Source organism: Danio aesculapii, chromosome 22 (assembly GCF_903798145.1).
Source record: "Danio aesculapii chromosome 22, fDanAes4.1, whole genome shotgun sequence".
NCBI classification, from domain to species: Eukaryota; Metazoa; Chordata; class Actinopteri; order Cypriniformes; family Danionidae; genus Danio; species Danio aesculapii.
The window spans coordinates 13,125,711-13,197,081 of NC_079456.1; the positions used below are offsets into that span (position 1 = coordinate 13,125,711).

Consider the following 71,371-nt stretch of genomic DNA (forward strand, 5'->3'; position numbering starts at 1 on the left):
GTTGAAATGTGCGTTAATTCTTCAAAATGTGAAATACTGATGCAATGTTGTGCACTTAGACTTAAATGTTATGCTTAAACTGCACAATCTCTGGGAAGGTCAAGTTCTCTGAAAACATGACACAACACTGAATTCTTTTCTGAGTACAAAGTTTCAGTGCATGTTCAAAACGGAGGTGTTTTTGTAACTCACAGTAATATTTCCTCCCAAATGGTCTGTAAATGAGACAGAGTTATTAAAATTGCTCCTTCTATGAGTTTAAAAGCACTGAGCAACAGTTCATATTTGCATAAAAGCATCGTTTTTGTGCCGTTCATCTCTCTTGTGGCTGGTTTTGTGTACGTGCTGTTCATAAGGTGTCTCTCAGAACTATTAGTTGCATGGGAAAAAAAAAAACATTTAGGAGTTATGTTATTTATCATGGGCAAGACTCACCCACGCAGCACTACCCTTGCATTTACAGAGAATTCATAACTGCAAATTCAATAAATGATTACACGCTTGCTAATTGGTATATAATGAAATATTCTGTGTGAGGGAGCGAGTGCTGCTTAAGGAGAAATTAATGGTTGATATCTATTTTTGAACAGAATCTAAAAGTAAAGTGAGACTAGATCTGTAAACTTACTTGTTTATTTATTCCTTTGGCAGAGATGATTTATTGTTTTGCTGCATAAATGTAAGTGTTTCTGCTCACAGTGATATTTTTGTGGGTGGATCCCTTGTTGGAGGCCCTTAGGGGGTCCCAGCCCCAAAAATTGGCCCTGGCCCAGTCCCTGGGACAGCTTTCCCGGTTGTCCCCCGCTGTCGATGGCCCAGATTGGATGTTGCAAGAGCCAAATGACCAAATGTTTGGAGATAATCCAAGACTTCTAGTATTGGCTCGTATATTTGGACCGAAACACGGATTGTCCAGCTCTAGCTTTGGAACAAACGCTCGCTTGGAGAAATTATAGAATTTTTAGAGGAAATTATGCTGCTGTTCTGATATTAGTTAGGGACAATATATGGCACATATTGAAACCAGGCATCCATTAGGCCTTATAATCGTCTGAACTGGGTCAGAACCCAGCGGGAATGGCTAAAGTCCCAGTTTGAGTCCGGCTCAGACGTTTTAACTCATAATCACATTGCTTTGGCCACTTGGCCTGTGGGAGGACCACTGCTAAGACCCTCCGAGGTGAAATACAGAGGAGTGGCATGCGGAAGTGTAATCGGATGAATGGATTGTGCTGTTGGATTTCCGGCCTTGTGAGTTAGCTGCTGTGCTAACAGACGAATAATGGTAGTTTTGTCACCTTTCTCTGTGCTCGTTTCTAATGTATATGGAGGTAAAGGGAAAGGTTTGGGAAAAGAAGGTAAAATTAGTTAGCTTGATTAGATTTTTAGCTTGAAACTACAATTTTGCTACCGTTTGTATTGACTAGGAAACATTGACTAGCACAGAGGCACCAACATGATAGCTGCTGAGCAAATCATTTGGAAAAGAAGGTGAAATGTTATCACCTACACATTAGCTTGACAATTTTTATTTAAGAAATTGTAAAATTTTTGCTTCCATTTGTATTCACGACAAAAAAGCAGCACATAGGTTCTAACAATATAGTTGCTGAGTGATGATTAAAGTGATATATTTTTGTTGTGTTTAAGGCTTTCAACTAAAAACAGGAAGCTCTTTGTTTACTTGCTGTATTTGGCCATTTTTACATTTATATGGCAACAACGATTTGGAGGCCTGAAAATGTTATTGCTGTGTCCCAATCAAGCAGCAACCTCCCAGTCTCCCTCAGGAAGCTAATATGGAAGTAACTGAAACTGCAATTCATCAAAATTCCGCTAGTCTTGGCTCCATAGTAGAGCAAATTTCTATTGAGCCCACTGTTAAAATGGCCAACTTTACAGCAGAACAAAAAGATGTTTACAGCCTGCTACAAAGAAAGATTTGGGTTCATATAGCTAATATTACCTTTCATGACAACTATGAGGGTGGTGAATGTTTTTATAACTCATTCCCGTGAGTTTTGTTTATATTAAGTTATATTAAGTCTGCATAATTAAGGGCGTGGCCACTTGAGTGACAGCTAGGTCTCGCTGGTCACCATCACTTCACCTCAGCTGATTCCGGCTGATTAGCTGCTGAACTCGGCATGTACATCATATTTCTGTTTTGTTTTATGTGGCTTTACACAGTCAATTGCCTTTTGGTTACAATTATCAGATGATATGGCATGCTGAGCGCACTTAATTGTGCTCACAAACCATTCACGTGGACTCCATTTCCCAGGTGAGTGAAATTCTATACTTGTATACCATATCTAGAAATGTGTTTAGAAAAGATCATTTATATTTTTCTTTAGAGCTGTAATGCACTTCAGAATCTGACTGATTGATTAGCTGTAGGCTCTAGAACAGTCATCTGAAATGGTGTCATGCAGTGTTATGCCTGGATTTCATAAATAGCCTTACATTTACTAACACAGACTATATTTGAAGTGTTTGGAAGTCATTCGCTTTTTCTTCCTGTAGAAAAACGTCTTAAGAACAATGCTTAATGGCTCAATGTGTTAATTAAAAGACTAAACACTTTATTGAAATAGTGTACAACCAGGGGCGCAACTGCACATTTACTGAGAGGTATGTGGGCTCAAGTTTTGTGCCCCCCCAACACTCCCCCTTCTTTTTTTACATGTCAAAGCTCTCAACACAATTGAAATAGTATGAAGTAGTAAAATTATAATTACACTAAGCATGTTAAGTCACATTAACATGGAATTATATCTCATCCCACCCCAAATTTCTTCTCAATTCCATTTTCCTCACTAAATGATTATAGCACCTTGACATGCCTTGCTTTTGTACTTTTTGTACATTTGTCAAAACAAACCTATAGATATGGGAGTCCTAAACGGATAAAGAACTTAATGCAATCACTTCTCACATGCATCCTGTGAAAGGTGTAAGGTCTGTTTTTGCGTGATCAATTGACTGAAACTGCTATTACACCTCTCACAAAGTGAAATAAAAAGACTGTAAAATGTTTAGTGTAAAAAATAAACAGAGACAAACTGTCTAAAATGTTTTATTTTATCAAAATGTTCTAAGCAAACTTCTTTGTTTCTAAAATTACAAATTTAATTAGTTTTGAGCAAAAAAACTTACCAAGAGGCCTGATGTATCCATATGATACATAATAACTTTATAAAAACATGTATATGGTATAAAATGGATCTTGATACAAGGATTAATAAACATATCAGTTCCAAAAAATGTGAAAATTCTGACTATTTGTTTATGTGTCAGTTTTAACACGGTTAAGAATCATTAAAATCATATATATAAAATTTAACTTACAGTATATATACTAAGTATTAATGTACAAAACTAATCCAAAACTAAAACATTATTCATAAAATGAATAGAAATCTATTAAATCTAGCTAATTTAGCAGGTTGGCGCCTATAGAACGGTGATGCCTCGGTTACTGCAGTAAACAAAGCAGCATGACGACAAATCTGGCAGGATTTTATTGATTTCATAAACTACACAGCATACTGATATTCGCAGGTTTGATTCAGGCAAACTTTAGCATACAAACATACATTGCATAATCAAACATGATATAAGATTTAATAGCTTGCAAAATAGCATTTAAGACTTTTTAATACTTTTTAGGGGCCTTAAAAATGAAAACACCCTGTTTAAAAGAGTCTTTCCAGAAGCTATTGGCATCACTCTAACCATTTATGTTCTTATTTTTAAATAGTTAATGTTATTTTCTGGAATTTTAACAAATACATTTTAATTCAAGTTTTAAAGCACCACAGAATAACTCTCATTTTTCTCTTTTCCAGAAAATGGCCCCACCTTTTTTCCAGGGCCAGCGTGTAAAGACAGGCTGTTTGAGTAAACTGTTTGGCTTGTGGAGGCGGCTACAGGAAATGTCAGTGAAATCATTAAATGAGAAACTTCCATCATAAAGAGGAGTTCAAAGGGATTCCTGCTGTAGTGCCTTTATTAAAACGGTCCTCGGCAGCGTGCGGCGTCAGCATCTGTATCGCAGCATGAGTTTATGGAGAGAATTACAGAGAGTGGTGGGACGCTGTTCCAAAACCCAGCGAGCTGCCTTGCTGTCTGCTGCCGACTAAGACTGCAAATGGGCATCTATGTAAGCTGCAACTCAAGCAAATTAACATTTGTCATATAGGAGGACTTGGAGAGAATGTACACAAAGGAAAGGTTAGTCCTTGGGAAAATTGTTTAATTTATACACTGAAAATAAGGGCGATAAATGTTCATTGCTGATAACGTGACACAAACAGAAACTTGACAGGTTCTCTGCTGTCGCAAGGTGACTAAAAATTATGAATGCACATGCTCTGAGGAGCGTATCTAATAAATGAACAGCACATTATTGTTAATGAAAAAAGTCGTGACTAAACGTAGTCAAAAAATAAAAACGAACACATTTTTGGTTCATTCATCCTTAAATAAGCTGTTTAGAGTACGTACATTTAGAAGCAGACCTCTCAAGTTACTATTTGTCAAACAGTGTTTATTAGCTACATTTCCATCCACCTATTTTTATGCGCATTTTGGAATTTCACAAATAAATTTCTTAAATATTACAAAATTATTACTATCAGTTACTTAATAGAAAACCCAAGATTCACATCAATTTTGAAGATGCGCAGGATTGAGTAGGATGCGATAAGAAAAAATGCACAAACTATAATGGAAACAAATTCTCGCATCAACAAAGTCTTGACTTTGTTTGAACAGATTACGAGAAGATCAAAGATTAAAAGCCGCCATGAATTTGTAGGAATAGGTTTTAACCACAGCGGTTCTAACTGTAGTTCTGCTGAATGACTAAAAAGTTATCAGTATTTAAACTGAACATTCTAGTCAAACCATTCTTCTGAAATCTTATACCAAAAAACGGAAATAAGGGCATTATTAATAGCTGTAAATGTGGGAGAGCGTTGATATTATGTGATTGTATTGTATTGCAATATGGAGTTATATATTTTGATAAATCAAAAGTAATTCACAAATACTTGATAATGAAATGATTAAATGACAATAGTTCTCTATAGTCGCAACTGAATTAATTACAAAAAAACTGTATAAAATGATAAAATATGAAATGATAAAACATATGATATAAATTGTACACAGCTTAAATGTAAAATTAAAGTTACCAGAGGTAGAAGGAGTCACAGGGGGAGGGAGAGAGAGACAAAGAGAGCAGGCCCCGAAGTAAGCTTGATTGCAGTAGAGTCAGAGAAGATAGACTCCAGAGGAGCAGAGGTGGAAAGCAGACCAGAGAAAGGCAGAGCAGAGTTTTACCACCTATTTTGTATCTTTCTTGACCATGTGACTAAAGCCCAAATGCTAAAACATTCAAACTGACCAATCAACATGTGACCACATCGTAAAATCCCCAAAGTCCACACACCAGGCCCTGATCTTATCAATATCTGCCTTTGGAGTCAGTATGGACCTTCTTTGGTGAAAGACATGTTTTTCCATATAAACGAATGCATATGATAATTTTCATTCCTACAATTTCATTGCATTTTGTGCTCGTCTTCTAAGGCGCAAGTAATTTATTAAATAAGAAACAAGAACTACAATGGCTCCTACAGCAGCGAATACCATTTTTATTTTTGATATTTGCCGCCAGTTTATCAGGAAGTGATGATTTTGTTGTCTTTGACATCTGATTGGATGGTGCTTTATTTAAAGTGTTGTATGCGATATTACACTTTTGTGCATAATTCTATTCTAATTCAAAGCTATTGATGAAATTAGCTCTGTTATATGTGTCAGGGTTATACAGTTAAACCGTTTTATCTGGTTCTTGAATCAAATTAGCTGATAACCTTGCAATATTCTGCAAAAACAGCACTCGTTCACCCTTGTGTATTACTCCACCCACATATAGCGACAAGCAAGAGGACACTCTACAGTTTGACATATTTTGCTTCTGTTGGACAACATCATGTACTTCTGAGGCTTTTTATAGTCGAGAATGTAGTTGTTTAGATTGCAACTATGCAGTTTATTTATAAGGATAGTGCCTATTTTAAATATTTATAATTTTAGAGATTCAGTGCATCGGCCCCCATCATCCTGTCAGAGCAAAGAAAGTGACGGTTGACATTCTGCCACAAAATGGCGACAGAGACTGCATAATAAGTCCTGAGAGGGAGAAGAACTTAGCGTTTTCTCAACATAAGTTTCAAACTACAGCTGATCAAATCAATGTAAAACAGGTAAGTGACATTCTATGTCGGTCTCTCTCTTTTATATGTTGTTAGTGCTGTATTTATACCATATTAATCTGGTAAGGTTTGCATTGCTTTGGCTTTTTCAGGGTTAATTACTGCGATATCCCAATTGCAACAGATAAATACTGGGAAATCTCTGTAGACTGATGGCATTTCATGCCGGTCAGCCTTATAATGTTAAAATGTGAGCAAAATCACCTGTTTGTCATCACTTTAGACATTACGCTAGAGAATCATTCAAATATTTGCTCTAAAGTGACATTTGTGAACTAGCAATGGTTGCTCTGACGGTCAGCTGCAGATATGATTGAATGGTGGAAGAAAGTACCTTCTTGTACAAAAGGGTTTTTTAAACTCTCTGTGTATGATTTTCTTTTTTATATACACTATTATGCCATCAAACTGTTGTATAAACGCAATATCACACTCGTAGCAGTGCTATATGGCTGTATATCGTCACTAGTGGGACACTAAAGGGGGTCGCACACCGGAATGCTTCTCAGCGTCATGACATGGCATCCACAACATGGCATGGAGTTCACTTTTGTTCTGATTTTGAATTAATTTATTTTTTTGGTTGTCAAACACAGATGACAAATAGAGACGGCAATGCTATTATTTTGTGAAAATTTATACATGAAACCCATTTGGATTATCAGGCTCTCAAAAGTCTGTCATCATGTAAATGAATACTTAAAATACAAAAAATAATCCATCATTAGTTAATGTAAACAGAGTCTAGTTTTTTTCTTGCTAGCATGTTGCTAAGCTAACTATACTTAGGCTTTAAAAAAACATTTGGTCAATATTGACTTTTTTTTTTTACTTTTAACTGGACTTTTAACACACACTATTATTATATCACTAATTCTAATTTCTCTTATATCATCGTTTTAAAATGCTACTTATTCGTGAGCTCTTTAGGCTTTGTTTTTCAACTTTCTTGAGGTTTGTATGCTGACAAAATTGTGTTCGAAAGCCTGTTACGCTCTAGTAGAAGATCCCAAAACCATGACCCGGTTGACCTTTGTCCAATTGTGAACCATAACTTAATTATACCATCACGCGCACACACACACATTTAGATGCTTGCCTAAAACCAGAGGACGCTTGAGAACTCTCAAAGGATCAAAGGCTGCATGCCAATGTGATCTCCCGGCGCGCGAAACCGCAACTGAGCCCCTTAAACACACGCAGACCACCACCGCCGTCAACAGGGACCGACTGGCACACTGTTGCTCCGAAGGGAACGAGAAAGAAAGAGGCCCAAACAAAAGAGTGCTGCAAACAAAGACTGACGGTGGAAAGAAAAGTGGTGAACAAGAATAGAAGAATAGCGACACCCCCTATTAGAATGCAAGAAGGACGGATGGGAAAAGTGTTGTTAAAAGTACAACAGATGTCAGAAAAAGAGGTACTAAATGTGTATTCAAATTGCTTTGTAAATTAAACTGGAAACTTTATTATAAAAACATTCAGTAAATACATTTTGACCCTGAAACAAAGTGCCAACTTACAATGAATTGAACAAGAAAGACTGAAAATGTACTTTCTTGCAAAATAAGCTCCTATGATATTTGATTTATTGTTAACTTTGAAAAAAATATATGTTTATTGTGTATGACGAAAACATGACTTGTAAAATACAAATTATATTTTATTGATGATGATGATGATATATAAATTGAGCATAATTGAGTTTTGATCCATTTCTCAGTGAATATAGACAATGTATTTTTGTGCATTTAAACAAAACAGATTTATTAAACAGATATATTTTATTAAAATAATATTTTAGTCACCAAACATATTTAGAATTAAAAGATAATACAAATTAAATTCAAGCAAAATATTGCAAAATAAATTACAAGCTACAAAATTTCAACTAAAATGTAACTTTTTTTGCTTCTCATGATTTTTCCTCTTTTTTAAAAATTTGTATTTAATATTTTTCTATAACATAAATTTGTGTGTACTAGTTTTTGGACCGTTATCGTAAGTTATTTTGTTAGATGAGCTCCAGATTTGACTTCAGTAGTGGCTAATCTAATGTACCGTATATGCACAAATATAATAATGTATAGCTTCCTATTAAAAATATGAATTTTAAAGAGATTTGTCAGGGGTGTACTTATATATGCTGAGCACTGTATATATATATATATATAGAGAGAGAGAGAGAGAGAGAGAGAGAGAGAGAGATTTATTTTGATTATTAATAGTTTTCTTATAGTTTTTGACCAAATATCAAAAAATTCTTAAAACGAAGAATTTTCAAGACAGCTAAAATATTGTTTTGTTTGGAAATAATTGATAAAAATTAAGTGGGTTTTTGCTTTAAAAAAACTAAATAATCTGTCAATGAAGTAAAAAAAAAAAATCTTGTTTTTTTTTTCAGCCTAATCTCACGAGAAAACGTAAGTAATTTACGTTTTGTCAGTTTACTGGCTAATGGGCTTTATGCACAGCTAGAGTTTTATAGCTAATGATAAACTTCCGGTTAAAGCTTAATGTGAGTATTTTCAATTTCACAAGGTTGCTTTTACAGCATCGATGTTGTATTGTTATTACAGTACATTCAGTTAAATAGACTGAAGCATTCATTTAGTTGTTCAAGCGTAAAACAAGATGAAAGACCGCTGTAACCACTAGTGCCATCAGTAGCAACAGGCTAGCGCAGAAATTCCATTGAAAATACTGCGGTAAAATAAACTGTCATATTTTAAAGACATGGCGGGGGGAAATGGACTTTAATGCAGTGCTTCTTGACCGATCTGAGATCCACTTCATATCGTAAATCTAACAGGCAGTAAAGATCGCTGATTTTAAACGTGATAATTTAGTTAGTTGTTGAGTTTTTGTTTGTTATTATGGCTTTACCTCTGCAAGATTAGTCTCCGTTAAATTTAAATTTCAAATGATTTGACTCAACTATATTTCCAAGGTCAATCGTCTTTGTTGTTGTTTTCTTTTGAACGGTAGATGATAATTTTAGAGGTGTCCTATTTAATTGTATTTTATTTTGTTTATTGTTACGGGTCTGACTTGCTTTGTGGAGTCATGCAACATTTAGAGAACATAACGGCCCTTAAAAAGTTACGAATTGCTGTTGTATTGGTTTTTTTTCGTTGCTTACTGGCAGAACTGGCAGATTAAATTGCCTGTTGTACAGAAAAATTCACTTAATTTTGACATTTCTGAAAACAAACTTGTCTAGAAAATGCTTGATCTTCAAAGTTTTTTGATATTTAGACTTTTTTTTTGCAGTGTACATCTAAAATATTTAACAAACACATAAAACCTGTAATATTTTACTGTATATAACTGAAGTATATTTATTAAAATATACTTTATTCATTTATTTTGCTTTATTTAGCTCTTTTAATGCCTTATATGATTAACAACTTAGCTGATGTTTCTTTTGAACATGATTTAAGGATGATTTGTTATCTCTTGTCTGTTTTACAACATGTATGCTCCTTATTTGTATGAAAAGGAGCAGCCTGAATGCTCTACTAATCATCTTCTTTATTCACAGGTGAAAGAAAATCACGTTTCGAATGACATGAAAGTAAGTAAATGTTGCTCATTATTAAGTTCACAACTACACATTTATCTCTCTTAATGTAGAAAGCACTGCATTTTTCCCTGTCAGATTTATTGAATGATGTTATTTGTGCGTCAGGGTGGAAGCAGTTCACGTCCTCTTCCGCCTCTGTTATCTGAGTGTGTGGCATTGCAAATCTGCATAACAGCTGTCATTTCTTTCTCTCTCTCACGGTTTGCAGTTTTACGACATTTACCACAGACGTTTTTTCTCTGCATACTTTTCATCCTTATTCTGGCGTACCTCAGGGTTTGGGCTCCTAAGAATTGTGATGGAAGTGCATTTCCTTTTTCCGACGCAACTGACTTTCTACTTACTATAACCTGAATGCACCGGTAATGAGTTTTGGCTCTTATTGTTGCAACACTGACAAACGACACATCCAAGACCTAAGGGAAAGATTTCCACAAAAGACTTTCCCCTCTGTTGCTACCGTCCACACCCAGGGAATTATGGGACTGCTGTCACACAATCATAATTCACCAGCGCCGTATGAAGTCTCCAATCAGTTTGTCACATGCTTTGTGGATCAAGAGCGGAAAATGCCACATATGTAGATGATCACAGGGAGCTTGAACTAACCAGCCACTGACAGAGACACAGATTGAACACTGCTGTGAATTCTGTGACAAATCCTGATGGTTTTATTTGGCTCTTTCTACCACTTTAAGCTGAAATGTACAGTTTTTTTTAAATAATATAATACTTTTTTATCTTAGTTGCTTCCAAGCTGGAACCTTTGTGTCGAAACGACATAAACACGTCACAAATTAAATTTGATATGATGACAAAACCTTGACGTCCATTTGACATCCACACATAGATGCCCTTTTTACCTCCAAAATAATTCAATTCAATTCATCTTTATTTCTATAGCGCTTTTACAATGTCGATTGTGTCAAAGCAGCTTAACATAGAAGTTCTAGTAAATTGAAACTGTGTCAGTCCAGTTTTCAGAGTTCAGTTCAGTGTGGTTTAATTTTCACTGCTGAAAGTCCAAACACTGAAGAGCAAATCCATCAATGTGCAGCGCCACAAGTCCAAAACCAAGCAAGCCAGTGGTGACAGTGATAAAGAACAAACTTCACCAATTGACGAAAGTGAAGGGAATAAAAACGAAAATAACAACACAAAAAGTATTACAATATAAGATAAGTTTTATTCAGTTGAAATTACGAGATGAATTTACAAGTTTACACTGGATTTTGTATCCTACAATTCATGTTATATCATGATATCAAGTTTAAATCCATTATCGCTGTCAAAAATGCATCAAATATTGATTATATGACAGTCCTGTAATACATTTTTGACACCAATCTTGGACGTCAATTTGCTTTGACATCAAGGTAGTCAATTGACTTCCAATCCATTTGCATTTTTGATGTTTTTTGGTATCATTTTGACCAAGTTTCCCGCTGGGTAGTGAGTCGCTACACTTTAGATTAATTTAGTATCAAATTTGGTCATTTGCGGTCAAATTGTTCAGTTCGATTTGTGAATGAATTGTTCAGTCAAATTGTGAATATGATGTTCTAATGAAATATTCATTCCAGTTTTGAAACAAATTGCTTCACAAGTTAGTGAACAAATGTTTTTGTCTAGTTTGTCAATGACTTGTTCATTCCAGTCTGTAAATGGATCTGTCTGTCTGGTTTATAATCAAAAAATTTAGTTACTTGAATGTTCATTCATTTATTTTCCTTTGGCTCTATAAAGTCCCTTTATTCATCAGGGGTCGCCACAGCAGAATGAACCGCCAACTTATCTAGCATATGTTTTACACAGCGGATGCCCTTCCAGCTGCAACCCAGTAATGGGAAACACCCAACTCATTCACACACACACAGACACACACACAGACACACACTCATACACTACGGAAAATTTAGTTTATTCAATTCGCCTGTACCGCATGTGTTTGGACTGTGGGGAAAACCGGAGCACCTGGAGGAAACCCACAGGAACACGGGGAGAACATGCAAACTCCACACAGAAATGCTAACTGACCCAGCTGGGACTCGAACCAGCAACCTTCTTGCTGTGAGGCAACTGTGCTAACCACTGAGCTCCTGTGTCACTCTTTAATTGAATATATTGCTTTTTTATTTTGAATTTCAGCTTGTAAACTTTTTGCAAATGCAAATCATGTTCAGATAAACCAACGCAATCTCACGGCAATTCGTTATTTTTTGATGAAGTGTCTAATTCGTATGAATACGCACAACCTAATTTGTAAAATGTAGTATGATTTTTCTCATCACCCAATGACGGTTGGGTTTAGGGGAGGGGTTGAGTGCCACACCTCCTTTTTACATTGAACTCTGTCAAATTAGCTACTAAACTGACAACATGTAAAATACTTACGTTTTCTCATGAGATCCGGCTGGATAAACTGCACCCAAATGTCGTTTTTCTTGTAAAAACCCATAGTTACTGTTAAATACATCAGCTGGCCTGAGGGTATTTTTGGAGTTACTCATATGCCAAGCTGACATGTTGTTTTTAATTCCATCAGACAGGTTTTTACAGCAGTTTTTGCTTATTTACAGTGTGTTACGTGTCTTGACAGATCTTGGCTGAATGTTAATGACCTTTAAATGAGTAGCTCATCCTTCGAGGACAGATTTAAAACTGAGTAGCGACCGGTTTTGGTCTTTTGTTCTTTCTCGGTGATTGACAGGTGGAATAATGAGTCAGTTGAAGCCTCTGGGTTCACTGGGAACACAGTCACTGGAGAACTCTGTACAAGAAAACACTAAACGCAAAACACTCTTAACCCCTCCTCGCGAATGAAGCATAACTATTTAATGGATTGTCAGAGAAGTGCCTAATTCGTAGAAATTCTTAAAATTTAATTTGCACAAAAACGTATGATTTTTAAAGGGAGGCTTGCACATAAACCCCACCCCTGACCATACCCCTCATTGGTGAATGAGCAAACCGTACTTAAAATGAATATGAATTAGCCACTTAATCCAAAAATTGCTGTGACATTGCGTTGGAATTTAGTTTAACTCTGTTTTTATTGAAATATGTTAGTCAGAGAGCCACAGCATCAGATACACAGAATCAGTAGACATCAACTGATCCAATGTGGTGGTAAAATACAATTTTGCTCACTTTTTCTTTCTCTCTGAATAAAATATAGTTACATATTCATGCATTAAGGAAAAAAACAAAACAAAAAAACAACAACAACAACAGTGCCGAGAATATATAAATACAAATACTCAAAGGGTACAGCAGTAGAAAATAAAATAATAATAAAATATATATATAAAAAACAAAAAAAACAAAAAAAAAAAAAAAAAACACACTCTCCACTCATAACCAAACCAGGGGTAGGGAAGATAAGTCAGCTATATACTTGCATACAAATACACATACATATATACAGGTTTATTTATTTATTATTTTTATTTTTAAAGTGTAAGAGGAATGGTTGCCAGATAGTGTCAAATTTTTCAGTATCACCGCAAACTGTATATCTAATCTTTTCTATTTGCATAGACTGCATCAGATCATGCATCCAATGTATGTAACTGGGTGGGGAAGGATTTTTCCAGTTTAGTGTTATAAGCCTTTTAGCAATTATTAAACAAAAAGCAAGTGCATTTGATTGTGTAGATGACAAAGAAACATTTGTAGGGTTAAGTCCAAATAATGCTACTAGGGGGCTTGGCTCAATATCTAAAAGAAAGCATTCAGAAATTGATTTAAAAATTGATGCCCAAAAAGTGCTTAGCGCTGGACAAAGCCAGAAAGTATGAAGAAGAGTGGCTGGAGCTTGTCGACACCGATCACAAATTGGATCAAAACCAGGGTGTCATGGATTGGTCAGGCTCTCACGACCCCCACTCACGAAGATCACCATCACCTGACTTCTAATGAGCACACAGCTGCATCACATTCACGAGCACCAGATAAAAGCACAGCACTCCAGTCGCTCATTGTCCGGGCTCGTCTCGACGAAAGCGGACAACTGAGCGACCACTCAGCGTAGTCATCCTCAGCTAAAACAAACGATTTACTTACCTGTTCTCTTTGTATTCCTCCTAGTCTTCCTGGTCCTCCCGAATCGTCCTGTCTTCCAGTCCTTCCAAGTCTGTGTCATCCTCTGTCAGCTGTATCTGGTGTGTGCTGTCCATCCTCGTGTATTCCTGTTACCCAGCCACGGAGGAAAAGACCCCAACATCATTCCTGATCCTCCTGGCTATCCTTCATGTGCTCCTTGTTGTCATTTAATAAACACCCTAACGTTTCCTTACCTTTGTCTCCTGTCCGCTTCATAACAGAAGCCCGGACCCTTAACGACGACAACATGAGCACCCCCGATCACCTTCAAGAGCTGGTGGACCAGTTGAAGCGGATTCTACAGCCACCAGCTCCACTTTCCAACGCACCACCAGCACCGAGCACTTCCGCCTCCACAGTTTCTTCTTCGGCCCTTCCTTCCAGTCCCATGGCCCGACCAGCGCCCTACTCAGGCGGAGCGGGGGAGTGCAATGGTTTTCTGTTACAATGTTCCCTCATATTCGAAATGCAACCTTCTCTATATCCCACAGATAAGTCGAAGATCGCCTACATCGTATCTCTACTCTCTGGACCTGCACTTAAATGGGCTGAGACGATCTGGAACCAAGCCGGGCCGGTCATGAATTCCATCACTACCTTCACGGAGTATTTCAAAGAGGTGTTTGGACGTTCTGATGGGGAAGTAGCCGCTGGAGAGCAGCTGTATCATCTAAAGCAAGGTACTCTATCTACACAGGAATATGCTCTCCGGTTTCGCACTCTAGCAGCTGCAAGTGGATGGAATGAGAGATCGTTGTTGACCACGTACCGGCTCGGCTTGGAACCCACGCTCCGAATCCAACTGGCCACATTAGATGATACAATGGGTCTGGAGAGATTCATCCAACATTCTCTCCGATGTTCCGATCGTCTCCGTTCCTATCAACAGGACACCATCACCCCCTCGTCTGCACTCCTCCAATCGCCTGAGTCAACAGCCTCTCCAGAACCAGAACCCATGATAATAGAGTCTGGAAGACTGACATCAGCGGAACGACAGAGGAGGCTGACCCGGGGTCTGTGTCTATACTGCGGTGTCAGTGGACACACCCGTATGGAGTGTCCCCTTCGTCCCATTCGGACTTCAGTGAGTGTATTCAGTACGAATATTGAACAATGTAAACCACTTACTACCACCGTACAAATAACTACTGCCTCTATTTCTCTCCTTGTCACAGCCCTCATCGACTCCGGGTCAGCAGGGAACTTCATCTCCCAATCCCTCTGTCGTCAACTCCACCTCCGTACTGAGGCGTCCTCGCATATATACCAGATACAACCGATAACCCAGTGCACTCGATCTTCGACCCGTATCCATCGACAATGCGAAGACATCCTTCTTCAAGTGGGGTTGTTACATCAAGAGAGGATTCAATTTCTGGTTCTGGAGGGTGCAAATATGGACATCATTCTAGGGCGCCCGTGGCTGGTGAAGCACGATCCCATCATCTCTTGGGGCACAGGAGAGATAAAGAAATGGGGATCTGGATGTACACCTGCCTGTTTTCCAAATCTCCCTCTTCAAGGTCGGAACCCCATTTCTTTGTTTGCAACATCGGTCGAGAGCCCTCCTGAGAAGCAGTCTATCCACATTCCTAAGGAGTACAGCTCCTTTCATGATGTCTTCTGCCCCAAGAGAGCTTCCCAGCTACCGCCGCATCGGCCATGGGACTGCGCGATCGACCTAGTTCCAGATGCCCAGTTGCCAAGAGGTAGGATCTACCCGCTCTCGCTTCCAGAGAATCAGGCAATGGAAGATTACATAAGGGAGGCTCTGAGTCAGGGGTACATACGTCACTCAAAATCACCAGCCGCCTCAAGCTTCTTCTTTGTGGCCAAGAAGGACGGAGGGCTGCGTCCATGCATCGACTACAGGGTCCTAAATAACGGTACAGTAAAATACCGATATCCCCTTCCTCTGGTACCAGCCGCTTTGGAACAGCTCCGAGAAGCTAAAGTCTTCACTAAATTGGACCTCCGCAGCGCGTATAATCTGATAAGAATACGTGAGGGGGACCAATGGAAGACAGCATTCGTGACCCCTACTGGCCACTATGAATATGAGGTCATGCCTTACGGTCTGGTCAACGCCCCCTCCGTATTCCAAAACTTCATTCATGAAGTCCTCCGGGAGTTTCTTCACCACTGTGTAATAGTGTACATAGATGACATCCTCATTTACTCCCGGAGTGAGGCCGAACATCGCCAACACGTTGCGGAGGTCCTACACACATTGAGAGAACATCACCTCTACCTCAAAGCGGAGAAATGCTCATTCCACCAGAAGTCGATTCATTTCTTGGGATACATCATTGACCAAACCGGTATACGTATGGATGGGAAGAAAATTGAGGCTGTTCTATCCTGGTCAGAACCCACTTCCATTAAGGAGCTCCAGAGGTTTCTTGGGTTTGCTAACTTTTATAGACGGTTTATCAAGGACTACAGCAGGATTACATCACCTCTCACTAATCTCCTCAAGGGTAAACCCAAAGGACTGGAGTGGACCAAAGAAGCAGCCGCAGCCTTCCGCCTTCTTAAGAAGGAGTTCACAAGGGCCCCACTCCTGACTCATCCTGACCCAAATCTTCCTTTCGTGGTGGAAGTGGACGCATCCACCACCGGCGTCGGGGCAGTATTATCTCAACATCATGATACACCGCCCCGACTGCATCCCTGTGCCTATTTCTCTCGGAAGTTGAGCCCGGCGGAGCAGAATTACAGCATAGGAGACAGGGAGCTTCTAGCAATCAAGCTAGCCTTGGAGGAGTGGCGTCACTGGTTGGAGGGAGCCAAACATCCGTTCCAGGTGATCACAGATCACAAAAACCTCCAATACATCAAAGAGACCAAGAGACTATGTCCACGTCAAGCCAGATGGTCACTTTTCTTCTCACGTTTTGATTTCTCCATTTCCTATCGTCCAGGACCCAAGAATCTAAGAGCAGACGCTCTCTCTCGTTTACACGAGCATCACGATCATGAAGAACTCCCAACGAAGATTCTTCCCGAACACATCTCCATTTGTCCGATCACCTGGAACGCTCCTCCAGTCGTTGCCACTCCGGAAGCCCCTGCTCCGCCGGGATGCCCTCCTCATCGGCAGTTCATACCACCTGAACACCGGGTAGATCTGATCCACTCCTTACATACCTCGCTAGGCACTGGACATCCAGGGATCAACAATACTCTCTCGCTAGTATCCCAACGATTCTGGTGGCCAAACATGGCAAGGGATGTGAGGCAATATGTTCAGGGCTGTAAGGACTGTGCCCAATCCAAGAGCCCACGTCATCTACCCGCTGGAAAGCTCCATCCCTTGCCGATTCCGAACCGTCCCTGGTCACACCTAGGAGTGGACTTTATCACTGACCTCCCTTCGTCAGAAGGTAATACCTGTATTCTAGTCATAGTAGATAGATTCTCAAAGTTTGTCAAACTAATCCCTCTGAAAGGTCTTCCCACAGCCTTTGAAACTGCCGACAATATCTTTAATCAAGTCTTCAGGTCATTTGGTATTCCAGAAGATATTGTGTCGGACAGAGGTCCACAGTTCATCTCACGTCTATGGAAAGCCTTCTTCAAGCTCCTAGGTGTGGCCGTCAGCCTCTCTTCTGGATATCATCCCCAAACCAACGGGCAGACAGAGAGGAAGATTCAGGAGGTGGGACGGTTCCTGAGGACCTTCTGCAGTGGTCACCAGAACTCCTGGAGCCAGTATTTGGGCTGGGCAGAATATGCCCAAAATTCACTGCGGCAACCCTCCACCGGACTCACGCCATTCCAGTGCGTCCTGGGCTTCCAACCACCGCTCTTTCCCTGGGATGGCGAACCATCTGATGTCCCCGCAGTGGATCACTGGTTCCGGGAGAGCGAGAGAGTCTGGGACGAGGCTCATCAACATCTGCAGAGGGCAGTCCGTCGAAGCAAGGTAACCGCCGATAGGAGAAGGTCTGAAGAACCCAGATACACACCCGGACAAAAGGTGTGGCTATCCACCCGGGACATACGCATGCGACTGCCCTCTCGCAAGTTAAGTCCCCGATTTGTTGGTCCCTTCACCATCGTGGAACAGGTTAACCCCGTCACCTACAAACTACAATTACCCTCTCACTACCGTATTCACCCTACATTCCACGTATCACTCCTGAAACCCTATCACGATCCTGTTCTTCCCTCCACAGAGCCTGACCACGAAGAGGAACCCCCTCCTCCACTGCTCCTAGAAGAAGGAGCCGTCTACGCAGTGAAGGAGATCTTGCGTTCCCGACGTCGTGGTGGCCAGTTGGAGTACCTGGTGGACTGGGAAGGGTACGGCCCCGAAGAAAGGACATGGGTTCCCAGAGCTGATATTCTCGATCCTAGTCTCATGGTGGAGTTTCATGAGAGCCACCCTGAGTTCCCAGCGCCTAGAGGCAGAGGGAGACCACCACGGCGTCGGAGGTGTCGGCCCTCAGGAGCGGGCCCTGGGGAGGGGGGTACTGTCATGGATTGGTCAGGCTCTCACGACCCCCCACTCACGAAGATCACCATCACCTGACTTCTAATGAGCACACAGCTGCATCACATTCACGAGCACCAGATAAAAGCACAGCACTCCAGTCGCTCATTGTCCGGGCTCGTCTCGACGAAAGCGGACAACTGAGCGACCACTCAGCGTAGTCATCCTCAGCTAAAACAAACGATTTACTTACCTGTTCTCTTTGTATTCCTCCTAGTCTTCCTGGTCCTCCCGAATCGTCCTGTCTTCCAGTCCTTCCAAGTCTGTGTCATCCTCTGTCAGCTGTATCTGGTGTGTGCTGTCCATCCTCGTGTATTCCTGTTACCCAGCCACGGAGGAAAAGACCCCAACATCATTCCTGATCCTCCTGGCTATCCTTCATGTGCTCCTTGTTGTCATTTAATAAACACCCTAACGTTTCCTTACCTTTGTCTCCTGTCCGCTTCATAACACAGGGTTAATTTTAGATATTTTTGCCTTAGTCCAATATACTCTATGCAATAATTTGAATTGTATAAGGGAATGACGAGCACAAATAGAAGAGGTTTGTACACGAGACAGAGCCTTGGACCATTCCTCGTCTGTGAAAACATGATTAAGATCTGATTCCCAGCTCTGCTTTATTTTTAAAAAGGATGAGGAATCTAACTGTCTAATAAATGAAAAAATTGTTTTATAAATTTTAGAGACTGCACCTTTACAAATTTTTGTATCTAAAACCTGATCGATTTCTTGTTTGGGAGGTGCAAGGGGAAAATGGGAAAAAGTATTTCGTATAAATTCACGTGTCTGAAGATATCGAAAAAAATGAGTTTTGGGAAGGTTAAATTTTTCTGATAAATAAGAAAATGTAACAAATGTATCATCACAAAAAAGGTCATTAATGCTTACAATGCCTTTTCTAAACCATGATACAAAAGATTGGTCTGAGATAGAGGGCAGGAAAGAAGGGTTTTTATATATGGGAGCCAAACTAGACATTGTTTGAAAGCCAAAATGTTTTCTAAATTGTGACCAAATTCGAAGACTATTAAGTACTATAGGGTTAGAGGAATAGTTTGAAGTCTTTAATGGTAATGAAGAGCATAGTAACGCATGCAAAGACACTTGGGTGCAAGAATCGCATTTCATTTCAACCCATGCTGGGACCCAGTGGCAGAGTCCGTAGTGTGACTGGCTCCAATATAAAATACTGTGGATGTTAGTCGCCCAATAGTAGACTAAGAAATAAGGAAGTGCAAAACCACCTAACTTTTTGGGTTGTTGAAGAAATGATTTCTGTATTCTTATTGGGCCACCGTTCCAAATAAAATCCGAAATTACTTGATCCAAGGACTTAAAAAATGACTTTCGTATGAAAATTGGAATACTTTGAAAGAGGAAAAGAAATTTAGGGAGAATATTCATTTTTATTGTGTTTATTCTGCCTACAAGAGAAAGTGGGAGAATTTTCCATTTAGCTAGATCTTGTTTTGTTTTCTCTAATATTACAACAAAATTATGTTTAAAAAGATCAGTATATTTTCGTGTTATTGTTATTCCCAAATATCGAAAATTTTCTGAAGCTAATTTAAATGGCAATATTGACACTGGAAAGAATCTTGGAGCAGGATTTAAAAGAAAAAACTCACTCTTATGAAGATTTAACTTATAACCAGAGACGTCGCTGAACTGTCTCAAAAGTTCCAGAACATATGGGAGACGAGTTTCTGGGTCTGAAATATACAATACCACATCATCAGCATAAAGAGAAATTTTCTGTTCTTTTCCGGCCCTGAAAATACCAGCAATCTCAGGATTATTGCGAAAGCAAATTGCGAGAGGCTCTATAGCTAAAGCAAATAAAATAGGGGAAAGTGGGCAACCTTGTCTGGTGCCACGGTGAAGAGGAAAATAATCAGAACTATTGCTGTTTGTTTTCACAGACGCCAAGGGAGAAGAGTATAGGAGTCTTACCCAAGAAACAAATTTGTCACCAAACCCAAATTTTTTTAATGTGTAGAATAGATAGTCCCACTCGACGCGGTCGAAAGCTTTCTCCGCATCGAGTAAGACTAAGGCCTCAGGTACAGAGGAGTCAGATGAGGTGTAAATTATGTTCATCAACCTCCTCAGGTTAAAAAAGGCCTGCCTGTTCTTAATAAAGCCGGTTTGGTCAGGGTGTATGATATCTTGGATAACAGTTTCTAATCTAAGAGCAAGAATCTTAGCCAAGATTTTTACATCTACATTAAGAAGAGAGATAGGACGGTAGGACCCACACTCCAATGGGTTTTTATCAGGTTTTAAAAGAAGAGAGATTGATGCCTGGCGCAAAGAAGAAGGGAGATTACCATTATTTAAAGAGTCTTCAAAAACAGAGAGAAGCAAAGGTGAAATCTGAGCGGAAAATTTTTTAAAAAACTCTGTGGGAAATCCGTCAGGCCCCGGAGATTTTCCGCTTTGCATTTGTGCAATAGATTTTGAAATTTCATCTAAGCTGATAGGTTCATCCATTTTTGCTTTTAATTCACTACTTATTTGAGGAATATTAAGATTGTCAAAAAATCCACTAATAATGTTAGGGTCTTTAAGGGAGTCTGACTGGTACAATGAAGAGTAAAAAGATTTAAATGTATTATTAATTTCTTGAGGGTCTGAAACAATAATGCCTTCTTGGGTTTGAATTTGGGTGATAAAGTTTTTTGCTGTTTTAAGCCTGAGTTGCAGTGCAAGTGTTTTACCTGGTTTATCACCAAACTCATAAAAAAGGTGTCGTGATTTGAGCAAAAGCTGCTCAGCTTGGGCAGTAGAAAGTTGGTTATATTCAGATTGTAAAAAGATTCTTTCATTGAATAGTGATGTGCTTGGGTGCTGTGCATAAATTTGGTCCAATTTACCAATTTGATCAGAAAGTTTAAAAAGTTTCTTATTACACTCCTTTTTTATATAAGCTGAGTGAGATATTATTTCTCCACGTAAATATGCTTTAAGTGTTTCCCAAAGTAAAGATGAAGAAATCCCATCCGTTGAATTGATTTCAAGAAATGTAGAGATCTTTTCTGAAAGAAACTCAACAAAATGGCTCTTAGATAAAAGTAAAGTATTCATTCTCCAAGTACAAAATGAATAGCTTCCAGGAAGGACCAGTTCAAGAATTACTGGAGCATGATCTGAAACAGTTATAGTGTCATATGAGGAGGAGTTCACTCGAGAAATAAGTTTACTGTCAATGAAAAAATAATCAATACGTGTATAAGTATGGTGCACAGGAGAAAAAAAGGAAAAAACTTTAGAAGTAGGATTTAGGAAGCGCCAAATATCAGTTATTCCACACAATTCTAAAAAAGAATTAATTGTTTTAGAAGACTGAGATTGAAGGGTTGATTTGGGGGATGATCTATCAAGAACTGTGTTTAGAATGCAATTAAAGTCACCTCCCATAATCAGTTGATAAAGATTAAGGTCCGGGAGTTTAGAGAAGAGTGTAGTAAAGAAATCTGGGTTATCCCAATTAGGTGCGTAAACGCTTACTAAAGTAACTTGACTATTATAGAGGATGCCTGGCACCATCACGTATCTGCCGTTGGGATCTGAAATAATATTGGAAGGTTTGAACTGTGTATTCTTATTAATTAAAATGGCAGTGCCTCTTGCTTTATTATTAAAGCCTGAATGGAAAACCTGTCCCACCCATGACCTCTGCAGGCTTTTTTGGCACGAGATTTTAAGGTGGGTTTCCTGTAAAAAACATATATTGGGTTTTAATTTGTTTAGTTTAGAAAAAACCCTCACACTCTTCACTTTATTATTTAAGCCTTTAACGTTCCAACTAATTATATTAACCCTGCCCCGTCTATCTTGGTAGGCATCATTTGACATTAATGTTAAACAATAACTTGATATTTCTCAAATAGTCAAGAGTGTTTGAGTGGAGAGCATAAACAAAATGAGCAGACATAACGAAATCTAAAGGAACCAAAAACAAACAAAAAAACATAAAAAAAACCCGTGTCCCCCCCACGTGACCAGAACTGTCACGGGATGTAGCATCTATAACAAACCTAACTGAAAAGAACATTACAGTCAGGTGAATAAGAAACCAGTAAACAGTTTCAACTTTCAACTTTGGCTGTCATTTCGGCAGCGCTCCGTGAACTGATATATGTATATAGAAATGATTCAATAAACAGTAGACAACGCGTACATGTATCGGACTTAAAATCGCATACGACTATAAAAAGTAAAGTATTTTTAAAGCACAGAAACTGGGTAAATATGCTATGGTATTGCATATTTTATTTATTTTGAGGCTACACTCGTTTTGCAAAGATGTCAGTTCAGTTCTTAATTTTACTTCAGTTCTTGATTCGGACCATTTAACTGTTACGTCGATCAAACCTGATTCGCTGCATTCTTGATGTTAGCAGTGAAGAATTCCATCGCAGCCTGTGGGGTTTGGAAGAAATGCCGCTGCCCCTTGTAATCGACGCGCAGTTTAGCAGGATGCAGCATGCCATAGGTTACGCCAGCGCTGCGAAATGAAGCTTTCACATCTTTGAACTCGGCTCGCTGCCTCGCCACTTCAGCAGACATGTCCGGGAAAATGCGAATCGTCGCACCGTTGAATTCCAAAGAGCCTCGTTCACGACTTAGTTTCAGAATGAGTTCTTTGGTTTGATAGTGGTGGAGACGGACGAGCATATGCCTAGGATATGCGTTCGGGTGTGTTTTTTGGCCGGTGCGATGAGCGCGGTCAATTTGTAGTGGTCTCTCAAAGGCACTGTCTCCGAAAAGTTCAATAAAAAGTGATATCATGAACGTAACCGGACTTTGACCCTCTAATCCCTCAGGTATTCCAATGATCCTCAGATTTTGCCTCCGGGAGCGGTTCTCTAAATCATCCACTTTGAGTTTAAGGGAGCCGTTTTCTTTTTTCAGTGCGTTGCACAGTGCCTCAATCGCTGTCAAGCGGCCGTCCAAGTCATTAAGTGCGGATTCAATGTCCACAATCTTCTGAGCTTGTAGTGAGAGGGTTGATTGCAGAGTGGACACGGCAGAACGGAGCTCGGATAAGAATTCAGTTCGTAATGTTGACACTTCCGTGCGAATGGTAGTCGTAATTATCTCCTTCAGAGAAGCAGGTGTTAGCTCATCCTCCCTCGGCGAGGCGTTAGCGGCCTGCTCGCCTCCTCTTTCAGCCAACATTTCAGCGATGTTTCGTCCTGATTTTCCCGGTTTTGGCATATTTGCGTATAGATATGATGCAGCGTTGCTTACTTTATAGATTTAAGACAAAGATAACTGAGATTAATAGAAAAAATACACGAATGTTCACGGAGTGACTTCCACCTGCGTCTAGTCTCCACGAGGCATACCGGAAGTCCCCCTGTTGGAATTTAAATGTGAGTATTCAATATGGTTGCGTTTCAGTGGACACTGTATGTATTAATGTTTTTAAAAATTGCATTAAATAATTTCGATAACTCTGCGTATGTATATATATATATATATATATATATATATATATATATATATATATATATATATATATATATATATATATATTCTTAATATTTTATTATATCATTTTTAATATTCAATTTAAAGTGTTTGAAATCGTAAAAATTATTGTATTGTAATTATTATAGTTAATAATATTTTATATTTTCATACATGCATATTAAATATCACACAAAATTATAAAAAAAAATTATGTATATTAAATTATTTTGTATTTTATATACACTCACACACACACACACACACACACACACAATTTGTACATTTTAATAATCAGCAAGATCACTGCATTTTTGAGTAAATTATGTAAGTGTAGACATTTAATGTTTCACAACAAACAAATTTTTTTATGTTTCAGACTAGAAGGCCTACCGACAAAGCTCTGAAGTGATACATACATATGATCTGTTTCCCATTCCCAGTGCAAGTCGACACCTTTTAAAGTTGACTGGCCTCTACAAGTGTAAGTGTGTGTGTGTGTGTTCAGAGGGTCCTGCTCAGGGTAAATGTCAAATGGCAACATCTTTCCCACAACTCTCTATTTCATTCTCACCCTGTGTGTTGAACGTCTGAAATTCTCCTCATCTCAGTTCCTGATCTCATTTGCGCTCTCTCTCGCACAGTCATCGCCACTCAAGGAAAATGAATCTTCGCTTTAAAGCGAGCTGGAGGAAAATGTCAGCGTGCTTTCTGCCTGAACGACTATTGACAGAAAGATCTGTGAAGCAGAAAGCAATTTAAAAAGAAAAGGGCCATTTTACTGTCAGTCACATCACCTTCACTATCAGACATTATCACTGAACGCAAGTCAATGAACACGCTGTGTAAACAATCGAACAACAGTATGAGAGGAGCGGTTTTGAAGTTGCTTACTGTAATAAAAACCAACTGGAGGGTGTTTAAAATTGGCAGATTGTCAAAATCAAATCATCTTATTGTGTGCTCAGGCAAGCGTCATTATTGCTAACGCTAATACTTAGCTTTATTGGTTTCTTCTGGGTTCGGCTAGTTAGCAACTACCTAGCAAACAGCAAGAATTTCTTAACAACCACCCTAAATCCCATAACAACTCCCCGAAAAACTACTTAGAAGATGTTAGCACTGTGGCGGTAATGTTTTATGGGCTAGCATCACTAGCGTCCTCTCAGAAAAGAGTTTAGGTATTCACTACAAAAAAATACACTAAAATGTTGATCTTTGGCCTCTTATTTGATACTATCATAAACAGTAATTTGAAAGCAAATGGATTAACCTGACAACAGTAGTTGTTGAAATGCTAATTTTGCTAACTTCTCGCTATTATTATGTGTTTTGTGAAAACGTACATTGTGTTTAAGCAAGCTTCGTTATCGCTTTCGCTAGCATTTAGCACAAACAGCAATTTGGTATTAAATTGATTGACATGATGAAGATATCTACCACACTGAAGTAAAAATGCTAATTATGTTAATTGTTCCCTAGTGTTCTTTGAATGCCGTGTTTCGTGCATTGTTGACACTGGCTTCTCTTAATGCTGGCAGTTTCATCTGGGTTTGGCTAGTAATTAGCAGCCACCTACAGTAGCAAACATCTTAGTAACATAGGCAAAACCATTAGCATTGTGGTGAAGAGGCTTTTGATTCTGATACAAAAAGTAATTAGCAAATAATTTAGCATTAAATGCTAACAGGGTAGCACGTTCGCCTCACAGCAAGAAGATCGCTGGTTTGAGCCTTGACTGGGTCAGTTGGCATTTCCGTGTGGAGTTTGCATGTTCTCCCCGTGTTCACATGGGTTTCCCTTCAGGTGCTCCGGTTTCCCCCACAAGTCCAAAGACATGTGGTACAGGCGAATTGGGTATGCTAAAATTGGCCAGACTGTATGAGTGTGTATGCGTGTTTCCCAGTGATGGGTTGCTACTGGAAGGGCATGCGCTGCGTGAAAAACATATGCTGGATAAGCTGGTGGCCATTCCACTGCATGTGGCGACCCCAAATTAATGACTAAGCCGAAAAGAAAATGAATGAAATGCTAACAGTTTGAATACAGGCATGTGTCTGAGCTTAGCTAGTTAGCAAACATTAAACTGCCCAGTAATCCCTGACAACAACCTCTTTAGCTACCACTCAAAATATGTTAGCAGTGTGTCGGTAGGCCTATGTTTTGCATGGATTAGCATTGCTAACATTATATTGCTAATATTATTCTGAAAACACAAACATATTCTGTTTTGTCACGACCCCAATTTGATAGGAAATAGATTAGCATAACAAAGATCAGGTTGTATTTAACACAAATAAAAAAGTGCAGTTACTTGTAGTTTTTTTTTATTGTGTTTAGCATGTTTCAGCTAGGCGTGTTGATATCAGCCCTCTCAGACCGATCATGCTGCTTTGTCATTACCAGTTGAATAGGGGCTTTAATTAGACTCCCAAAATTTCCATTGAATTAGCATCATAGCTGACGCATATAACAAATTTTTAGCTGGGTTGTGAAGAGACGGTCAGACCTCAGACAGCGCCGTGAGATGTTACAGCTGGTGATGAATGAGGGTTTAGACGGTAACCATTGGATACAGGAGCAAGATAGATCTCAAATTATTAGCAGCTACATAGGGTCAATATTTGCTCTCATTTCACAGAACAAACTTGAAGGAGTGTGTGTCGGTATATGGTGACCTTCCCTCAACACACACACTTGAGCAGCTGCAGTCATCATCTCTCTGACAGCCTCAGGGGTTTCTGTCATGTTGTGGGTGCGGAAATTCACTGAACTGATGTGTCATAGTGTCTGTATATCTGCACAGAGAATAAATCAGATATATATCGATTAAATCTAGCTGAATATCAGATGTTCTGTCTGCTCTATCTATCTATCTATCTATCTATCTATCTATCTATCTATCTATCTATCTATCTATCTATCTATCTATCTATCTATCTATCTATCCATCTATCCATCTATCCATCTATCTATCTATCTATCATTTTGTGTCATTTAATTTTATCTATTTGTCTGTCTATCTGTCTGTCTCAATCATTATATTTATCTCTATCATTCTATCGTTCTGTCTTTCTTTCCTTCTATCTTTCATTTTATATATCATTCTATCTATCTGTCTGTCTGCCTGCCTGCCTGTCTGTCTGTCTGTCTGTCTGTCTGTCTGTCTGTCTGTCTGTCTGTCTGTCTGTCTGTCTGTCTGTCTATCTATCTATCTATCTATCTGTCTGTCTGTCTGTCTATCATTTTGTCTATCTATCTATCTATCTATCTATCTATCTATCTATCTATCTATCTATCTATCTATCTATCTATCTATCTATCTATCTATCTATCTATCTATCTATCTATCATTTTGTCTATCTATCTATCTATCTATCTATCTATCTATCTATCTATCTATCTATCTATCTATCTATCTATCTATCTATCTATCTATCTATCTATCTATCTATCTATCTATCATTTTGTCTATCTATCTATCTATCTATCTATCTATCTATCTATCTATCTATCTATCTATCTATCTATCTATCTATCTATCTATCTATCTATCTATCTATCTATCTATCTATCTATCTATCTATCTATCTATCTATCTATCTACCTACCTATCTACCTATCTATCTATCTATCATTTTGTCTATCTATCATTTTATCTATCTATCTATCTATCTATCTATCTATCTATCTATCTATCTATCTATCTATCTATCTATCTATCTATCTGTCTGTCTGTCTGTCTGTCTGTCTGTCTGTCTGTCTGTCTGTCTGTCTGTCTGTCTGTCTATCTATCTATCTATCTATCATTTTGTCTATCTATCATTTTGTCTATCTATCTATCTATCTATCTATCTATCTATCTATCTATCTATCTATCTATCTATCTATCTATCTATCTATCTATCGATCGATCGATCGATCGATCTATCTCTATCTATCTATCTATCTATCTATCTATCTATCTATCTATCTATCTATCTATCTATCTATCTATCTATCTATCTATCTATCTATCATTTTGTCTATCTATCATTTTGTCTATCTATCTATCTATCTATCTATCTATCTATCTATCTATCTATCTATCTATCTATCTATCTATCCATCCATCCATCCATCCATCCATCCATCCATCCATCCATCCATCCATCCATCCATCCATCCATCCATCCATCCATATATCATTTTGTCTATCTATCTATCTATCTATCTATCTATCTATCTATCTATCTATCTATCTATCTATCTATCTATCTATCTATCTATCTATCTATCTATCTATCTATCTATCTATCTATCTATCTATCTATCTATCTATCTATCATTTTGTCTGTCTATCTATCTATCTATCTATCTATCTATCTATCTATCTATCTATCTATCTATCTATCTATCTATCTATCTATCTATCTATCTATCTATCTATCTATCTATCTATCTATCTGTCTGTCTGTCTGTCTGTCTGTCTATATCATTTTGTCTATATCTATCTATCTATCTATCTATCTATCTATCTATCTATCTATCTATCTATCTATCTATCTATCTATCTATCTGTCTGTCTGTCTGTCTGTCTGTCTGTCTGTCTGTCTGTCTGTCTGTCTGTCTGTCTGTCTGTCTGTCTGTCTTTCATTCTATCAATCGTTCTATGTATCTATTGTTTTAACACTCTATCGATTTATCCTTGTTTGTGTCTACATGGTTCATTCATATCCAAATACTGACATTATTGTTTTTCCCAAATAATTCCCCACAACTATCATGGAGCATGACCAAACAAGCACAGTAGTACCATAGTACTATTTGGTACTTTTGTTCAGTGAGTAATCTCTCTCTGCCCATCTTTCACTTTCTCTTCCTCTGTAGCATCATCTGTAAGAGCTGATGTCTTGCCAATGGAATGAATGTGTTACAAATGTGCAGATATATGCTGCTCTGAGTCTTCCAGAAGGCCTGTTTCTGCTCCACTGCCTCCACACCTGGGGAACCCGCTCTACAGCCAACGTTATATGATTATTACAACAGTTAAGTGTGTGTGTGTGTGTGTCATTTAATTATACACCTGCGCCTGTGGTCAGTTTATATTAATACTCTGTTGATTAATTCACATTTCTCTCATACAGTCAGATGATATTTGAGCATATTAAATCAGTAATTTGGGATGCTCAAATACTTCTAAACCATTTTTTGCCATAGTTATTTTTAAAAGATAATGTAGATGGAACGCTCTTAAAAGTGTGTTTTTACTCTTTTGGGTTCTAGGGCCAATTTGTAGGGCCAAGTTGTCACACCTTTTACTCTTATCAGCTTTTAAATTGGATTTATATTAAATACGTTTGGTGGCACGGTGGAGCAGTGGGTAGCACGATCGCCTCACAGCAAGAAGGTCGCTGGTTCAAGTCCCGATTGGGTCAGTTAGCAAATTACGGAAATTTTAATTTAAGAAAATTTCTGTAATTTAACATTCATTATTTTATGATAAATGTCTGTAATTTAACATAAGTTATTTCACGGTAAATGTCTGTAATTTAACATTTGTTCTTTTTACGGCAAATGTCTGTAATTTAACATACATTATTTCACTGTAAATGTCTGTAATTTAACATATGTTATTTTACGATAAAAGTCTGTAATTTAACGTCTGTTATTTTACGGTAAATGTCTGTTCGTTTACAGTAAATGTCTGTAATTTAACGTCCGTTATTTTACAGTAAATGTCTGTTCTTTTACAGTAAATGTCTGTAATTTAACATATGTTATTATACGTTAACACTTTTACGGTAAATGACTGTTCTTTTACAGTAAATGTCTGTAGTTTAACATATGTTATATTATGGTAAATGTCTGTTATTTATCATAAGTTATTTTACGGTAAATGTCTGTAATTTAACATGTTAATTTACAGTAAATGTCTGTAATTTAACATATATTATTTTACAGTAAATGTCTGTAATTTAATATATATTATTTTACAGTAAATGTCTGTAATTTAATATATATTATTTTACAGTAAATATCTGTAATTTAACATATATTATTTTACAGTAAATGTCTGTAATTTAACATGCAATATTTTGCGGTAAATGTCTGTAATGTAACATATGTTAATTTATGGTAAATGTCTGTAATTTATCATCCATTATTTTACAGTAAATGTCTGTAATTTAACATATATTATTTTACGTTAAATGTCTGTAATTTAACGTCTGTTATTTTTCATTTTCTTTTTCTGCCGGAAAAAAAAACGTAAAATAACAGATTTTTTTAAGTGTAGTTCAATGAATTACAGCCCTTATAATTAAAAAAGAAAGTCATTATTACAAGTAAAATCATGAATAAATACATCAGGCCTATTTTTACAAGTGGCCATTTTAGGATATGGCCGTTTTTATCCATAGATTTTGAAAAACATAGAAACTTGATACATTTTGTCACCGAAAACCATATCTTCTGGTGTGACACTATGCTCATTTTAATCAGCGATTCCAGGCAAAACTTTAATTAGTTGAAGGACCCCATTCAAGATTATGTGACTGAAGCTCATGACGTGTACCTGTTAAGATTTTGTCTTAGAATTTTCCACATATTTAACTTTATTGGAGCCGCTATAAAATTGTTACGTTTTGTTGTCCTTTAGTGCGACCACCCTGTTTATTGAAAATGTCTTGGAGATAAACAAAAAATAATAAATTCATATAAAGTAAATAGCACTATATGAAGATAAGCTCCCATGCTATTTGTATATTAGTACAATGAGTTGTTTTTCTTAATTTTTGCTATATGTCACACCATAAGACGGTTAACATATGTAAAGTTTACAGTTCATTCATTCATTTTCTTTTGGCTTAGTTCCTTTATTCATCAGGGGTCGCCACAGTGGAATGAACCGCCAACTTATCCAGCACATGTTTTACCTAGCAGAGGCCCTTTCAGCTGCAACCCAGTCCTGGGAAACACCCATATACTCCTACTATATACTCATACACTACGGCCAATTTAGTTTATTCAATTCACCTATACTGCATGTCTTTGGACTGTGGGGGAAACCCACGCGAACGCGGGAAGAACATGCAAACTCCACACAGAAATGCCAACCCGGCCATCGAACCAATGACCTTCTTGCTGTGAGGCGACAGTGCTAACCACTGATCAGTGAAAGAACTGAAGTTTGTGTCTACTAATATTTTCTCTTAGTACTTCAAACTACTGCAATGTGCGTATTTTTGAGTATTTTTAAAAGTGTTTTAACAAATACAAAGCATTTTACTGCCTATTTGTCAGCTACTAGATCTTCATACAGTACAGTCATTGTAATACTCCTTAAGGCCTGTAGGGTGCGCTCTTTCCCTCCCCCTGCTAAAGCGAATGGGAGGATCTGTGAGTGTCTTCAAGGACAGCCATTGGTTTACCAGACGCATATAAAACACGGCACATCCCCAAAAAGTGAGAGGGCAGGAATTCAAGCAGTTGATGAATATCCCTGCAGGAGTGAGTAGGGGGGAGTGAGAGATCAGGACACGGACCGAGGGAAAAATCCACACCTTTCCCAGAGTGATTACAGAAAGCGGTGCGTTTGTGCGCGTCCTTTCCGTTGAGCACCTCCGCGGACTTACGCGTAAAGACAATCAATGAAGGAGAGAAGATCTATCCAGAAACTGTCCCTTCAGCCCGGAATGGATCCGAGTCAGAGCCTCAAATGTAAGATCGTGGTCGTGGGGGACAGTCAGTGTGGGAAAACCGCTCTGCTCCACGTTTTTGCCAAGGACTGTTTCCCTGAGGTGAGATGCGTAAAATCCAGCGGGTGCGCGATGCTGCGTCTGTATATGTAGTTTTTTTGCATTAATGTATGTATCTATCTGCATGTTTGGTAATATTTGCTCTGCTTCTTCGTCTTAGAATTATGTCCCCACTGTGTTTGAGAATTACACAGCAAGTTTTGAGATTGACAAGCAGAGAATAGAGCTCAGCCTGTGGGACACCTCAGGTGAGTCTCAAATTTTGTTCTCGTCCTGCGTGCGTTTGAATTTAGTTTTAAGTGTAAATATTGAATGTTTATAGTCAAGTCTGTTCACGAGCGTTTCTCAAGACCCCTTGGTTTATAGAGAGTCAACGCAAGGACCCCTTGTAAACATGTTTTAAATATAACGATGAGTTTGCATGTTGTTTGATTATAGCTATATTCGTCTTGAGTGAAACTGTTTATATTATTATGATAACAATAGTTTAGATTAAACAATAATTGGTGGAATATTATATATATATATATATATATATATATATATATATATATATATATATATATATATATATATATATATATATATATATATATATATTACCCTTTATAATATCCAAAAAATGTGTGGTGTAATTGATATGTAAGCTAAATATACTCTAATGCCATAATATAATGTTATATTGGTATTCAGTGTGGTTGTTAAAGGGATGGTTCACTCAAAAATTATGTGTAATTGATATGCAAGCTAAATATACTCTAGCACCATAATATAATGTCATATTGTTGTACAGTGTGGTTGCTAAAGGGATAGTTCACCCAAATAGGAACATTTGTTCACTGTTTAGTTCTCCCTCATGTAGTTGCAAACCTATGTTTTGATGAATATATCTTGAAAAAGGCTGAAAACCATTTACTTCCATAGTAGGAAAAACTAATACAATGGAAGTTACAGGTTTCCAGTTTTCTTCAAAATATTTTCTTTTGTGTTCAACTGAAGTCTGCAGTCAAACAGGTTTGGAACAAGTGAATGATGAGTAAATGATGACAGACCCTTTTTTTATGTCTATAATGTATTGTTTCAGATTTCACTTGATATTAGTCCATAGTGTTGTTATGACTATTAATTCATTAACAAGCTGAAGGTTCAAAACATGTCCAGACTTGTTGTCTTTCATCTTGAAGCCTGTAAACATTTCATCATTTTGATGCGGCAGTGCATTGTGCGGGGTAATGATGTGATTGCTAGCGCTTACGTTTACGCCTGGAGGAAAATCTGGGTTTGTTTAATAGCTTTTTTCTTTCTTTTTCGGAACGGTTGAACGATTCTCGGTTGTTGAGTCAGTTCCACAGCCTGCCAAGCATTTAATGACACACACACACACACACACATACACACCCTGCTAATACACTCTCGCACACTCCACCCATCTGTGGAACATGATCCACGGACACCTCACTTTTAAGGAATGTTAGGATGGCATCACGAGGAACGTTGCGCTAAATTATGTTTTGGATAAACAAATGAAAGCAGAACTGTTGCCACAGCTGGGGTTATGCTGCCATTCACTCGTTTAACAAAACCAAACCACTGTGACCACACAGGCAAATTAGAGTAGGGTCTTGGCTCAGCCTGTCTGAATGTAGGCTATTGGTAAGTTTCCAGAGCTCGTGCTCGGATCACCCAGGAGAGATCAGACCTGCTGTCTGGAGGTAATCACAGGCCCCGTAAAGCATCCAGCCAGACAGCCTGCTTTAGACGGTGGCCTCTTTGGAGCTTAGTTATGATCTGGGGTAAACTGCATTCAGATCTGAACCTGGCGCTTTAGTTTGTTTGGTGCTGCGTGTGGTCCAGTTATATGTTAAACATCTCCAGTATAAGTTAAACCACCAAGCTACCAAACTATAAACCACTTTTTGAATAACTTTACTTCCCATTAAGCACGTTAAAAACACATCAAAATGGATATCAATTTGATGTCAGATCCACACATTAATGCCCTTTTGACCACCAAAATAACGATGCGAAAAGTAGATTTTTTTTTAATTCAACTGAAAGATTTAGTGCCAAATTACAGATTTAAGCTGGATTTCCTGATGTAAGCTACCTTGAAGTCAAATTAACATCAAATTGAGATCTAAAATTGGTGGCAAAAATAGATTGCAGGACTGTCCTGCTGTGATATTAGGGATTGGACCATATCAATTAAACTGGTCTATTTAGTCATATGTCAAGTTTCTATAGTTAGTCATATTCTTAGTCAAGGTCCATTTCTCGGTACCAAAACCATATTTCAATCTAGAGTCATTTCATAAATCAAGAGCCATGTGTTTACTTTACCTGCTGAAAGGCTAGCCTATGCTGTAGATAGCTCACCCAAAAATAAAAATTCATAAATTCACCATCCAGTTGTTTCCAATCTATTCGTTTCTCTCTACTGTTGAACACAAAAGAAGATATATCGAAGAATGTTGGATAACCGTAGCTATTATTAACTTGCTTAAGCAGCAAAATCTGATACTTGTAAACAGTTGTTGGTCTATTAGCTAGACCAGAACCAATTTGTATGGAAGAATCAGTCTTCGGTCAGTATAGTGGGTCCCTCGCCAAAACGCAGTTCAATTTTCACGGCTTCGAATTTTCGCAGATTTGTTTTGTGCAATTCGACATGCTTTTTAAAAAAGTGCATTGTGTTCTGCGTCCTGATTGGCTGTAGACCGTTGTCTATCAATCTCCTCCATGCCGTTTCTCCTGTACAGTACAGAATGCGTTCAGCTTGCCAAATTTACACAAATCTTCAATCGCTAGTAGTACTGTAATGTATGTTTGCAAGTTTTCTCCCCACAATGCCGACAAAACGCTCTGCACCGTCAAAGGTACCTGCAGCAGCATCCTAAAGGCAGAGGAAGATGCTAATCATTGCACAAAAGGTTGAGCTTTTGGACATGATAAAGAAAGGTAGAAGTTACGGAATAAATAAATAAAGATCAAATGGTTTTGATCTTTGGTTTCATTCTATAATACTGGACTTATTTTTCTACGAAGGTTTGAACTTTGAGAGTGTTTAAACGAGAGAGAAAAGTGTGAAAATGTTAATGCCTGTCTGAGAGAAGTGTATAAAGTGTGTAGTGAAGGGTTTTACAGCCTTAAAACATCTATAATAATTTTTAAAAAATAAAGCGGACTACTTTGCGGATTTCACCTATTGTGGGTTATTTTTAGAACGTAACTCCCACAAATAACGATGGACCGCTGTAATTAATTCCTCAATCGATAGCCGTTTTAATGTTTAAACTAGAGATAGGCCTGATGATAATATGTGATGTAGGTACAGGAGTGTGTTGTTCGGCTGACAGATGTCTGCGGTGGGCGTCTGCGGGCAGGGCCACCCGTCTGGCACTGGCATTTGGATATGTAGTTAGTTGCTTGTGTCAGGCCGTGGGCTACCAGCCTGCTGTTCATTACGGTGTAAGTTATTGTGTCAGAGCCAGGCTCCAAGGTCTCCCCAGTGTGTGTGCGGTCTTTCCTCACGAATGCCTAAGTCCAGGATTTAACAAGTTCCAAACACACCTGAGCACATTCCAGATAATGAGAGAAATGGGGGGCGACCTTGTATGTTTGCCCTCGATTATTTTTAAAATTCATTGCCTTGAGTGTTTCTGAGCTGTCGATGAATCTGGCGGTTGCTCCCAGAGTTGCCCGAATGGATAGTTGTCTTGGCATCTCTTCTTTGTGCTGCTTTGTTTGCAACAGCTGCCGTTTCCGTCAACCAGAAGGCTGACTGCTCCTGTTATTGTCCACCAATCAGCTGTTGAGTCACGACCCCATTCAGCATTCAGCTGGCAATATCCGTCACTGATCTGCCATGGAACCTATTGATACAGTAGAGTACCATTGCAAACTCTAAACAGTTCGCTTCTGAACAACTACGACCAAGACTTTTTGTGTTGCATATAAAAGAAGGAGGGTTTAATTGTGTTTCTTTTTGTTTGTTTTACTTATGATTGTAAGTCTTGTATAACAGCTTTTTCGTCGCTGTCACCCATTGCTACATTTGTTAAAACGATTCCCACTAAAAGCACTGAAAAACCGAGCACTCTTTGGTCATTATTCCAATGTCACAAAGGAATTTCCAGTCCACCGCATGAATGTTTCATTAGGGGTTTTTCTTGTGTATATTGATTCTAAGGCTTAGTAGGTCCTGCTAAATCTGAAACCCAAGTGTGCATGTATTGTGTGTTATGCGATACACAAGAGGCCAAGTGTCAGGATAACACCCTACCGGAGATGCTTTCTGATCTTCTCGATGGCCATAAGCATGTGTGTGTGTATATCCCCTAATAGCGGTTCCTCTGTGGAATCAGACCCCTTCCCCCAGCTCCACTCTTCCAGACACTTATTGACCAGAAACCCCCTGCAGATGTGAAGCCAGGATCTTGACATGGCCGTCTCAAAGGTTCCTTATCCACCAGTCAGACCATGATCAATCAATATACACGCACGCTGCTCTGGGATCGTTTGGTTCCTTTGTGAGTTGTACTTTCACAATAAGCATATCGTTTCAGATAACTATAGCCGCAAACTCAGTCCTTTGTTCCTCAAGCGTCCTATCTCTTTGCTTCCCTTAGGGCTGGTGACGGATGTGCTATCATGGCATAGTTCGATTGAATGGCGTCTTTGATTGGGTGACCTTGTAAGATGTCACTTGTTTGCAGCTGAAATGTTTTATCAGACTTTTTCATCGGAATCGCTAGAGCTGTGGCTTGAAAGTCAAAATGTAATGTGAATCTCTAGCACAGAGCCAAAAGGCTTACTCAACACATTTAAACTCTGCAAGGTGGTTATTTTACACTGAAATAGGTTATTAATCATGAATAGCATCTTTTGGAATTCATTGAGACTTGAATGGATCTTTAGTGTCCATTTATGGTCAATACTGGCTACTATTAGTAAGTCCCATAGACCTAGGGTTGAACTTTTAACTTTGCTCAATAAGATGCCACCTAGAAGCTACCAAGATCACTTTAGCAGCCACTTAGCAGTCCAATAGGACTCAAGTACCATGTCCTAACATTGAAGTATCAAGGTATAGCAGTCTAGATTCATTTATCATTCTTTCATTTTCTTTTCGGCTTAGTCCCTTTATTAATCTGGGGTCGCCACAGCGGAATGAACCGCCAACTTCTCCAGCAAATGTTTTACGCAGCGGATGCCCTTCAGCTGCAATCCATCACTGGGAAACATCCATACACACTCATTCACACACATACACTACGGACAATTAAGCTTACCCAATTCACCCAGAGGAAACCCACACGAACACGGGGAGAACATGCAAACTCCACGCAGAAGTGCCAACTGACCCAGCCGGGGCTCGAAACAGCGACCTTCTTGCTGTGAGGTGATTGTGTTACCCACTGCGCCACCGTGCTGCCCTAGTTTCATTTAGAATATAAAGGGTGCACGGTGGCTCAGTGGTTAGCACTGTTGCCTAACAGAAAGAAGGTCGCTGGTTCAAGTCCCGGTTTGGTCAGTTGCCATATCTTTGTCGAGTTTGCATGGTCTCCCCGTGTTCGTGTGGGTTTCCTCCAGGTGCTCCAAAGACACACACTGTAGGTGAATTGAATTAACTAAATTGGCCAGTGTATGAGAGTGTGTGAATGTGAGAATGTATGGGTGTTTCCCAGTACTGGGTTGCAGCTGGAAGGGCAAATTCTGGATAAGTTGGTGGTTCCTTCCACTGTGGCAAACTTTTATGAATAAAAGGACTAAGCCGAAGGAAAAGGAATAAATAAATCAAATTTATTCATTCATGCCATTTTGTTCTACTTGCTTACCTTAAAAAGGTATCAGTAAACTGTTGCAAGTTCTGACCTAAGGTATTATCTATCCTCCTTAATCCTATCCTTAACTGTTATCAGCAAGCGAAGACCTCATTATCAACGAACCCCCGAAAACAAAACGTTCCCGGGATCATTTGAATGGGCTCCTGCTGGGACTGGCTCTCTTAAACCCACTCCTCAAAAGCTGGTCAACTATTGTCGGTCGGATCATATTTCTAACCTCAGCGATTTGAGCCCGCATGCCACACATTCCTGCGAGGAAAGGTTTGCTCTCATACTCCACAAAGCAGCTATTGTGCGGCGGGGCCACCAAGGGGAAAAAAAGCAACACGTGAACCGTTATGTTCTCTGAAACGATCTTACCTTGTTAGTCAAGGAGGAAATTAAACTGAGGGGGTTCTCGTGTACTGATGTGGAGTTCAAAAGGACGTTTTTTCTTTTGGTAAAACTTTGTAGTATGTCTGTTGGCATTTTATTTAACTGTGAATTAGCTTCAAGGGATTTTGTAGCGTAGGATATGGATTGTATTTACTTCACAGAGTTGGAGGACTGTGCCTGTTTATTGCTTTGTTTTTATCAGGAAGACAGTGAAGGATTTAAGCCAAAAAACAAAAGCAGAGAATTCTTTACTGTGTGTGTGTGTGCTTTTTTACGTGGTCACCACATGTTTAGAGAAGCATTTGAACACTTAGGGAATCCATTCAGCTGTCAAGATCCTTCACACACACACACACACACACACACACACACACACATACACACACACATACACACACACACACACACACACACACACACACACACACACACACATACTGGACTAAGGAATGTGGTGCGTGTTGTTATAGCTATGGTGTCCCACAAACGTGTGTGTATGTGTGAGTGAGTCACTGCTGCTATTGCTTACACAAATACTGTACAATCTCACACACAGCAGGATTTGGGTTTTGTTGTGTATGTGTGCATTGGACAGCAAAATAAAGTAATGTGTTTAGTGTTTACTGAGCAAACTGTGTGTGTGTGTGTGTGTGTGTGTGTGTGTGTGTGTGTGTGTGTGTGTGTGTGTGCGTGTGTGCGTGTGTGTGTGTGTGTGTAGGCATGTGTACTCTCACAAAAAGGATGTTTGTTTGGTTTGTTTTTGTTTTGGATGTGTTCGGTGTGAAGTTAGTTTGGTTATACCGTCTAAATAATATGGTATTAGAGTATGCTGAACCAAAATATACTTTTACAAAATGTAAATCATTGTAATGTGTGCTTTGAATGAGAGAACAGAATCATTTTCACATAATTGTGAAGTAAATATTCTAGCCTACAAGACTGGTTACTCAAAAGTCTTGTTCAGGCCCATTCAGTCTGTTTTTTTGGACCTTATTTCAGTTACATTTTTTTTCTCCAAAACCTACTAACCACGCATAATATTTATTTTCTAAAAAAACGAAAGCATGTACATCAATATTTCTCACATAGTAGTGTAGCACAGCTTGTGCTGAATACAAAAAAATACTATGTAATAAGTAGCTGAAATAAGCACAAATGTCAGGACATGTCAAAACGCCAAAATCACCTCAGACCCCCGAGGGTTAAAGATTTGCTCATGTTAAAGCAGCACAAAATGTTATCATGGTAATTCTTTAAGGATTACCTTATTGACATTAGTGAATTTAGACATCCACATATCTACAGTATAGCACATTTTAAATCTGTACACCAAACATTGTAAAAAAAACAAAAACGCAGGGTTCCACACAATTTTTTGCCTCGTCAACAATAGGGTTGTCACGATACCATTTATTAATTTTACGATACTATACCAGCTGAAGAATCACGATACCAAGTAGTATTGCTATACTGTAATTCATAACTCAAATTATAAAGAACATTGTCAGAAACACTATATTTTAAGTTATAATAGGTGTTACAACTCCTTTTTGTCTAGGGGAGTGAAATTGCACATTTAACTGAGGAATTGGTTTTTAGCTGAACTCAAAAGTAATTTGTGTTACAAAGTAAGGACAGACAACAAGAATTAGGGAACAAAATGATGGTGATTTATTTACAAAAATTGAGGGGGGATCAGTGAGTGAGATATTTACAATATATGCAATTTTGAAGACAATAAACAACTAAATATTAGAAAGACTGGCTACGGGTGGTGCTAAAGATAAGAACCAAACAAAACTAAATAGTCCTACTATAATTCATAAGAATATAGAATATAATTCATAATCCCCTAAAGGCTAAAAAGTATAATTTGCACCCCACTTCACCTTAAATTGATTCATTCTTTGTTTGTTTTGTAGATAACTGACCAACAAAAACACATTAAAATAAAGATACAAATTATATTAAATGAAATTTGCTACAAAAGAGTGTTTTTCCAACAAAATTAGGCTATATGAAGTGGTCAAAAATTGTTTCAATGTTTGCTGTTGTTATTTTTGGGTTTTTCATCAATTTTTTTTTCAGTCTTATCAGGTAACAATTCAAAGTAATTCAAAATTTCACTTTGTGAGTTGTTCTATTAAAGAGATTGTCGCAGTTGTTGTAGCTACTAAATCATATTAACAGAAACAGAAATGAACCGATTCAGATGTGCGTTCAAACTGAAGCATTAGAAAATGTGCAATTGGCTACCATAAAATGCGCAAATTCTACACAGTTTTGCAACCTTAAAGGACTCCGCACACTATTCAAATAAAATGGTTTATTGCTGCACAAATGAATTTGTTTTACAGGCATTTTAGTGACTTTTCCACATGCAAGATTATCTATTGTAGATAAACCATTAATGACGATACTACAGTGGCACCGCCAGTAATTTGGAGCCATAGTATCGCGATACTACCATAGTTACCGGTAAACTGTGCAACATTACTCAACACAAATCAATTAAGCTACTGTAACGTTATTGTGTTTACAAATTTAAGTAGGTTGAACATAAAACAATTAAGTTGTCCCCTCCAAAAAAAATCACAAGAACTGTGTTGTTTTAACCCATTTTATGTAAGTTGTTTGAACAAGCAGCAAAAATCATTTTTGAGTGAATGGATTACAGCATTAAATACAAAATCCACCCAAAAATACAATTCTGTCATCGTTTACACACCCTCCACATGATTTTTTCTTCTTTTGAAGACATAAATTGATATTTTAAAGAATGTTGGAAACTAATAACTTTTTTTTTTTTTTTTTGCCTACTATATATGTTAATGGTACAAGCTTCCAACATTCTTCGAAATATCTTCTTTTGTGTTCAACAGTAAAAAAAATAAAATATATATATATATATATATATATATATATATATATATATATATATATATATATATATATATATATATATATATATATATATATATATATATATATATATAAATATTGAATCACAAGTTTTTGGTTGAACTGTCCATTTAAGTTTCATTCAAACACTCTGAACTCAATATAAACTTGATTAATTTAATATGGATATGAATGTAGCTGCTAAATGACAAAGCTAATTAATGATTGAATGATTACCCGTAATTAAAAAAAAAAGCAATTAAATGTCTCATGCAAAAGTTTGCTGTCCAAGTAGTTCTTGTTTTTTCGGCCTGTAGCTGCGGCTGAAACATGAGCTGTAAAGTCCTGCGGGCTGCATGTGTTTTCAACCTCACATTTTTCTGCTTAACTTCTGGCACTGCGAATGATCATTCTGACAAACGAAACAGCCCTCCCTTCCTTCTGTCTCATTCTCGCTCTCTCGTAAACACCACCTCTGTCCTGGAATCTGGCCACACTATAAATGTGTTTGTCCTGTGTGGATTGTACATATCGTGTCTGGCGGAGTTACCAGTGGGCGGTAATGCTTCGTTCTGTCAGAGTAAATCTTGGACTGTACTGTTCTCACAAAGACAAACATCTTCAGTTTTTTAGCCAGAAGGGAAATGCTGCATCTGGCAAGGGTGCAGTTATTAGCATTGCTCGCTAAAGCAGTATTTCTTTTCCACTCATTCCCTCAGTTAAAGGGAAAGTTCAAGCAAAACTGAAAATCCTGTCAATGTTTACTTGTCCTTTACTTGTCCCAAACCTGTCTGACTTTCTTTCTTCTGTTAAACAAAAAAGAAGATACTTTGAAAAATGTTAAAAACATGTAACCATTTACATCCATAGTATTTGTTTTTCCTACTGTGGTTAAAATCTTTCTTCAAAATAGTGTTAACAGAATAAAGAAACTCATAAAGGGTTGAAACCACATGAGGGAGAGTAATTTTTCAGCAATTCCTTTTAGAATTGGAAGAATTATCTTGTGTTTATCATTGTTCAGCACTAACCCTCATTGCACCAGTGACATTGGAAGTGATCCGAGACATTTCTTCTGAAATAAAAATCCACTTAAAACACTTTTTCATTCCGTCTTGAAAAGCAAAGTGTGCCTTTTATGTGTAAAAGTTTCATGTTTGGTATGTCTGAAAAGTGGCTCCGGTGGTTTAAAAATTCATGAGTGCTTTCAAATTACCATCTGTACTGTGACGCAGCGTAAAACTTAAATGAGGTTAAGTAATATATTGACGGTCCTCCAGACAGACCCACTATCCTCCTCTAGTATTTTGTGATTTTCCTGACCAGTCCACATTTTGTGTTACAGGATCCCCGTATTATGACAACGTCAGACCACTCTCGTATCCAGACTCAGACGCCGTCATTATATGTTTCGACATCAGCCGACCAGAGACCCTAGACAGTGTTCTAAAGAAGGTAAGCATATTCCACTCGCTAGTAATTTATTTGACACATTTAAACAAGTGTAGCACCCTTTTCCTATTTTAAGGGAAGGGCTCTGGATTCTTATCAATTAGATCACTCTAAATTGTATTTTAACCATAGACTGTAAAAGATATGGACGTAGTATCCGTGACGTCACCCATAGGTTTCTGTAGAACGCAAAAGAAGCTACAAGTAGGCGTGGCCAACCGGCACCATTTTGTTCATCCATCATCACACCGACCCGGGGACACCAAATAAGGGCAAAGAGGCGAAGCGTGAGCAGAGCTACAGATGCCTGCAAGCATTCTGAGCAGTCACTCAAGTGGCCCCGCCCTTAATTATGCAGAATTAATATAACCTAATATAAATGAAAAGGATGAGTAATAAAAAATTCATCACCCCCACAGTTGTCATGAAGGGTAATATTAGCTAAATGACCAAAATCGTTTTTGTAGCAGGCTGTAAACACCTTTTTTTCTGCTGTACAGTTGGCCGTTTTTAAAAGTGGGGTCAATAGAAATCCGCTCAGGCGGAATTTCGATGAATTGCAGTTTCAGTTACTTCCGTATTTGCTTCACGAAGGAGAGCGGGAGGCTGCTTCCGAAGCTTTAATAGACTAAGTAATATCAAAGAAAAACAACATTGGTAATATGGGAATATTTTGGTTTCAAAGTCACAGACACAGAACAAAAGCAAGTAATTTTAAGAGCTGTCGCAGAATTGTTGTCATGACTTTCAGATTACTGAGCTGAAGCTTGACTACAAAATTAAATCAAATCGCAATATCTGTCAAAAAACAAAAAAATCACAATTAGATATTTTCCCCAAACTGCACAGCACTATCAGCTGCTGAGATTTCAGGAATAGAGTTGGGTCTTAAAGAACATTTCCATCAGCCAATCAGATTTTAGTATTAAAGCTGAGATATGAATGACATTCCTGTCAACCACTCAAGCTGCAATTTGTTCTCAGAGAAATGATGAAAATATGTTATATTGTGAAAGTTCCTGACATCTTGGTGAACAATACGGGTGTGGTCAGCTGAATTGGATATCAATCTGTAGGCTTGACCTCACTGCTTCCCGACAGCCTAATTGACTTTTAAATGCCTTCACGGTGATTCAGAAAAATTCCTCTACAACTCCTTTGTGATCTGCCCACTCTTTGTTGCATCCCAATAAAAGTCATCCTTTGTTTTCAAGAGGGTTGGATATCTTCTAGTAGACTCTTTGTCTGGGGTCAGGTGTCTAGAATTGCCCGTGGCCCTTTCACTGGGCCCCCGTTTTATAGTATTATGTGGGCATTAACTAGACCATGTGAGTGTAAGTCCTGCATGAAATCTGGGGTCGCAGAATCGGAAATACGATCAGGCTACACGTGAATACCTACTTGGAATAAAGTAGCGCTTTCTCCTGGGACTTTGAAGCCTCTGGGAGCCAGAGGTGAGCACAAAAGGATCATGGGAACGAGGAATGTAGGGTGTCCGTGTTCCTGTGTGAACAATCGTATGACTGTGTTGTACCCGCCTGTCTCCCGCCAGATTAAATCCGGTGATTTAATGCCACACCAATACAGCAAGCGCTTTGTTGGGCAGGTCAGGAATGCAGATCACCTGTAGGATTGTTGGGAAGACACACACCTACACATGGTGCTATTAGAGGTTTATGAAGACTCTCCATATGCGTAATGTATTTTATACACTAAAAAACACTTGATATTATGCCATGCCCTTCCCCTAAACCCAACCTTCACAGAAAACCTGTGACAAATTTTTAATGTGAAAAGACCAAGTATGATTTTTTAAAAATTTTGAATTACAAGGACACAAGGTGCCTCACAAACCTCCTCAGTGTTGTCACCTTGGTCATACCCAAATTTCTGTCCTTGTAAACCACCAAAACTAGTACACACACTGAAACACAGTCATTACAGTGCAAGCTTTATTCTCGCAGGAAGTATGAGCCTCACCTGTAGCAAGGAAGATTAATACTCTTGGGTTCGTGAAAGGGATGGGATGGAACGTGAGATACTGAAAGAATGGGAACAGGAAACACTTGTTCTTGCCTTTTGTCCTCTTTCAGGCAGGGATGGATCAAGGCCAGCTGGTTTCATCTTTCCGTGTCTGCTTTTGTCTCTTTTTCTCACAGTGGAAAGGGGAGATCCAGGAATTCTGTCCCAACACAAAGATGCTGCTCGTCGGATGCAAGTCAGACCTGAGAACAGATCTCACGACATTAGTGGAGCTTTCCAACCACAGGCAGACGCCGGTTTTTGTCCTATGATCAGGTGCGGGATTTTCATATAAACTACAATCACAATAGAGCTATTCAAGTTTCCAGGTGAAATTGTCAGAAATTTCCAATGTCGTGCAACCCTAATCTGCAATTTGGTTAGGACAAAATCGAGACCCTCTGCTTCAAATCTTTAATTTGCCTTATCTAATGCCCATCTTATTGCTTTAGCCGTAATTTAAGTTTATCAGTGACATTGCAATGATTTAGGATACTAATCTGATCCATGCGTTGGTCTGAGTGATCAAAATATAAAGCTAAGCTGCAATGGTTAATTACTCTCCAGTTCTGTTTCACACCAAGGCTCATTACGTCTTTCTCTTTGTAGGGTTCTGCTATGGCTAAGCAGATATCCGCACCTTACATCGAGTGCTCCGCAGTGCAGTCGGAGAGAGAACAGGTGCGGGACATTTTCCAGTGGCGACGCTGGCATGCGTAAATAAGAACAACAAAAACATCAAGCGCAACAAATCGGCACGCTCCACCAAGCGCATCTCGCATATGCCCAGCCGACCAGAACTCGCTGCTGTGGCAACAGACCTACGCAAAGACAAAGCAAAGAGTTGCACGGTAATGTAATGCAAGGTGTTCGGGGAGTTCAAATAATAATAATTGAGTCTGGGAAACGGTGAGGGTGGAAAAGAATTGGAATTGCCTCTGAAGTGCTGGAGCCGGGAGTGTTTACTCGATGTCCCTGAAGGTGTCTCCGGTTTTGAGGGTTCTACTTCTTCTTACCAGAACTTGAAAAACTTGTGGACGAAAAGCCAAACTACGGCCCCAACCACCTCTCCTAAACTTATCCACTCAGCAGGAGGATGTCACCACCCTCTCGGCCAATGGGAGGCCTTCCTTCCTGCTCCTGGACGTGAAACTGCTTCCTCTCTGGAGGGTTCCTTCTGGAAGCTTCTTTCTGTAGGAAAGGAAGGAGGAAGGGGATCGCATAACCATTGAGTCCAGAGTTCCGCTGAGCTATTTTTAAAAGATGCACGATTTCGGTTGGTGTTAACAATGGGAACTGGTGAAGATGGACTTCCACAATGGTGACTATTGGAAACATCTCGATTCCTCCTTTTTTTTGTGTCTGTACAGCTAAGTCAGGAGGATATGAACGAGAGTATCACTGCGGTCACGGATCACTTCCTCCTTCGATCTTCTGTTTTGCTCCTTCTGTAGACCAAGAAGCACGAGTTTGTGTGTGTGCGTGTGGTTTTTCGTTTTCTTATGCTAAGCTCAGCTAAAACTGTCACCATGGATACACCGCTGGTATAACTCGCACTGTTTTCTGTATTACTCCTCATAATCACATTACGGTCATTAGGATTCAGAAACAGAATAACCAAAGAGCTGGAAGGTTTTCAAGCGGATGACTCAAATGTTTGTCGTTCTGGAGTGCATTGTTGGATGCGTATTTGTGGATCAATGAAAGCTTCTGTCACGGTTCTGTAAGAACAAGGTTCGCTGGGCAACGTTGGAGAATTGAGTTGATCCGTTAGTGTTCATTTGCATTCAGTTTATCCCCGAAGGGGGCTTTCGCAATGACAGCGGTGTGTGCAGCTACCAAAGCATCTGGAAAGTCATCAATTTGCAATGAGAACCAGTGATTTGAGGCCTTTAAGAGCAACAAAGACTGTTAGCAATGCAGCAGCACTGCTAAGAGATCAACTTTATACAAATCTGAAACCAAACTTGTGACAGAATCTGCGATGAAACTAATCACAATAAAATTAAGGTTATGTATATGTAACATTATCGACAAATGATTGGCTGTGGTAAATTCTGGTTAGCATGCTAAATGCTAAATTAGCATGTTAAGTTTTTTTTTGTTATAAAAATAAGCTAATTTTACAACTCCCCTAGAGTTAAGGTAAAACTGTTGAGTTTTACCCATTTTTATCCATTCAGCTAATCTGTGTGACTAGCGGGAGCCACTTTTAGCTAAGCTTAGCATAGATCATTGAATCAGATATCCCTATCTGTCTTAGTATACAATGTAAACACAGAGAGAGGAGTCAAGCTTTAAATAGAACAATTATCAAAACTGTTTGGCCATTTTTGAATGAGATGCTAATGGTCTAATCCGATTCAATGATCTATGCTAAGCTAAGCTAAGATAAAAGTGCTCCCGCCAGACCTGGAGATCTTAGATGAATGGTCTGAAAATGATATAAAACTCTAAAAGAGTTGTAAAATAAGACTGTTTTCAATAAATTGGAGTGTTCCTTTAATGCTTAACATAGCATAAATGTAAGGTGAATGTAAAAATGTAAGATGAAATCTAAAACTAGTCAGGTTAAATTTGTTTTTTTTGGACAGCTTATTGATCATTGTGCCACATACTTCAGATTAACGCATATAAGAAATCAATAATATATAAGGATTTAATGTTTGACAACATTACACCATTTAATCTCTGTCATTGTGAAGAAAGCCGTGCAAGAATATGATCAAAATAGCACAACTAGCATTTCGTCATAAACTCGTCAGTAAAACGCTGCATGAACATTTGTGCCTTTTTCTGACATCTGTGAAATTTGTTAAGCACAATTGTTGAAATGATAAACAATCAAACATGAAATTCAAATAGCGTTTCGGTTGTCTAGCCCAGGAAAGAAAATAATGGATTTTTGAAGGACATGCACGGAAAAATTTCTCTCCTCTTTCAAACTATGCAGTCTGCTTTTTGAGGACACATAAGAGGATTGAGGAAAACAAGACACATTTTTTCTTTTTCAAAACAGTATTGTGACTCGATATATTGCCTTGCAGAGCCGTGGTAGAACATGCGTTTCACCTTTTTCAAAACAAACGTCTGAAGCTAGCTGCAAACTCTCATTTGCTGCATGTTTGTAGTTGCACTTTTTGTTAAAAAAATTGCGGCGAAACAAACAAAAAAAAAAAAACATTTTTCTGTTCATCTTCTAATGGGTCAGAGTAAATTTCTTTGACTGTCACAAATTTTTTTCACATAGGCAGTATTAAAGATTTTGTGTGTAAATGTTGAGAAATGTGTAGGTGCTGATTAAAAAGAACAAACAAATTGTTTTCTAATGTAGGATGTCTGTATTTCTTTTTTTAAATGTCTTTTCTGTGTTGAGGTCCATGTATGTCCATTTTTGTTGATGTTGCCATAATATTTATTGAATTATATATTTTTCCCCTAAAAATAAATCCAAAAATACAATGAAAAAAGATCTTTTTGATATGAAATGTTTCATTTTGTTTGCTTGACAGAAATATATTTGGAATATATAATATATATATATATATATATATATATATATATATATATATATATATATATATATATATATATATATATATATATATATATATATATATATATATATATATATATATTATATATATATATATATATATATATATATATATATACACACATACACACACACACACACACACACACACACCACACCACACACACACACACACACACACACACACACACACACACACAGTTGAAGTCAAAATTATTAGCCCCCTGTTTATTTTTTCCCCCAATTTCTGTTTAATGAAGGGAAGATTTTTTTTTTTTTTGGTCACATTTCTAAACATAATAGTTTTAATAACTCATTTCTAATAACTGATTTATTTTATCTTTGCCATGATGACAGTAAATAATATTTGACTAGATATTTTTCAAGACACTTCTATACAGCTTAAAGTGACATTTAAAGGCTTTACTGGGTTAATAAGGTTGACTAGGCAGGTTAGGGTAATTAGGCAAGTTATTGTATAACGATGGTTTGTTCTGTAGACAGTCGAAAACAAAATTAGCTTAAAAGGGGCTAATAATTTTGACCTTTAAAATGGTTCATAAAAATTAAAAACTGCTTTTATTCTAGCTGAAATAAAACAAATCAGACTTTCTCCAAAAGAAAAAATGTCATCAGACATACTGTGAAAATTTCCTTGCTATTTCCTTGGGAAATTTTAAAAAGAAAAAAAAAATCAAATGGGGGCTAATAATTCTGACTTCATCTATCTATCTATCTATCTGTCTGTCTGTCTGTCTGTCTGTCTGTCTGTATATGTATGTATATGTATGTATACAACAGTTCTGTCTGGATCTTGAATCAGATCGGGTGATAATCGTGTGATATTCTGCCAGAGTAACAGCACTCATCTAGCCTCTTACCCTTCACCCTTGTGTATTACTCAGCCCACATACAGCAACAAGCAGAGGACACTCTCCAGTTTGACAAATATTGCTGCTGTTGGGCAACATAATGTACTTTTGAGGCTTTTTTGTCGAGGATTTGTAGTGGTTTTAGATTGCAAGTATGCAGTTTATTTATAAGGATAGTGCCTATAATTGATATAATTTCTGAGAGCATTGAGCAAAGACTGTAAATGATGTTCATCCACAAGATGGTGACAGAGACGCATAATAAGCTCTAAGAGAAAAACAGCTTAATTTGTAACTACAGCTGATCAAGTCATTATTAAACAGGTAAATGACTTTCTAAGTCGATCTCTTTTTTTTGTATTTTGTTTACAGAATAAACCAAATATTAGCATTTTACTCAAACCCAAACCCCTTTTATTATTTCTATGAAGATTTTTTAAACAGGATTATGCGGAATGACTTTGATAGATTGAAAACTAAAACACTTAACAATTGAATTAAAATACAAAACTTTTTATTTAAGGTTTACAGTGCAAAGCCAATTAGAACCACTTGTTTGGTAAACAAATCTACTGTAAGTGTCTCGTATACATTATAAATAGAATTGTACATCAATCATCTAAACATCTGCATATTATTCAATAACATTGCTGAAATTAATATAAAATAATATATTTACACACATTTACATTAGTACAGAAATGGACTCAATAATGGGCTAAACATCTGTGGAAAATCTGATTGCTTTTTTACATGCGTAATGAATCCAGCAAATTCTTTCATTTTCTTTTATTTTCATAGATAGATAGATAGATAGATAGATAGATAGATAGATAGATAGATAGATAGATAGATAGATAGATAGATAGCTCTAGCATATATGAAAATATCTGGCAGATGTTTCTTCATGCAGCTGAGCTTCATCGTCTCCTTCCTAATGACTCATTCCTTATTATTACATTCAGAGTATGTGTGACTTTGCCCAGGGCGTCCTATCTCTTCCTGTGTGTTCCTCAATTTCATTCATGTGGTCTCGGGTCACTTCTCCCTGAGGAAGGAAGTGACCTTGAAATGACCTTCGCCGGCCCTTTCCGGAGTCTTCATTCATAAACCCCACAGGCCCTGAAGCTCGGCGCGGTCGTGCCTCCATTTCAAGCTGAAATACTGTATAGATGAAATCACATTTTGCAATATGGACTTCACTGAAGCCTATTTTTATCTTACTCATGGGACTTTAAACATTGGCAATGATTATTCTGTTGATGAAACACCACGTTGATGGAATAAGGATTTTTCTACACTCTACTATATGAAAAAATTATAAATATTTTTTTAAACCCAATTTTGGGTCAAATGTGGACAAACCCAGTTTTTGGGTTGAGAAAAAACTGGAGAAAAAGTGAACCCAACAGTGGAGGTTTGTTCATGTTTGAAAATATTGGGTTAAACAACCAAGAATTCTTAAAGCGCATGTATTTTTGCACTTAATTGACTTTAAAATGATAATTATTTATTTGTGGATAAAACCATATTTATGCAATAAGAACTTATGCCGAACTTTTAAACCAAATTTTGAATCAAATATGGATACAACCATTTTTGGGGTTAAAAATGTTATAAAAAGACTCTGAAATTGAAATAAATTGAATAAACTAGTTCTACATTGCAATTAAACACTTGATTCTGATTGGGTGATGAACATTTCTAAACTAAAAGGTGCAGCTATTTTAATTTAAATACTCCCCTAAAGTAGTTCAGTCAGGTTTGACCGCATTACAGTTCCCATATCACAACAATGAATGACTTCAGTGTTTTCACAGCCTAAAGCTGCGATCACACTGGGCTTTTCCTCCCATAGACTTCCATCCATGCGCCACGCGAATGCATCAGACCGGAAACGCCGGGTCATGCGTTAAGTTCGCAGCTCCGCTGCGGTGCAAAGTTCAAGCTTGGGTGAACTCTGACCTGCGAAATCGCATCACTTTGACTGCGTGAGGACCAGTCGAGGATCAAACATTGACCTCTCTGGACAGAAATTTAAAGCATGGAGCAATCGCTTGCTTTTTCTAATGTCTAATCATCTTGTTTAATCTCGCCTCTTTTCGCAGCGCCGCACCGACAGATTTTCGCACACACAAAGCCCAGTGTGACCGTAGTTTAAAGCCATAGTCACTGCACTTTTTGCCCTATTGACCTTCCATTTCATACACGCAAATGCGACAGACTGGAAATGCGGACAAGTTTCAAGTGGTACTCACTGCAGAGCCACTTGGGCAGAGCTCAGTTTCAGCAAGGGGGAGCTTGACCTCCAGCTCCTCCTTCCTTGCACTTCTTCTACAAGTGATTGTCACTGGGGGTTGGGGGTTAGGAGTGGGGTGGGTGTACGGCATTAAAACAGCTATAGGAGGAAGTGTTGGAGCTCAAGCTCCCCCTCGCTGGAGCTCAAGTGGCTCTGCAGCGAGCAGTGTCTCACAAGAAGATTCGCAGTTTCACTGCGTTGCAAAGTTCAAGCTTGGTGAACTGTGAAACACTGTGTCCTAACAACATGCGATTGTGGCACCACAACACACGATAAAAGCTTAATCTTTTCCATGTAAAAAGGAGTTTTGCACAATTCATCTGCAACTCGTGAAAATTTCTATTTCAGAAATGCTACCTATTTCCCCGACGTTGCGGCCCAAAACAACAGCATAAACTACAATGGCAATGATCACCCCAGGTACTGATTATGGGCTTTATTTAATGTTCAATGGTACCAATGTGAGTTTGAACTCCCTTTTACGTGACATTTATGCCATACTATTGAACTTTAAGAAAATAAAATTAAATTAATTTAAAAAGTCACTCAGTAGCATATTAATAATGTTAAACACGTTTATATGTATTAATTAGATTACAAGGTCTTGACCATTTCATTGGGTGCGTACAGTGCCTGGTATTTAAATGTTTCTGTTGCCGTCACATTTGGTGCAGCTGGAATCTCCCTGTAAAACGGTCAAAATCAAAACGAAAAGCTTTGGATTAGATGCGTAAGAAACTAATACTACACTTGGAGCAGTTTGAGGTAGGGCTGCACAATATATCGTTTCAATATTGATATCGCAATGTCTGCACATCCGCAATAGTCACATCGCAGTATGTGCAAAGTTGAAGTTGGAATGTAGATATTATATTGTGATTATAAAGCCTCAGTTCAGTTACTGCCGAGTTTAACCACAATGGAGTAAAAGTGTAACATTTTGCACAGGTTTTTTAAACACTAAGAGAGTTTCAATCATTCAGACACAAGCCAATTTTACCATTTGTAACTTCAACAGAAATTAAAACTTTATTGAACTATATTTAAACGATCTTTGCTGTGTTACTTAATGTTAGATTTTTTTCTATTTTCTGTACCTGATTTGACCATTACCCTGAAAACCATAAAGCACTGTTAGTTTCACTTTTATATTTGCTTTAGAGCATTTATCTGTGCTTGTAATTTGTTTATTACATTTCATACAAGATTTGTTTGATTTTATCTGATGAAATTGTATTTATATTGCAATTTAAAATCGCAGAAATACAAAATAATGTCAGATTTTTCCAATATCATGCAGCTCTAGTTTTGGACAAAACAATCTGACAAATGTCTTGAAATACAACATCAGAACAGTGTCTTTCGGTGTGGGAACCTTAGCATAAGCAGAATAATTCACTCCTGTCCATTAAATTATTGAACAATAATGTACACTTGAGGTGTAACGGCCATTTGTAACACCTCAGCATCACCAGGTTGAGTGTGAATTACTGTAATTTTCTAATAAATTAACGGCCCATCGTCAATATTCCTTAAATTTACACCCACATAAAAAATGCTGGGTTATTTTATCCATGTTTTGGGCTAAAAATTAAATCAAATTTTGTGGTTAAATGCTTGATTGAATATTTTAACCCAACTGGGTTTGTTCATAACGTATGTACTTCAGAAAAGTCACATGAATTAAATAAAAACATTCAATTCCTGTCACTTTTCTAAAATAAATATGGCATTAAATGTAAACTAGCTGCCGTGCCGGCATATGCAGCAGATGCCACATTCACAAGCGTCAGTCAAGGCTGAAATCTTCATTCTTTTCTTTGTGGTAACGCAGACTATCAGCTGCGGAGAGCGTTGGGGTTTCTGACAGACAGCAATGGCAGAGATGAATCCAGGCGATTATGAACACACACTGTGGCCCTGATTAATTGTGCGAGTTGTGAAAGTGCGCTTTGTTGTTGTGCTGAGAGTGAAAGTGATTCATTACAGCAGCATCTGACTGGAGCTCACATTAATACTGTTTCCTTTACGCACGATGGCTCATATATCACATGGAAACATGGAATATATTCACACTAAGCTTGATGAATGATAACACAAGCCTGTCAGATGGGTGTTAGTGTGATTTTGTGTGTGTAAACAAAATAGTAAGCAGTTGTTGTGAAATTACTTAGAGAAAAGTATTTGGTGGTAATATAGCAAAGTTATGTAAAAATATGGCAATTCTTTGCAACTATGTAACACATTGCATGGTATTTTCTTGCATTATAAATATATATAAATACATATATAGGTATATGTATATATATATATATATATATATATATATATATATATATAGATATATATATTATATATTATATATATATATATATATATATATATATATATATATATATATATATATATATATACATACATACATACATACATATATATATATATATATATATATATATATATATATACATACATATATATATATATATATATATATATATATATATATATACTATATATATATATATACATACTATATATATATATACATACCTATAATATATATATAGATATACATAGTATATAATTATATATATATAGATATATATAATATATAAGATATATATATTATATCTTATATATAGATATATACCACATACATACATACATCAGGAGAGATAAATTATATTAATCAATAAATATATATATAGAATATACAGACATATATATACTAGATATACAATCATATATACGAATAGATAATATAATAAGTACATATATTTATTTTTATACAATATAGATATATATATATATAGTACATATAGATACATTAATGTATACATATAGATATATACATAGTATATATTATATATATATATAGATCTATATAATATATATAGAATATATATATAAAAAATATATACATACAGATAATATCTATATATATAGATATTATATATATATATATGAGATATATATATATATATAGAACATATATATAAAGCTTTATATTTCGAAAGATTTAAATATAATCTAACTATTTTCATAACATTACATTTATAGAAAATATAATATAAAAGTAGACCACATTTTTGGTTTAAATATTTCTATTTTGGTTACATTAAATACCGAATAAACTATACTGTATACTATATACTAAACACCATGAATTCCATAGTAATACAGACATGCTTCTCTGATGATATACAGCCATATCGCACTGCTACGAGTGTGATATTGCATTTATACAACAGATCGATGGCATACATATATAAAAAAGAAATCAAATACGGAGTCTCAAAAATCTGTTTGTATGAGGAATTACTTTCTTCCGCCATTCATTCAGTTGACATCAGAAGAGCAGAAACCATTACTACTTCACCAACGTCACTTTACAGCTAGTATTTGAGTGATTCTCTAGCGTAATGCCTAAAGTGAAGACAAAACAGGTGATTTTACTCACAGTTTAAGATTATAATGCTGAACGGCATGAAATGCCATCAGTCTACAGAGATTTCCCAGTATAAATGGGAGATCACAATAATTAACCCCGAAAAGACCAAGATCCTCGAGCCCGGGGCTTCCTCCCGTTTTGCAGAGCGAGAGGGGAGCCTGAGCTCGGTGGATCTCAGAACTCCCCGTCTGCAGTAGCTAAGGGAACATGTGAGGAAAAAAGGGGGCTAGACAAATGCTTGATTGTTATGCATGATGTATATATTTGGATGGTGGGAGGAAACCGGAGAACCCGGGAAAACCCACGCGGACACGGGGAGAATATACGAACTCCTCACAGAAACACCTACCGACCTGGCAGGACCAGGGCTGGCAGTGTTCTTGCTGTGGGGCTAACAGTGCTAACCACTGGGCCTCCGTGCCGCCCGCTCTATAGTGAAGGAGGAGAATGGGGAGGAAGGGGGGTTTCTTCCAAACGAAGATAAAGTGGACTGAAAACTGTGGTTATTTATAGTAGCTTATGGCTCATATGATTGGATGATACTGATTAGCTTAATACGAGACCGGCTGTGATAAATCATAAGCACGTGATCCTCTTGAAATTAGTTTATGAATAAACCTCACTTAAAATAAGCACTATCCTTATAAATAAACTGCATAGATGCAATCAAAACAACTACATTCTCACCTAAAAACCCTCAGAAGTACATTATGCTGTCCAACAGTAGCAATATATGTCAAACTGTAGTGAATTTATTGATCTGGTGTCACTCTATGTGGGTGGAGTAATACACAAGGGTGAAGAGACTGTACAAGTGCTAATTGTTTAGAAGATTGCACAGCTATCAGCCAATCAGATTTGAGAACCAAACAGAACTGTTGTGTGTATTTATATATATATACATATATCTATATATATATATATATATATATATATATATATATATATATATATATATATATATATATATATATATATATATATATATATATATATATATATATATATATATACACACATATATATATATATATATATACACACATATATATATATATATATATATATATATATATATATATATATATATATATATATATATATATATATATAGATACATATATATATATATATATATATATATATATATATATATATATATATATATATATATATATATATATATATATATAGATACATAATTTAAGTTAAGTTAAATTTCTTAATGGTGGAAAAAAAATACACCTTAGAATTCACATCCAATGGAGCCAAAGTATTTCTTTAGCAAAGTTAATCTAACTGAAAGTTATTGATTTACAAACATTTCCTAAATATAAGATTTGACTTCTACATTGGGCTTTAGCCGTACTTCCCAAATAACCTCTACAAGCTACAATGAGTATGTGTGTAAGTCTCTGGTGGATGTTTTCTGGTTGAACGGACTCTCAAATGTGTGAACACACGTCTGGAGCCAGGGGAAATGTCAGAAACCTGATAACAAGACCTGTCGATGTGTTGTGTCTGGTCTGGAGGTTTTGTTTTCGAACTCCTCTGAATATTAGACGACATATTAAAACGAATGCCTGCCGGGTTTTAATAGTGTGTGTGCTCAGGTACCCGTAAATGTCACCCTTGCTGTTCTCACACTTTGCATTAATCGACCAAGGTTACTGTACGTGACAAATGAAATGTCAAGTGATATGTACTGGCCAACATATTGTAGTGCTCAACGTCTACAGACAAATTGCAATTTATTCTTGTGTGTGAGAGTAGAGTTTCGATTTTTTGTGTGTTTTTTGGTTAAGCGTGCTCCTGGCTGGCTCGCCAAATTATTTGATTTTTCAATCTAGATAACTTGAAATCCTTTCGCACTTTGGGATTCTGGCCACAAAATCAATATGTTCTGGCCTGAACTGCTTTGTATTGCTTTTGTGAGATGAGCAGAGGTTAAAGGTCACATTTATGTGTGTGTGTGTGTGTGTCTCAGATAGGATGCAGTGTCATATTGGGTCCATACTGAAATACTGTCATTTGTACAGCTATTTCGAGGTAACTCTTGGCTGTATGCGTTCACACGCTTCGCTTTAACACCTGTCAGATGGGGAGGAAATTAAATCATGTCTCACTGCTGGAAACACAAACACCCAAACACACGTACAGCGCTGATAAGACAGGCACTAATTGAAATTCCATTCTTAATGGCCCCTAAGTGCAGATCAGCAATGGACCGCACGGGTGATTGACTTTTATTGTGCTTTTGGTGTCTGTCTTGACCCGCCTAACCATAATGCCTTGGGGGAAAGGGGCAAGGACGAATTCCATACAATAGCTTGATTTGTCTTCACCATGAAGCCGATGTGATATGGGCTTTTTTTTAATTAGAAAACCGTTTCATTCTGACGTTTGTTGTGGATTTGTTTAGTCGGTGAGAAAGCAGTTTATAAGAACATTTATGGTGGATTTGCATTTTAAAACTAAGTGTTAAAGCTTTGACGTCACGTTCTAAGCACCACTGATGCAATCAATTATGTGCTTGAATAGACTTCTTTTGGGCGGCATATTAAACTACATTTGGGGTGTGAAAAGAAAGATTTGCAACAATTGATTCTCGGAATTGAGTCTATTGAATTCTAGAGCCAGGAAATGGTGTCGATTCAAAATACATCCTAAGTTACAAAACTAGATGTATTAAACACTAAATGTTTCCCTGATCTATCAATTTTTCAAAACACTGTGCAGTAATTTAGCATGCTAGTGTTTTTGTTTTTTGTTCCCCGCAAAAACAGCATGCATTACATAAATAAATAACTATATATATAAAGGGACTAAGCCGACAAGAAAATGAATGAATATATATATATATCCCAAATGATGTTTAACAAAGCAAGGAAATTTTCACAGTATGTCTGATAATAATTTTTCTTCTGGATAAAGTCTTATCTGTTTATTTCAGCTAGAATAAAAGCAGTTTTTAATTTTTTTTAAAACCATTTTGAGGTCAATATCATTAGCCCCTTTAAGCTATATATTTTTTCGATTGTCTACAGAACAAACATTATTATACAATAACTTTGCCTAATTACCCTAACCTGCCTAGTTAACCTAATTAACCTAGTGAAGCCTTTAAATGTCACTTTAAGCTGTATAGAAGTGTCTTGAAAAATATCTAGTCAAATATTATTTACTGTCATCATGGCAAAGATTAAATAAATCAATTATTAGAGATGAGTTATTAAAACTATTATGTTTAGAAATAATAGTTTTAATAACTATCTCTCCGTTAAACAGAAATTGGGGGGGAAAACATTATCAGGGGGGCTAATAAGTACTTCAAGTATATATATATATATATATATATATATATATATATATATATATATATATATATATATATATATACAAGTATTTTTCGCTCAAGTTAAATACCTTGCCCAGTTTGCATTGACTTTTTATATAATCTACTTACACAAATATTTTCATAGATTGTTCACAATATTTTAACAGTGGATTTTGAAATAAAACCGTGGTTATATAAATGCTAATAAAAATGCGTACTTTTTCTGATCGAAACCTATAGTATGTCAAGATTATAGGCATAGATATAACAGACATCTAAGGAACATTCTGGGAAGGTTACATTTTGGTGACATGAACCATATGGGAATGTTCTGTGCTTGCTGTGTTCACTTCAGATGCAGTTTTATGAACAAAAAAAATCAACTGTAGTTCTCAGAGGTTGTGAACTTTCCAAGGATCCAACCATGGAAAGCTCCTTTAAAGCCCATGCTCAAATGCTATTGGTTGTGAAGCCAAGTACATCATAGTCAGGCAGTCCATTACTGTGTCTATGATTCATTATTCATTTATTTTCCTACGACTTAGTCTCTGATTTATCAGAGGTTGCCACAGTGGAATAAACCGCCAACTATTCCAGCATATGTTTTACACAGTGGATGCCCTATCAGTTTATTCAATTCACCTATACCGAATGTCTTAGGGCTGTGAGGGAAACCGGAGCACCTGGGGGAAACCCACACCAACATAGGGAGAAAACACTTAGCCACTGTTCTCAATGAAACAGCAAAAGTCATTGCATCTTTGATTCAGAGTTGGGGTTGATTCACGCTAACCAAAACACTAATTTACAGGCATTTTATTGCAGTAAAGACACCGCCTATCTAAGGAAAAAAGGACTGGGTTTTTAAACTGTGATTCTTCCCAGAGAGGGTGTTTCTCAAGTGTTAGAAATGTCACTTCCCATCCGTGTCCCTGCAACCTAGACCTAAGACACACACACACACACACACACACACACACACACTTACACACACACACACACACACACACACACACACACACACACAACACACCACACACACACACACACACGAGCAGGATCAATAGGTGCTGTCCACAAAGCTTTGTTCTGTAAATCCTGAAGCTGGGAGAATCAGTCATGCACAGCTGCAGAATACAGACAGAGAGGAAACAGACAATAGACGCTGTAGGCTGTGTTTGTGTGTGTGTGTGTGTGTGCGTGCGTGCGTGCGTGCGTGTGTGTGTGTGTGTGCGTATGAAAGCAGATTTGTGTGATCAAAACCTCTAAATACAAAGCAGAACACCACAGATTATCTACCTGTACTAATAATGCTCACAAAACTTTTAAAGGCAGATGGAGAGCGGTGGACTTTCAATAGTATCTGGATGCAGCCTTTATGATGCAAGCTGGGATTGCACTGCACCAGGTCTGCATCTAGACCCCTCTCTGGAGTTTACATTTTTCATCAGTAAGTGTTTATCATATGCTCTGCACATTTAAATCAGCAACGGGAGTTATAAAATCAAAGACAATCATTAAGGCTTAAAGCTCATAGTATCGATCTGGCACTTGCACACTTCAAAATGGATTTGATCTTTTATTACTTAAAAATGAAAACTTTTTGATAACTTTTTTAAACATTGAAGGTTAAACTGGAATTATGTTTTATATAAACAACGCAATGGAGCTTTGTCTAATACTTGATTCAGATTGGTCAAGATGAACATTCTGCTTTTAGAAATTGTCATTTAATGAAGCTATAATGATGTTTAGGAGCCTGGTTTACATAACAGATTTGCTCAAAAGTTTTGCGATATATAGAGTGGAGGAACTATGACGTCAATTTGTATGCAAAAACCAGGAAACCAGTTAGCATTTTAGCAGTTCCGGTTCCCTCGTCCCAAAGTCAATGGGTTATGTCAATGGGATTTCAGTTAAATCACTTAAATAAGGTTCATGCCTAACACAAACTCCAGATACTTTCACGTTTTATTCTACGACATTAAACACATCAGTTACATCACACTCTTGATTTTTTAAAATCGGTTATGCTTCTTTAAAAAGACGGTTGCTATCAAGTTGCTAAATGGGACTACAGGCAGTGTCGGAGACATTATGCGTCATCGAGCTGAACTGGTCTGGAGCGCAGCTCGCTTGTGTTGGGCATTTGGATTTTTAGGTATTTTCATGAATAGTATTTCATAGTTTGTAGTGTTTTTCTAATTGGGAATTAAAGACTAAAATGAATTTTAAAGACTCCCTGCTGAAAAATCTATCTTAAACCAGCCTAGGCTGGTTGGCTGGTTTTAGCTGGGTGACCAGCCTGGTTTTAGAGGGGTTTTGGGCCATTTCCAGGCTGGTTTCCAGCCATTTCCAGCCTGGTTTAAGCTGGACATAGCTGGTTTTGGCTGGGCTCCCAGCCTGGCCAGGCTGGTCAAGATGGGTTTTAGCTGGTCATCTCCCAGCCTCACCAGCTAAGACCAGGCTGGAAATGGTGGAAACCAGCCTGGAAATGGCCAGCAGAGCTGCCAAAACAGATTAATTTGTTGATCATTTATTTTAATTAAGCGATATTATGCTGATACAGCTTACCAGCGCAGCCTGTCTCTTTCATGCTCTCAGTAACACAAACGTGTGAATAAATGTGTAAGAAATACATACATAATAACTGTCATTTTAAACGTGATCAAAGGATTTTTCGATGCTTTTTTCTTCCTCTGAACACATTTAACTCATTAAGTCATAACTGCAATATTTACACTCCTCCTTAAAATGTATAGCAGATGTGACTGTATGGGCTGCTTTTCGCTGTAATTCGTGACAAAAAAAGAATATTGAATGTGTTCTGTGTCCATGATGGAACTTTCAATCGTCTGTTACTAAGGTAAGTGGGCTGTGTGCACGCGAGCGATACACTTATTTAAATATGTCTGATGATAATATGTAGGCACATTATACATACATTTTCAAACTTTTACAACAACCGTAAAGCAAAACAGAATGTATTTCCCATGTAAAAAACTATCCAAAAGGCACGTAGGTCTGTGTTTTTGCGTATATATTTGTTCATAATATATAGCTTAGATTATAATATAATAAACCAAGAGAGTAAATCTTGTCATGGACCATGTTTCTAAAAATAAGCTTGAATAGTTTGTTGTTAGCAGGGTGGTGCTGACGCCACAGACGAGCGCCCCGAAAGCACTGTAGTCTGTTTATAGCCTAATGTTAGCTTTTCAATTCTTGCGTTTGCATGTAAGATCCAAAAGTGGTAAAAGTTGTATTTTCGTGTGAGGATTATCCAGCTGGACAAAACGTGTAAGCGTAATAAACTGGGTTTGAACACAGAGCTTATTATTTGCAATCTTCGAAAAGCCTATGTGAAAATCCTATGGGGATTTATCCAGGGAACCAGTTTTATGCTAGCAGCCGATTAGCCTACAAGGTGATGTCATAGTTCCCCCACTCTATTGTAAGTATCTATTAAAGCTATGTTGAAAATTACAGTATTTTTGTTCACCAATAATGTGACTAAAAAAATCCCTCGCCCCCCTTTCATGATGAGTCATTCCAAAAATCATAAAAGTTTCCGCATGCCACTTGGTCATGTACAGGCTGCGATTTATACATTGACGATCGGGGGGGTCAAGTGTTTCGGTTATGTTTGGTAATATGCCTCAGTGAAGTTTATTTCAATTGAATCTAATTTATTAATCAAACTTGTTATTATGTTTTCAGTGTTTTGAGGGATATTGAGTGGTTCTCAGTGATATTTGTAATATTAAATAAATATTAAATTTAAAATGTAATATTAAAATTCCTGCACCTATTAATGGATGACCATAAAAGACTGCACATATTTTTATTTTACTGTTTAACTTCCATGTGCGAGCCAATGTATAATAACTATGCATCTAGTTTTACAGACACCTACAAAAGCCTTTTAAAAGAAATATGTTTTGTGAATACTTACACTGTCTGTTGGCGCTCTAGATTTTCCGGTTTCAGACCGATGAATTAAAATTCCTGGCGCAAACATGCATTCACAATGGGATGAACCCTCATAGGTGTGGTAAAAAGTTGATTCAAGTTTATATTGAAGTTATCTATTATTCTAATTATTACTATTATTTAAGATATAGAGCAAACTATTTCTTAACTATTAAAGGGCAGACCCCATCATTCATCTTGTTTTAAGTGTTAATTGGGGGGGGGGGGGTAATTCGCCCTGGTCATGTACAATAAATATTTTACTGAACGATAATGAAATAAGGTTAATTCAAATCTATTAAATCTAATCTTATCAAATTCAACTCATAAAATGGATAGTTCTGGTCCTTGATTGTGACTGGTCAAGCTGCGTTCAAAGCTGTTGTAAAATACTCAAACATACACCTATGACTGTTGCTTGGCAAACATTTCGCTATCAGTACTGATTTAAAGAAACAATTTTATATGCTTTATTTTATTTGTGAAGCTTTTTTATAAAATCAATAAGCCATGTAAAGCTGTGGTTTACAGTCAATTTAGAACAGCTCACGATGTGTCTAACAATGTCCCTTAGCTGTTCTAAATTCAGTGTAAACCATGGCTTATTGCTTTAACATACAGGCCTACAGTAGCAAATTAATTAATTTAATAAATAAATTAATGGTTCAAATAATAAATATCAGGATGACGCAGTGGCACAGTAGGTAGTGCTGTCACCTCACAGCAGAAGGTTGCTGGTTCGAGCCTCGGCTGGGTCAGTTGGCGTTTCTGTGTGGAGTTTACATGTTCTCCCTGCATTCGCGTGGGTTTCCTCCGGGTGCTCCGGTTTCCCCCACAGTCCAAGACAGTGGTACAGGTGAATTGGGTAGGCTAAATTGTCCGTAGAGTATGGGTGTGAATGAGTTTGTATGGATGTTTCCCAGTGATGGGTTGCAGCTGGAAGGGCATCCGCTGCGTAAAACATATGCTGGATAAGTTGGCGTTTCATTCCGCTGTGGCGACCCCTGGATTAATAAGCCGACTAAGCCGAAAAGAAATGAATAATAAATATCAAATAAATAAGTTGTGGATAAATTTTAAGTAAATGCATGAAAACATATGCTGAAAAGTTTTTCCAGAAAGTAGCTATTATTTGCGCCATTTTGCCGACATCTTGTTGTCACATCCCGCATGGATTATGGGATCTCGATAACTTCAAGTTACACCCCCTTCATGTTACGCCGTTCTCTTGCAGTCTGCAGATGGATAAACAGGAGTTCAGCAAATGTATTTTTAGGTGAACTAGCCCTTTAAAACAGCAAGCATATAATCATATTAAACAATTAATGTTAAAATTTGGACACATTGTTTGCTTTATTTGCCCTAAAATGAACCAAAAACAGTCATTTATTGAGGAACTAAACATGTTCTGTAACCTATATTTTGACTCACTAAAAGAATCATCTCGAATCAAATTACGCTTCGCGATTCGGACTTTACTTTCAAATCCCTAAAATGAATCTAATTAAACGAGTCATTTCTCTCAGAAGAATCAGATAAAACTGACAGCTTGAAACACTTTAAAATGAACTGAATTATAATAGTCAAAGAGTACGTTTGGCAGTTTTTTTCAGCGTTTAAGTAAATAATTAATTCTGGATATATTCACTATTTGCAACATGTTTCAATTAAAACTAGAAGACTGATTCGTTCGCGTCAGTGAGAGTGAAACAACAGACTCTCGCTTTCTAAACCTGCTTCATAAAACGCCTCTCTGCATGAAACTGGGATTTATTTCGCGTTAAGGACTAATAACCGGCTGACTACATGATCCCCAACGTGAGTCATTGCTTATATTTATAAACCCCTGATTAAACAAACTCTCAAGCTGGTTCACAAACTGTAAATAATGTAGATATAAGCTGCACTATATTAGCTCAAACACTGAAGTAAATGTTCTCACAGTGGGCAGTCAGCTGAGCATATGCTAAAGTCGGCCTTTTGCTCTGGACACGACAACACACAACACTTTCTGCCATCTGCTTTGCTCTTTGCCTCTGTGTTCACATACACACCTGTCCTACAATGTTAGCATTAGCATTGCTAACATTTCATTTTAGTTTGATTGTCCATCTTGCCATTTTAATAAGGTGTCTATAAATTATACTGCAGATGTGAGTTCGGAAAGGAGTTATGTTTGTTATGTATGTGTTTGTTAAACATTTGTTTGTTTGTTATGTATGTTTATATGTGTGGTCGCCATCTTAAAGGGCTAGTTCACCTAAAATTTAAATTTGCTGAACTCTTATACTGGCAAACCATTGGAAATGGCTTTCCCTTTCAAAGTGTCTACCTTTTATTTTCAAGATCCGAGGTGCACTAATACTGTTTTGAGGAGTATGGCAATAAATGTAATGGTAATTAAACGCACATTGGTAGCATTTAGTGACTGTACCTGAGGCAATCTATGTCTTAGTAGTATATGGTGTGTGTTTAGCGTTTCTAAAATTGAAATTTTGCATATCACTGTCGCAGATGGTTAGGACAAAATCTTCTTTAACATGGAAAAGGTACCTTTTAATCGCTTGTTGCGTGTAGTTAGGACATGTACTGCGTCCCAATTCGCATACTTATACTATTCCCTAAAAGTATGTACTTTTTGTGAAGGATAAGTTTACTTATCAGTGTGTAACAGAAGAGTATGCAAGCTTTGGGACATACTACTTCCTTGTTAAGCAGCAGCAGGATAATATCCCATTCAGGAGTCTTTCATGCAATGAAATCTCCTCAGGTCTTTGAATAATTCTGCATTCAGACGTTATTGTCCAAACAGGTTTTTATATAATAAAGATTATTATATAAGTTCACGTTGTTGTTGCAAATGAATTATAACACGGAAAACGCGCTTCAAATATTTTCCAGTGGGATCGATATTAATTAACAGTCATACAAACATCATTATGGAAACCTCTCTACTTGACGGTTGGTCTCGTGCGTCCATCATCTTTATAGTTTATTTACACTTTTCACCCACGTTTGTAGTTCTAATTGAATTCATGTCCAACGCGCAATGTACTGTGAGCAATATCAGCAGGTAGAGTATGGACGCTCCCACACTTAGAATTTTTCCTGGAAATAGTAAACGATCCGGGAACCTTTGCCATACCCTTTTCAACATACTAGGATTTGGGACATACTAATTCTATTTTTAAATACTATTTAGGATGCGAATTGGGACGCAGCAAAGGTGTCAGACCATCCATTGCGTGGGTGATTTTTATTTATTTTTTTCAGTTAAGACTTTTTTAGGGGTGCTGAAACGACCTCTGTTCTTTCATTCATTCATTCATTTTCTTTTTGGCGTAGTCCCTAATTAGGGATTAATTAAGGGTTGTCATAGCGGAATGAACCGTCAAGTTTCCAGCATATGTTTTACGCAGCAGATGCCCATCCAGCTGCAACCCATCACTGGGAAACACTCATACACTCCCATTCACACACATACACTACGGACAATTTAACTTACCCAGTTCACATGTACCGCATGTCTTTGGACTTGTGGGGGAAACCAGAGCACCCGAGGAAACTTATGCGAACGCTGGGAGAACATGCAAACTCCACGCAGAAATGCCTACTGCCACAGCTGAGGCTTGAACCAGCGACCTTCCTGCTGTGAGGCGACAGCGCTACCAAGGCATGGGACGATAACCATTTTATACCGCGGTTTTAGAAAAGTCAAGGTTTTAAAACCATCAAAATGTTCCTAAGGTACGGTATGTGTATGATTTTTTTTATTGACTTTTTTTTAGGATAACAGTATCTTCAGCAGAAAAGATATCTAAATATGCTGTTTTAAATTGTTTTTTTTTAAACAAATGACGACAGCAGAAGTCAATAATTCATTTAGCCTGACATGTTTACTCTTACAAAATATTTTAAACGTTTCTCAAAAAAAAAAAAAGTGTTCAAAAGGGAAAAAGTTTTTGTATTTAACCCAGACATTTAAAAAGAACATATTTAAGGGCAGTAATCACAATACCGTGATATTTTTATCCAAGGTTATCATACTGTCAGAATCTTTTACGGGCCCATGCCTAGCACTACCCACTGCGCCACCGCGCTGCCTGAAACGACCGCTGTAATTCATAAAATGCAAAGTCAATAGTTTCTGGCACATCTCTTTTCCTAAATTTATTTTACACTATAACTTTTTACAGTTTTGTTTGTTACAGTACACTCAGGACATTCAGATCAATAATTATTTTTTATTATTATTACCATTTATATTTGTTTCTTTGTTAACCAGGCTTCCATTTCTTTGTCAAAGCTTTAAATTGGAGCTGTTTCTTATTAAATGTAAGATTTGTTGGTTTTCAGGTTACTTTCCTCTTTAAGGACTGCAGGCCAAATTAATTAAAATTATCAAAATATGATTATTTAGATGGCTTGGTTTGAAAGTCTTTTTTTACAGTTTACTTAAAATTGTGATGCTGCACAAAAAAACATTAGTTTATAAAAAGAATGCAGTTTTAGATATGTGATGTATCAAAAATTGTAGAAAATAATAGATTTCATTGTTTTTTTCATAAAAAAAAAAACAGCAGTGCCATTTTGTATGTCCTTAATGTCCTAAGAATACGATTTAATATCTTTGAATAAATGAATTTTTGGTAGTTAACCTCAGAACCAAAAACCAAACACAGAATGATACTTTTATTATGTTTTATAACAGACATTTTTGTCCTCTGGATTTATGTATGTTTAAAATAGATGTGCAAGGGTTAATATTATTCAAAGAATAGCTAATATTGGGATACGTTTAGGTTAGTTTGTAGTCATTATAACCATTTAATTGATCAATTGACAGCATTCCTGTAGCTTCAACTGTATAGCATAGCGCTAACAATCATGTGGTTAAAGTGAACTGATTAACACTTATATCTACACTTTTAAATGAATTACATTTACGCATTCAAGTCCTCATTAAGAAAAGTTTTCTTGTTGGATATTTTGCTCGATAAACGTGTGCGGTTTTAAAAGGTCATGCTAATTTTTTCCCGAAGAATGAACGTTAAGCTGCTGGGAGCTGGAATTGTGTTTGACTGTGTCTTGCTATTTGCTGATGTGACTGTGCGTAATTATCTGAGTGGAATTAATTTTCGAGGTCGTATGTTGGAATAAGTCGCGTGCGCGCTTGATAATACCAGTCGCTTTGCACTAATGACTCAATTAGCAAAGAGTCTCCTATCATAATGGGATCAGCAGAGAGAGAAAGAGATTGTCCGAGAAGCAAAGAATTCCCTGGGTGAATATCATAAAGATTGTCTAGAACATGCCCGAAGTCTTATTTCACTACAAAAACACTGCACAAAAATTGTCACTGCACTAAAAAAAGTCATTATTATTTTTTTGGTTAACGACATTGGTATTTTGGTATTATTTTAATATAAAAACTGCGTTCCTAGGCATATTTTTTGTGATATTTGTTTACTGTTAAAGCATGTAGTATTTTTCATTAGCTTATATTAGCATTTTGATCTTTACTTTTAAGTTTTAATGTTTATCTTATGTGCTTTTGGCTTTTTTTATCAGTTTTTTTATGTTTACATGCTATTTAATTACATTTTAGTCATTTCGATTTTTCATCTCAAACTCAAAGTTACTTGTCAAAACAGCAATTCTAGTTTTAGCTTGAAGCATTTCCATTTAATTGAGTTATAATTAGTTTCAGCTTCTCCAGTTTCTGTTAAACTTAATTCAACTTTTTAATTAAAAATATACATTTCTATTTGGTTTTGAAAACCAAAAATACATAAATGTTTAAGTATTTTAATATATATATTTAACTATACATTTACTTATATGGATATTTTATTAAATATGTATTACCACATATGAATGGGTATGTGTAGTAGGGCTGCACAGTATATCGTTTCTGCATCGATTTCGCAATGTGCGCTTCCGCAATAGTCACATCACAGGACGTCCAATATTGAGTTGGGATTATAATTAACTAAAAATCACAGTTTTGTACACATGATATGTTGAGTCATTGTGAATTTCAACCATAATCTGTTAGTTAATTCTGTTGGTAATTTTTTATGGCCTGTGACTGTAAGATTTAAAGAAAATTTAAACCATTTGGGAACAAGAAATTATAAAGTTTGTTGCTTTTAATAAAGATTAATTGAGCCTAATTATTTAATTATTAGTTATTTTATTAAAATTAGTTATTTTAATTTTAGTTATTTTTATTATTATTTGTTATAATACAATAATATATATTTTATTATTATATAATATTTATTAATTTATTTTTTTATTTATTATTATATAGTTTAATTTTAGTTATTTATAATAGTAATTAAATTAAGTTAATTATTAATTATTTTATTATTAGTCATTTTAGATTTGATAATTGAATTTCTGTTCCTCAATATTGTAATATTCCACCAAAAACCATAAAGCACTGATTATTTTGGTTTTTATCTATGCTTATTTTTTAATTACATTTTCTCATATATATATATATATATATATATATAGCACTGCTACTCGTGTGATAATGCTCATATATATATATATATATATATATATATATATATATATATATATATATTATATATATATATATATATATATATATATATATATATATATATATATATATATATATATATATATATATATAAATATACTGTATATATATATATATATATATATATATATATATATATATATATATATATATATACATACATACATACATACATACATACATACATACATACATACATACATACATACATACATACATATATATATATATATATATATATATATATATATATATATATATTATATATATATACACACAGTTGAAGTCATAAATATTAGCCCCCTTGAATTATTAGCCCCTTGATTATTTTTTCCCCCAATGTCTGTGTAACAGAGAGATTTTTTCAACACATTTCTAAACAGAATAGTTGTAATAACTCATTTCTAATAACTAAGTAAATAAATAAATAAAGTAAATCATGTTTTACTAGATATTTGTTTAAGACACTTCTATACAGCTTAAAGTGACACTTAAAGGCTTAATTAGGATAATATGGTTAACTAGGCAGGTTAGGGTAATTAGGCAAGTTATTGTATAACAATGGTTTGCTCTGTAGACTATCAAAAAATATATATAGTTTAAAGGGGCTAATAATATTGACCTTAAAATGAGTTTTAAAAAATTTAAAACTGCTTTTATTCTTTCCTAAATAAAACATATCAGACTTTCTCCAGAAGAAAGAATATTATCAGACATACTGTGAAAATTTCCTTGCACTGTTAAACATCATTTGGAAAATATTTTAACAAGAAAAAAATTCTAAGGGTGGCTAATAATTCTGACTTCAACTGTATATATATATATGTGTGTGTGTGTGTGTGTGTGTGTGGTGTGCGTGTGTGTAAATGTATATTAAAATGTGAATTTATGTCTTTTTTGCAAATACAATATCCCATTTTTCCCGTCCCTCCTGCTGAAATGTCTGCATTTTTTCCCCGCACCCCAGCAAGTGCTGATTGACCGAAATGCAGCGACAGTGAAAAAGCTTGACAGACAGACAGACAGACAGACACTTTCACACACACACATGCTCGGGTCATTATCAGTCCATCAGCCAGCTGTCTCTAACAATATTGGCCATATTCACCTTCAGTGGGCTGTCTGCGGTCCACCTGTCTCTCTCTGCCCGTCTCTCCTCCGCTAATGAATGGGTCCGGGCCAATAATGGAGTCTTTAGAAAGCGCTGTCAGTGTGAAGAGCTGTTTGGGTTGTGCTGGTGTGGCCCTGCAGGAGCCCTCATGTGTATGAAGAGTGCTTTCACATTTAATCCATTCATTAAGCAGGGAATGCTGTAATTATGTTGTGTGTTAACCGTGGGTGAAGATCAGACTACTGTGTGTGTGTGTGCGTGTGTGTGTGTGTGTGCTTGTAAGTGTGTGTATGTGTGTGTTTCTGTACGTGTGTGTCTATGGAAATAATTCTGTAAAATATGCATGTGTGTTTGATTGATTGTGTGCGTCTGTGTGTGTGTGTGTGTGTGTGTGTGTGTGTGTGTGTGTGTGTTGATGTGCGTCTATGTAATTATGTACAATGTTAAGAATTATCTGTGCATGTTTATGTGTGTGTCTGTGTGGGTGCATTTCTGTGTGTGGTGTGTGTGTGTGGTGATGTGTGTGTCTATGTAAATATGCTGTAATATATGCATGTATGTTTGATTGTGGTGTGTGTGTGTGTTGTGTGTGTGCGTAGTGTGTGTGTGTGTGTGTGTGTGTGCATGTTTGTGTCTGGGGTTTTATATATGTCGATGTAAATAAACAGTGTTGTAAACTGCTCTATGTTGTGTGTGTGTGTTGTGTCTGTAAAATTGCTGTAAAATATGGATGTGTGTTTGATTGTGTGTCTGTGAGTGTGTCTTTGGGTGCTTGGGTGTTCTTTGTAAATAATGTTGTAAGTGTGTGTGTTGATGGTGTGTGTGACTTTGTGCGTGTGTATGCATCTTTGCAAAAAAGATTTTTGTAAAATTGTGTGTGTGTGTTTGTGGTGTTTGTGTGTCTTTCTATGAAAATAATGCTGTAAGAGAGGCATGTGTGTTTGATTGTGTGTGTTTGTATGATTGTGTGCATGTTTGTGTCTGGGTTTTTATATGTGTCGGTAAGTAAACAGTGTTGTAAATTTGTGTGTATGTGTGTGGTGTGTGTGGGTGCATTTGTCTCTGTGTGTGTGTCTATGTAAATAATGCTGTCATATATGCATGTATGTTTGATTGTGTGCATCTATGTACGTCTGTGTGTGTGTGTCTGTAAAATATGCTGTAAAATATGAGTGTATGTTGGTCTGTTTGTCCGTTTGTTTTTGTATATGTGAGTGTGTGTGTCTGTCTATTTATGTGTGTTAGTGCATGTTTGCATTGTTGTATATTTCTGTTGTGTGTGTGTGTGTGTGTGTGTGTGGATACTGAGTTTGTGTGTGTGTTGTGAGGGAGTGATTGTGGTTTATGTGTGTGTTTGAGATTGCGAGTGTATGTTTGTGCATGTGTTGTGTGTGTGTGTGTGTGTGTGTGTGTGGAGAGAGAAAGATTTTTGATTCTGCTGCTGCGGGAGGAAACAAAGCAGACGGTCATGAATATATAATAATGTTATTGTTATTGGACGATCAGGGAAATTTCTGTGGATGGGGAAATAATTCAAACACAATCCAGCTATTCATGATTTGGAGAGGAGTTGAACATCTGACGGTGTCGTTTGTTTGCAGATGTATTGTTTAGTTGTCAAGGAATGTGTTTATTTAACAACACTGTGCTCTCGGGGCAAACGCTTCTTTTATTTGTGTTTTTGAAACGTTTGCGTACAGGTACACTGTTGTCAGAGCAACTGCATTCTTGTAGATCTGCATAGTGTGGTATTACTCATGCCAGGCCATAGGTGGCGATACCATTGTGAAGAAACACTACCTGTTAAAAACCATAGACGTGTAAAATATATGGACGTTGTATCCGTGACGTCACCCATAGGTTTCTGAAGAGCGCAAATGAAAGCTACAAGTAGGCGCG

At 37.1% G+C, this 71,371-nt stretch overlaps 1 protein-coding gene across 1 annotated transcript; it reads left to right on the forward strand.

Annotated features, from left to right (window-relative positions):
* The first annotated feature begins 31,393 nt into the window (after nt 1-31,393).
* Nucleotides 31,394-46,128, forward strand: rnd3a (Rho family GTPase 3a). The gene is given in 7 exon segments (XM_056447717.1): nt 31,394-31,740; nt 31,859-31,946; nt 42,166-42,275; nt 44,432-44,554; nt 44,556-44,570; nt 44,904-44,988; nt 44,991-46,128. Coding segments are annotated over 7 exon segments (735 nt in total). The 5' UTR covers nt 31,394-31,590; the 3' UTR covers nt 45,155-46,128.
* The last annotated feature ends 25,243 nt before the right edge of the window (nt 46,129-71,371 follow it).